The sequence below is a fragment of the Oncorhynchus nerka genome, linkage group LG18, assembly GCF_034236695.1.
Source record: "Oncorhynchus nerka isolate Pitt River linkage group LG18, Oner_Uvic_2.0, whole genome shotgun sequence".
In the NCBI taxonomy this organism is placed as follows: domain Eukaryota; kingdom Metazoa; phylum Chordata; class Actinopteri; order Salmoniformes; family Salmonidae; genus Oncorhynchus; species Oncorhynchus nerka.
Window position 1 is genome coordinate 22273259 of NC_088413.1, and position 72089 is coordinate 22345347.

At 42.5% G+C, this 72089-nt stretch overlaps 3 protein-coding genes and 1 pseudogene across 5 annotated transcripts in view; 1 reads left to right on the plus strand and 3 right to left on the minus strand.

Annotated features, from left to right (window-relative positions):
• The first annotated feature begins 10644 nt into the window (after positions 1-10644).
• LOC115122109 (ubiquitin carboxyl-terminal hydrolase 37-like) lies at positions 10645-15991 on the plus strand. 2 transcript variants are annotated; one of them, XM_065003752.1, is made up of 11 exons: positions 10645-10825; positions 11105-11236; positions 11827-11959; positions 12069-12205; positions 12363-12462; positions 12592-12671; positions 12866-13116; positions 13552-13633; positions 14470-14605; positions 14675-14865; positions 15236-15991. In XM_065003752.1, exons 1-9 carry the CDS (start codon positions 10656-10658, stop codon positions 14480-14482), a joined length of 1098 nt encoding a protein of 365 aa, XP_064859824.1. In that variant the 5' UTR covers positions 10645-10655; the 3' UTR covers positions 14483-14605; positions 14675-14865; positions 15236-15991. The 2 variants fall into 2 exon arrangements, with proteins under 2 accessions (XP_064859824.1, XP_064859823.1); XM_065003751.1 differs by having other exon boundaries at positions 14470-14865.
• A 12646-nt stretch (positions 15992-28637) lies between these two features.
• On the minus strand, positions 28638-31864 carry LOC135561826 (CD209 antigen-like protein E; annotated as a pseudogene).
• Positions 31865-54384: 22520 nt separating this feature from the next.
• LOC135561605 (C-type lectin domain family 4 member F-like) lies at positions 54385-56787 on the minus strand. Its single transcript, XM_065003316.1, has 7 exons — positions 56461-56787; positions 56301-56402; positions 56060-56196; positions 55550-55646; positions 55300-55442; positions 55056-55159; positions 54385-54734 (listed from the first exon to the last, which is right to left on the minus strand). The coding sequence occupies exons 1-7, from the start codon at positions 56600-56602 to the stop codon at positions 54578-54580; spliced, it is 882 nt and encodes a 293-aa protein (XP_064859388.1). The 5' UTR covers positions 56603-56787; the 3' UTR covers positions 54385-54577.
• A 7703-nt stretch (positions 56788-64490) lies between these two features.
• The window catches only part of LOC115122283 (asialoglycoprotein receptor 2-like), a 12323-nt gene continuing 4724 nt past the window's right edge, over positions 64491-72089 (minus strand). The window contains exons 2-6 of one of the 2 annotated variants that reach the window (XM_065003754.1): positions 67242-67355; positions 66922-67155; positions 66659-66801; positions 66448-66548; positions 64491-65802 (exon numbers count right to left, since the gene is read on the minus strand). In XM_065003754.1, the coding sequence (XP_064859826.1) occupies positions 65631-65802; positions 66448-66548; positions 66659-66801; positions 66922-67155; positions 67242-67355 (764 nt within the window). In that variant the 3' untranslated portion in view covers positions 64491-65630. The remainder of the gene's footprint in view (positions 65803-66447; positions 66549-66658; positions 66802-66921; positions 67156-67241; positions 67356-72089) is intronic. The other variant, XM_065003755.1, reaches the window with a different exon arrangement.

The window sequence follows — 72089 nt, forward strand, 5'->3', positions numbered from 1 at the left end:
TCTGGAAGAGTCTGGCTGACTGGCAGATCTGGAAGAGTCTGGCTGACTGGCGGATCGAGCTGCTCTGGCTGCTCCATGCAGACTGGCAGCTCTGGCTGCTCCATGCAGACTGGCAGCTCTGGCTGCTCCATGCAGACTGGCAGCTCTGGCTGCTCCATGCAGACTGACAGCTCTGGCTGCTCTATGCAGACTGACAGCTCTGGCTGCTCTATGCAGACTGGCAGCTGCATGCAGACTGGCAGCTCTGGCTGCTCTATGCAGACTGGCAGCTCTATGCAGACTGGCAGCTCTATGCAGACTGGCAGCTCTGGCTGCTCCATGCAACCTGGCAGCTCTGGCTGCTCCATGCAGACTGGCAGCTCTGGCTGCTCCATGCAGACTGGCAGCTCTGGCTGCTCCATGCAGGCTGGCAGCTTTGGCTGCTCCATGCAGGCTGGCAGCTCTGGCTGCGCTGAACAAGCAGGAGACTCCAGCAGCGCTATAGAGGAGGAAGGCTCCGACAGCGCTGAACAGGCGGGAGACTCCGGCAGCGCTGGAGAGGAGGAAGGCCCTGATAACGCTAGACAGGCGGGAGACTCCGACAGCGCTGTAGAGGCGAGGCGCACTGTAGGCCTGATGCGTGGTGCTGGCACTGGTGGAACTGGACCGAGAACACGCACAGGAAGCCTGGTGCGGGGAGCTGCCACCGGAGGACTGGTGTGTGGAGGTGGCTCTGGATAGACCGGACCGTGCAGGCGCACTGGAGCTCTTGAGCACCTAGCCTGCCCAACCTTATCTGGCTCGATGCCCAGTCTAGCCCGGCCAATACGAAGAGCTGGTATGAACCGCACCGGGCTATGCACCCGCACTGGAAACACTGTGCGCTCCATAGCATAACACGGTGCCTGCCCGGTCTCTCTAGCCCCCCGGTAAGCACAGGGAGTTTGCACAGGTCTCCTACCTGGCATAGCCATACTCCCTGTGAGCCCCCAACCAATACATTTTTGGGCTGACTCTCAGGCTTCCATCCGCGTCGCCGTGCTGCCTCCTCATACCAGCGCCTCTCCGCTTTCGCCGCCTCCAGTTCTTCCTTGGGGCGGCGATATTCTCCAGGCTGAGCCCAAGGTCCTTCACCATCCAGTTCGTCCTCCCATGTCCAGTCCTTCTCTCGCTGCACCTTGGTGCGGCTACACTCCCCTGGTTTAGCCCAGGGTCCTCTCCCGTCGAGGATTTCCTCCCATGTCCAAAAATTATTGTTGCCCTGCTCCTGCTGCTGCTGTTGCCTGTTACCACGTTGCTTGGTCCATGTGTGGTGGGTGATTCTGTAACGGCTCTCTTCTATCTCCTCCTCTGATGAAGAGGTAGAACAAGGATCGGACCAAAATGCAGCGTGATGATGATTCATGATATTTTAATGAAGGAAAACCTATACATACAGAAACTACAAAAATAACGAAATGAAATAACGAAAACCGAAGCAGCCCTATCTGGTGCAAACACAAAGACAGGAACAATCACCCCCGAAACACTCACAGAATATGGCTGCCTAAATATGGTTCCCAATCAAAGACAACGATAATCACCTGACTCTGATTGAGAACCGCCTCAGGCAGCCATAGACTACATAGACACCCCACAAAACCCCAAGACAAAAACACACCACAATAACCCATGTCACACCCTGGCCTGACCAAATAAATAAATAAAACACAAAATACTAAGACATGACAACAGCACAACGGGGAAGAATTTAATTGGCAGGGGGTTGCGCAAGACTGGTGTTTCAATCACCCAGGAGTGAACGCGCTTTTCACATCAGTTCAGATCAGAGCGGCTCGTGTGCACATTTGTTGATATTCTTTGCTAGTTTACGAGTTATTAGCCCAGTTATACCATAGTATAACTATAATAACAGTTATACATTAGTATGGGTATAGGAGCACAAAACGAGGACTTCAAGCTGTCTTTGAAAAGCCAGTCAGGTAAAAAGCTTATGTCTTAATTAAAGGGGCGATGTTGTATTTTGAGACAGGTTTGAATATGTAAATACATTTATAGGCAGAGGCGTAGCCTACATTGTCTAATTCTCTGTATGGTAATAACACATTTTATTTTGTAGAGTGGTGTCTGGCATAATACAATACAATACCATTTACAATCACCTATTTGGCCCATGATGTTACAGACCAAATAAAAAATTATGAATTCATGTCAATATCTTCATAATGTAAAACGTTTTAAAAGTCTCCTGCAATGTATGCCTGCATTGAGCACCACATATAGGCTACTGTAGGCTATATCATAGAAATCAAAAGCTATTTCCTGTCACGTCCTGATCTGTTTCACCTGTTCTCAGCTCCACTGGTGCTTGGTGTTGTCATTGGTAACCTACATGTTGTCCCTTGTACAGTGAAGGTTGTGAGTCATTCTCACCTTTCATTAGCATTGTTGTGTGTGTGTGTGTGTGTGTGTGTGTGTGTGTGTGTGTGTGTGTGTGTGTGCCATCTCAGCACTGTTCTGCCCTCTGTGTGTCGAGGTCACACTGTTTTAAGTATCCAATCACATTCAATCAGGAAGCTGGTCGACCTTGTTAAAGAACATTGTTCCTTTATTTATTGATCAGTGACTTTGTTATTCTTATTATTAAAGTGATGATCACAGGTTAATAATTGGACCCACTTTCTTTTTACTAAGCATAAGCCTACTGCAAATCACATGACATGTTTCTAATACAAATAAGGAAGAAGCATTTATAGAGTTCAGTATGTCTACATACTCTCCTCTTAATCTAAACACAACTATTATTTGTCTTCCTCATTCTCTTAATTGTCTTCTTCCTCCTCTGTCTCTATCTCCTCTCCTCCTTTCAACCCTATTAGAGGAGATGGTCCAAGGTCCCTCCCCTGGGATTGTATTATCCAATGTCTTGAGACAGAGACTGTACTACCACTATTTCACCTCTATGGTGAGTTCATCTCTCACTTTAACCACTAGGTGGAAGCATCACTAAACCCAGGACTGCCCAACCCTCTTCCAGGAGATCTACCATCATGTGGGTTTTCAGTCCAACCCTTATTTATCACACATGGTTCTACTAATTAGCTGCTCAACAAGACCTTAACTGGCTGAATCAGATATGCTAAATTAGGTTTGGACTGAAAACCTATAGAACAGTTATCAATCAACATTAACCATCAACATAATAATTATGAGAGAGAGAGAGTTTGTTACTGTGGGTTATTGTGCTTATATGTAACTTGACAACAAAGACTGACTGTCAAAGATTATTAGGTAACATCCTTTTATATCTCTTCTACACTCATTGATTGGTGATACAGTCACCTCCTATACAGTGTATGTAATGGTGGTTTGGTACTGTTGAGAATGTCATCACCAGGCCTATATTGGAGCATGTAAATATCTGATGAATATTTTTGAATTGGAAATGATGTGTATGCTCAATGTAAACTGTATTGACTTCATGTTGAACTACAAACACATACAACAATATGTGTATGCATGTGTGTATGTGCATTTGTGAGTGTGTGTGAGAGAAAGACAGAGAGAGAGAGAATGAAGGAGGAAGTTGTGTGCATTGAAGGCTGCTTTATGTGTTTGCCATCACCATTATCAGGCTGATGTGGAGACCAGTACCTACAGGATTAATAACAGTTAGATATCATGGTTAATACCAGTACCTACAGGGTTAAAGACAGTCAGATATCATGGTTTATACCAGTACCTACAGGGTTAACAACAGTCAGATATAATGGTTAACACCAGTACCTACAGGATTAAAAACAGTCAGATATCATGGTTAATACCAGTACCTACAGGATTAATAACAGTTAGATATCATGGTTAATACCAGTACCTACAGGGTTAAAGACAGTCAGATATCATGGTTAATACCAGTACCTACAGGATTAATAACAGTTAGATATCATGGTTAATACCAGTACCTACAGGGTTAAAGACAGTCAGATATCATGGTTAATACCAGTACCTACAGGATTAATAACAGTTAGATATCATGGTTAATACCAGTACCTACAGGGTTAAAGACAGTCAGATATCATGGTTAATACCAGTACCTACAGGGTTAAAACAGTCAGATATCATGGTTAATACCAGTACCTACAGGGTTAAAAACAGTCAGATATCATGGTTAATACCAGTACCTACAGGGTTAACAACAGTCAGATATCATGGTTAATACCAGTACCTACAGGGTTAAAACAGTCAGATATCATGGTTAATACCAGTACCTACAGGGTTAATAACAGTCAGATATCATGGTTAATACCAGTACCTACAGGGTTAAAACAGTCAGATATCATGGTTAATACCAGTACCTACAGGGTTAAAGACAGTCAGATATCATGGTTAATACCAGTACCTACAGGGTTAAAAACTATAAGACATCACAGTTAGAACATCACACTACTAAATAATATACAGACATGTTTCATATTACAGTTAACTTTGTTGATTGCTGCCATCAGTGACAATAACCTGTATAGAACATTTTTGAATGGAGCCTTATTGACAGATTAGTTATCATCTCTCACCTTGTGGTCAGTGGGGTGCCGTCCACCCATTTCCAGGTCCCCTCATTAACAGAGTCAGTCAGACCAATCCAGACTCTCTTCTTGAGGTTGAAGAGAAATGTCTGTCGTTGAGAAAGATAAATATATACAGTAAATATATTTATGTACAGTATATGCATGATCATATCTCTCTCTAACTAATCACCAGGTCTGCTCTCCTTCCAGGTTTTAGTCTCAGTAGACAGGAAGTACCAACTGGATTTTAACTTCTGCCAGCCTTCAGGACAGGTTTGTTCTTCAAGATGAAAACATGAATTTCCTTCAACTTATCACGCTGGATACTTTATAAAAATTCAGACACACGATAAAGTGTGTGGAATTTATGAAAATGTATGACTGTGAGTTTACTCACTGAGATTGGTAAGCCTCCCACTAAGAAAATCTCTCTGTCTGTAGCTGGTCTCTTTCTTTAGTCATGGTGTTGTAACTGGACTGTAGCAGGTCTCTCTCTCTTTAGTCAGAAGGCTGTTGCTGTCCTGTAGCTGGTCTATCTGTGTTGACTTGTGATGACCAATGTCTCCATCTGTAAAAGGGAAAAGTTCATCAAACATGTAACTAAAACACCATTAATGAGTAAGTATGATTAATTAGGCTACTTAAGTCTCAGTGACAACATACTAAACTTACAGTAGACAGACAGGCCTATGATCCCAGCCAGTAGAAGAACACACAGCAGCCCCAGACACACTGCAGCAACTCCAGAGGGTCTCTTCCACCACTGAACATGTACTGAATCACAAATGATTAAAGATCTTTGGTCATGTGTTTTACTGTATCATCCAGGATTGGGACAAATAAAGGTATGATACTACAGGTTACTCTCACCTATTTAATGTGTGTGTGCGTATGTGAGTGTGGTCAAATACAGTAACTTATTCTTCTAACCTCAACTCTAATATACATCTGTAGCTGTGTCTTCTCCAACCATGCAGACAACCATCCGTGGAGATCGGTGGACAAAGGGCTGGACAACGGGCCACACCCATAAAACACATGGTTCCCATGAAAGCGGTTGGTTTTGCTACATTCTTAAAACATGTTTCATTATGCAGAATTTGGGTGTTGGAGTCACTTTTAATTCTTAATTGATCTACCATTTCTATCACAGGACACCACAATCAATGGGGACGCAGAGCAGTACCATTCTGCTCATCTGATGAAGGTGCACATGAATCAGTATCACTCATTATTTGTAGAGACAGATACTTGTATTTTTTATTTAACTAGGCAAGTCATTTAAGAACAAATTCTTATTTACAATGATGTCCTATGAACAGTGGGTTAACTGCCTTGTTCAGGGGCAGAACAACAGATGTTTACCTTGTCAGCTCAGGGATTTGATTCAACAACCTTCCGGTTACTGGCCCAACGCTCTAACCACTAGACTACATGCCGCCCCAACTGGGATGGATCCCGAGGCAAATGTGGCTCACCAGTGAACCTCCAGGTGTTCATCATTAATACTGTGACCAAGACTGATGCAACCCGAAAAAACATTCAAGACAGAGTTAATGAGTACTTGAGGTCACTGAGAAAGTCTTGACATGGCCTGCTCTCCCTTATGTAAGGAATGAAGCATCTTTGCCATGTTTACTATGTACTGTGGGCTATGTTTACTATGTACTGTGGGCTATGTTTACTATGTACTGTGGGCTATGTTTACTATGTACTGTGGGCTATGTTTACTATGTACTGTGGGCTGTTTACTATGTACTGTGGGCTATGTTTACTATGTACTGTGGGCTATGTTTACTATGTACTGTGGGCTATGTTTACTATGTACTGTGGAATTTGTTTACTATGTACTGTGGGCTATGTTTACTATGTACTGTGGGCTATGTTTACTATGTACTGTGGGCTATGTTTACTATGTACTGTGGGCTATGTTTACTATGTACTGTGGGCTATGTTTACTATGTACTGTGGGCTATGTTTACTATGTACTGTGGGCTATGTTTACTATGTACTGTGGGCTATGTTTACTATGTACTGTGGGCTATGTTTACTATGTTTACTATGTACTGTGGGCTATGTTTACTATGTACTGTGGGCTATGTTTACTATGTACTGTGGGCTATGTTTACTATGTACTGTGGGCTATGTTTACTATGTACTGTGGGCTATGTTTACTATGTACTGTGGGCTATGTTTACTATGTACTGTGGGCTATGTTTACTATGTACTGTGGGCTATGTTTACTATGTACTGTGGGCTATGTTTACTATGTACTGTGGGCTATGTTTACTATGTACTGTGGGCTATGTTTACTATGTACTGTGGGCTATGTTTACTATGTACTGTGGGCTATGTTTACTATGTACTGTGGGCTATGTTTACTTGTCAGACTGCACAGTAGCTTATTAAACGTGTGCATTTTGAAATAGTAAAAATAAAATAATAATCAATAACATGTTTCTACCACGGTGTGTTTCTGGTTGATGGCCAATATTAAGTACAGTCAAATGCATTTGTGAATTAAATCACTTTATTGTTTAATTAATTAAGGCTCCTTTCTCTTTTATGTGCTGGAGTTATTTTAAGAATAAAGTAGGCTAATAAAGGCAACAAATTGCTGCTACTGGAACTCCCAATGTCATCCAATTGTTACAATAGGATTTGAAGCAAAAAGCCTACCTGCGTATGGTCAACTATTTCAGCACCGTTTTGTGCTGCTCTGAGAAAAGCAAGACAACTTAATAAACATATACATTTTTTTTAAGTAATTCAAAAATATATTTATATTGTACCACTGTAGATGTTGCAGGCAGTCAGAGATGAGTCCTATTGTAAAGTCTAGCCTAAAGGCCAAAATGGGCAAACTTCAATGTATTCAATGCTTAAGTACTCTAAAACCAGATTTGCCCAACACATATATGAATTTATTATTATCCCTGCATTATCATTGTATAAAAGCCCATTAGATGTTAATTTAGAATCCTCTAAATGTAATTAGATCTACTATTGTAATTTGTTGATCTGAATTGATCTGCAAGTACATTCATTTTGAGATTCCGGTAAACTCTTTGTTTCCTTTCATGTGTCCAACCAATTATTATTGGATTATTCACCATGGCAACCAGTGAAATGTATTTCTGAGTTAGGTTGGCTTGTTTTCAGAATTCACAACGAAATGCCTTCAGCTGTCCATCACCACTGTAAATATAAAGAGTGGTTATAGAGGGTGAGCGTGTATGTGTGTGTTTGTGCGAGAGAGAATCGAAACACACACAGTAACGTGTGTAAATGAGTTCCGAGAGCAGATCTGTTATCCAACGATTAGTTTCATATTAAAAACGGTCAAATGTTTCTCAAAGATGCTCTCTGGTGGTCAAACTAGCTCTAACGAGCGTTAATGGCAACAATGTCTGACACTTAAATAATAAATAATGTGCCATAGAATTCTGCGGCAGCCCGTAAATTGTGCTGCAGTATGATGCAACTTTTTAACGAAGAACCACTGGAGGAGTTGGCAAGACAGCGCTAAACAGACCTGGGACTGGGACTCTAGCTAGTAGGAGTTGGCAAGACAGCACTAAACAGACCTGGGACTCTAGCTAGTAGGAGTTGGCAAGACAGCACTAAACAGACCTGGGACTCTAGCTAGTAGGAGTTGGCAAGACAGCACTAAACAGACCTGGGACTCTAGCTAGTAGGAGTTGGCAAGACAGCACTAAACAGACCTGGGACTATAGCTAGTAGGAGTTGGCAAGACAACACTAAACAGAACTGGGACTCTAGCTAGTAGGAGTAGGCAAGACAGCACTAAACAGACCTGGGACTCTAGCTAGTAGGAGTTGGCAAGACAGCACTAAACAGACCTGGGACTCTAGCTAGTAGGAGTTGGCAAGACAGCACTAAACAGACCTGGGACTCTAGCTAGGGTTGGGTAAAGTTTAGGTAAGAAGAATTGTTTAGGGGTTAGAAAACAAAATTAATTCCAGCAACCTTGTGTTATGCCTTCCATTCAAGACCAATTTATCACCTAGCAAGTTTATTTAACACGCATTGGGCACTGTAAGCTCTGCCCACTGACCATTGAGCTTTAATTGAACCAATCACATTCATTATGTCCTTGAGACAGAGCTGCCCTCAGAGCAAGATTGAATACGGAAAACTGTCCCTAACCAATCTGGATTCTTGTTTGAGGTTTAGGCTAAATCTCTACCACCTGTTCACATTCTTTTAACCAACCCTTTGTCCATCTGCTGGTGAATAAGAGAAAAAGCATTTAGCATTTAAATAAACCGATGACCAAACCACAAACAACATGGAAGCTATCAAAAAACTATGCAGATGAAGATGAAGGCACTTAAAATGCCTTTATTGTGGTCTTACGTTTAATGAAACAACATTAAAAAATGAATGTAAAAAGAAACAAGAATACAATGGAGCATATTATCTACAATATTGTATGTATACTGCATAACTTTGCTCTTCAATAAAACATATTTGTTCATTGAACAATATATTTTAAAATGTTATAGATTGGGTTGCCAGATGGTGGTGTCATACATGACCGATGACATCACAATGGTCTTAAAGCCAATTTGAACAATGGGTTAATGAGGAAATGTATCAGTCTTCATTGGTTATCGACATGGCTTGTTTCTGCTGGTGCAAAAAGGTATGAAATCAGGTTATTTAATCAATTAACAACTACTATAATTCTGGAGTAGTATTTTTCTCTTAAACCTAGTGGGAAGAATAAAAGTAAAATTACAATCTGATTGACGAATACGTAAAAAGTGTACATGAAATGTACATGAAGTTCTGCTTTTGCAAATGTCACTCAATGTAACCTGTCTATACTGTGTTATTTGAGGTTTAGGATAGATACCTATGATTCTCCATTTAGGCCAACCTCTTCCTACTCTTATGACCCCCTCTTCCATTGGCTGGGGATCTGGGGGGAAAGTATTTAGCACTATCACATTTTCTTGTCAACAGAAAAAACGTCAGAAAGCAAATTCAGTTGATGTGGAGCAGAAGACAAGAAAGAAGAAGGAGAGGGGCACTTCATCCCCTCTCCAATTCCATCTGACCGTTCTGAACGGAATGGCTCCGCTACCTCTGACCCCTCACCCTCTGACCTACTCTCCTCCCTCCATCCACCTCCCTCTCCTGTTAAATGTTCATCTCAGCCTTGCTCTCCTGCTAAACAACCCTCTGTACCCCGGTCACCTGCCAAAAACCCCCCAGTGAAATCCTCTCCAGTGGTGTCCCACCCTAGTTCTCCCTCTCCTACCAACCCTCTGGACCGTCATGGAGACACCAGTCAGGAGGGCACAACAGTCAGGTAATCCAAACATAAAGTACAGTGCCATCCTAGAGTCTCTTTGGAGAGTTGGGTTTAGTCCTACCAGACCAGGGCCAGTGTTAATCAACAGTATGAGTGCTAATCTAGGATGAGGTCCTCTCTGTCCATAATAATCTGATTCATTGATCTATGATCTAAAATGCAAAACTGGTCCTAGATCAGACTCCTACTCTGAGACACTTGATAAACACAGTCCCAGAAAGTTATTTTCCTCAAACTGTAGTTTTAGCCTCTTCTGTCTACATCTAGTGGATAAAGAGAGTACTAACCTATTGGCCTGGTCTACTTGGTACACTGCAGTTATATGGACAGCAGTACATGCATAACTACTCAGCTGTGTTTATAGTACAGTACAGTATTTAATAGAGAGACTGTGTAGAGTGATAATATCTATGTGTTGGAGGCGTTAGACCTGTTTTTCTCCTTCCTCCAGACCTCTGTCTCTTCAGGAACACTCTGGTCCAATGCCCCAGAGACCAGTCTCAGCCACCAGAAACATGACTCTTCCCAGGACCAGCTCAGCCACCAGAAGCATGACTCTTCCCAGGACCAGCTCAGCCACCAGAAGCATGACTCTTCCCAGGGCCAGCTCAGCCACCAGAAACATGACTCTTCCCAGGACCAGCTCAGCCACCAGAAACATGACTCTTCCCAGGGCCAGCTCAGCCACCAGAAGCATGACTCTTCCCAGGGCCAGCTCAGCCACCAGAAGCATGACTCTTCCCAGGGCCAGCTCAGCCACCAGAAGCATGACTCTTCCCAGGACCAGCTCAGCCACCAGAAACATGACTCTTCCCAGGACCAGCTCAGCCACCAGAAGCATGACTCTTCCCAGGGCCAGCTCGGCCACCAGAGGGTCAGAAGAGACCCAGGGGGCCAGAGGAGAACGGGGGGAACTGGTCAACATGGAACGTCTTGGGTAAACCACAACACACTGCACATGCATTGAATATAAGTTATTTATTGTTTAGAGATCAGTGTCTGATATACTATGGGGATAAGGCTTACTATCAAGCATGTCCATTTTATTAGATATTTATAAACCCATGAATTATGTCAATCTTGGTCTAAAGGACATCCACTTCTTTGTGTTAAATATAATGTATCCCTTATCCCCTGCCATTATCATCACTTTATAGAGATGTGAAGGTTATGATTAATCTCTATGTGTGTACTGATGGCTGCTTCTTCTTCACAGGTTGCCTAACATTGGCAACACTTGCTTCCTTAACGCCACCCTGCAGTGCCTCCTGGTCCTGCCGTCCTTCTCAAAGGAAATCCTGCACCAGGAACAACTCTGGAGCTCCTCCGCCTTCTCCAACCTGCTCAGGTAAGGGAAGGCTCAAAAGCAGACACTCACCCCACACACCCATTAATTGTGGTCATAAATTAAAGAAGGGACACTCTTTTCACGCCACTTATACAGAAAGGGATTGTCGTAGCAGGTTAAGATAGCACTTTCACTAATCCTAACCCTTATCCTAACCTTAACCACTTCATATTTTGCTGTGTATTGTATTTTTGGTTTATTTTCCAGTTTATTTTGTTTTCGGAATCTTCATAACCAAGAGGAACAACAATGACACACTGTTTATCATGTAGGCATTTTGTAGGCCAATTTGGAAAGTGTAGAATGACTACATTACCCATTACCCATGACTGAACATTCCACATTACCTTAAAATACTGAGAGCAGTATCCAAACCAAATATCTTATGAGAATAAACAACACATTTTTGTTGTTTGGCTTCATTGTCCGTCCTCAAAGGTGAAATTGCATCGAATCGAATGAATAATTTCTAATGATGGGGTACCACTAGATAAAACATATTTGTATATACTCATCTGCCTCTTCAGGCGTAAGCCAGTAGGTTGACACCATCCAGTCAGCTGCTAGCTTACTCTCTGTCTCCCCTACAGGTGTCTGTCTGATGTGCACCGTTCGGGTTTACCTGACAGTGTGGCAAACCAGGCCTCAAAAGCAGACCTCATGTGGAAGGTCAAGTACTCCTTGTCAGGATACGATTTGAAGTATCTGGGGGACACGCAACAGGTAACTGAGGCACTACTCTCTTGTGTACGAGTGCTCTTCTTGCAAGGGTTCATTTTCTCTTCATCATTTGCTTTTATCTTGGTGTGTTTCTTTCTCTTCCTCATCATAGGATGCACACGAGTTACTTGTCAATATGCTGTGCCAGCTGAAGGAGGAGGGCATGATTCTGAAGACACTCGGGATGAACTATACCTGCCCTGTTTCCCAGCTGGAGTTCCAACTTGTGTCGGTGCGCACATGTACCAGGTAAGAGCTCCCATTGGTTGTAATGTATCTACTGAGAACATGATCTTTCTCTATATATATATATATTACAAAACACATGGCATAACAGAAACATTGTAGAGACCTGAAACAGAAACAGACTTCATGCATTTTTCTTCTCTTTGTCCTGCTTCTGAAGCTGTGGGCGCGAGTCGTCTACCAGAGAGGACTACAACCACCTCTCATTGGACTTCAGCCCTGAGCGCACCTTGCTGAACAGCCTAGCACTCACTTTCAAAGTCAGCACTTAGGGCTCAGCCCTGCATGTAGAGACTAACACCCAGGGCAAGCTGCCCACTGCCTCAGAATACGCTATCTTATTATTGTAGTGGTATCATTCATTATGTAATGCTTTTGTTTCTAACCAGAGTGAACAGGTTGAATTCACATGTGAGGGCTGTAAAGGCCTCCACGCCTCAAAGGTGGAGCAGTTCCACACACTGCCTCTGTGAGTTGTCCCTTTATAACCTCTCATAGTACTAGCAGTGTTTAATGTCCTGAGCCTTTAGGAGTAGTTACCTTCCTGAGCAGGTTGTAGGACTTAGAGGTGAGCACCACCAAACAAATTTCACTCATCTGTTATTTTGTTGACTGGTTTCATTGTCTGTCTGTTCATCTCTCTTCCTCTCTGTTTCTGGGCAGTGTGCTGGTTCTGCATCTGAAGAGGTTTGGAGGACCTGGGGGGTTGGAGAAGCTGGAGGCTCCTCTTTTGTTTCCTTCGGAGCTGAGGCTCTCCACCCTCTGTGGGGACATGGTGCCACACCTGCACAGTGCCAGCCCACAGGCCCTCACCAACCAGGCCCCCAGCATCCAGGGGTCCATCCCCCAGACCCTCGCCAGCCAAGTCTCCAGCCCACCTGGAGCGGCCAAAGACAGCGCCCTCTGCTGTTCAGGTAGGTCATGGCACCATAACACTATTCTTGCTCCAACACCACACAAACCACCTACTCCCAAAACGGTCCTGCTGACAGAGAAGCTGGAAGCTGCAATTTAAAATGTTTCTCAGATATCTTTAGTGATATATGGGAGCTGTTTTAGTCCAGAGCATTTCAGACAAGTGACCACGTTTTCACAGCTCTTGATATGTATATTTGACCCCTCAGATTCAAAGGAGCAGGAACTAGGGAAAGTGCTGCTGACAGCCTCAGTGGTGAGAAGAGAGAGAGAGAGAAACCAGTGAAAAATAAGTTATGACAGAACACTGAGATAGTTATGAGGAGTACATGATGTAGTAGACCTGTAGTAGACTAGTACTGTAGTAGACTGTAGACAGTGTGGTGGACTGTAGAGGAAATGAGAATCCTATGATCACATGTGTTTTCTTACAGAAGCAGAAGCCAGTACAGTCAGTGAATGGTTACTACCAGTTGACTGGCATAGTCTCTCATTTGGGAGGCTCCGCAAACTCCGGTAAGTAAATACCATCAAACACACACATGCAGATGCACAATACATATGACATCAGCTGAATTCCAAATCACTCCCTTCTCCTTGGATCTCAATTTGCATGTTCACGTGTGCCTCTGCCGTATACACAAGCATCCCAAAGCTGAGGGAGTAAAAATTATTGAGGGTGAAGGCCAGGGATCATCAACTAGATTCAGCCTCGGGTCCAGTTTTTTTCTTAGCCAGATGGGAAGGGGTGTGGAACAAAATTACAAATAATTTGTAGACTGCAAATATACCGTAGGAAGGACAAACAGATATAATATTTCACTAATTTCAAACCTTGCTTACATTTGTGTACAACGACATATATCTCTTTATTATGCGTGGGAACACTTTGAAACAGATTTCCAAAGTGAAAATCACTTGGAGCTGATTTGCTGGTGTTTTTACAGTCTTTTAACAATTCTGTTTTATTTGGTCAGAAAACATAGGGGGCCAAATAAAATCACCCTTGGGCCAAATTTGTCCCGCGGGCCGCCATTTGGGGATCCCTGGGGTAGGGGATAATTAGACCCTCCAACAGCCATGTCGGCCAAGCTAGCAAGGCTGCAAGCTTCAGAGAGAAGTGTCATCCCAACAAGCACTGCAATATGTTTAGAGTTTGCTCAATTTAATTGAAAAGAATGGAGAGGCATGTCTAATTTAATGCCATGTGTATTTGTTTATCTCTGATTTCAAAACTTGACACATGTAACAGATAAAATACCTCCCAAATGAACTGTTTAACTGTTACAAAACACTCTATTACCCACAATAGCCTGACCTTTGACCTCTAGTCTGTCTTCCTTGTTCCACAGGGCACTACATTAGTGACATATTGCATGCCAGTGGAAACTGGTTCTGCTGTAACGACAGCCAGGTGTCAATGTCCAATGAAGACACTGTGCTGAGGACCAGAGCCCGGAGTGCCTACATGCTCTTCTATATGTTCAGGTACTGCTTACTCTCGCCATCTATATTCTTGTGCTGCTATTTATGTGTACGGTTCCTTTCACCCTACAGGGCAATAGAGCGGGAGGCCCCAGCACACAGGACCTAACAGGGCCACCAGCATCAGCCCCAGCCTAAACAGGGGCAGCACCTGGACCAGCCTCCAAACACTCAGACCTGTCTCAACATGGGAAGAACCAGGCCCAGTCTCAACATGGGCAGAACAAGACCCAGCCCCAACACCCTCAGACCTGCCTCAACAGGTGCAGCATTCAGCCCAACTTCAATCATGCTGCTCTTCAACACTAGCATGAACATTCTTTCAGTAGCTTATGTCATAAATACCTGCCCTTGATTCGACTACTTCACCTAATGTATAAAGCGTATAAAGTATACACACTAAATGTAGTACACATGTAGATGTGGTGGATAGAGAGTGTGATTATTTAGAGGATATAACATCCCTTCTATTTGGTTTGGGTTGAAATCCTCCTGTTGTGAAATACACTGTGGTGTCTAACCTCTTATTCAGCATGGTCACACCGGAAGACCTGCAATATTAATAAAGACAAGCAAATGTAAGAAAATCCCATTTAAGATGATTCTGTTGACCGTTGTAACTCTTTAACTCAGGAAGATTTATCGTCTGGGATTCAGGCCGGTCCTAACAGGAAACGTGACAAAGGGAAGCAGCTGTAATGGAGCCTTCTAACACCCAATCAGGTCTGGAGGAGGAATGTCACATAAAGATTCAGAGATGCTATGAGTATCTTTTGAAGTTACTCTCCAGTTGTATTCCATTTGAATAAATACAGACATGAAAATGCTGGGCTATGGATGTGACCTTGGTTCTGTGAGTAGAGTAACGGGTCACCAAACGACCTATGGGAACTCCTTCCCTTTATCGTGATGTGATTGAGATGCTTAATATCAACGATGTTTACAATGACGCCACACCCTTACTGTACCATTGTGACCTGTCACTATTAAAGGCGGTGTGACGTGACATACTGTCTTTTCTTATCTCACGTACACTCCCTTACGTATTTATTTGGACAGTGAAGCTACAACTTTTCATTTGGCTCTATACAGCAGCGTTTTGGATTGGAGATCAAATGTTTCATATGGGGTGACTGTACAGAATGTCACCTTTCATTTAATGAATGGTAAATAATGTTGAGTGAGAAAGTTACAGAGGATCATACCCCCAAGACATGCTAACCTCTCACCATTACCAATAATAGTGGAGGTTAGCATTTTATATCATACCCCCAAGACATGCTAACCTCTCACCATTACCAATAATGGGGGAGGTTAGCATTTTATATCATACCCCCAAGACATGCTAACCTCTCACCATTACCAATAATAGGGGAGGTTAGCATTTTATATCATACCCCCAAGACATGCTAACCTCTCACCATTACCAATAATAGGGGAGGTTAGCATTTTATATCATACCCCCAAGACATGCTAACCTCTCACCATTACCAATAATAGGGGGGTTAGCATTTTTGGGGGGGTATGATATTTATACCTCTGTAACTCCCTCACTCATTTATTCACAATTCATTCATGATTGTCTTTAATCATGGTATTATATTCTTATTTACAATAAAAATGACTCCAATGTTACACAATACATTATTTACCATTAATTACTATTACATTTCCATTTTAGTAATTTAGCAGACTTACAATTAGAGCATTCATCTTAACATACAGTGACTTAACACACACCCCTAGACTTCTTACACATGTTGTTGTGTTACAGACTAAATTTAAAATGCAGTAAATGTATTTTTTATCTCACTCAACTACGCAAAATACCCCATAACGACAAAGTTAAAACATATTTTTAGAAATGTTTGCAAATCTATTGAAAATTAAATATAATATAGAATTTACATAAGTATTCACATCCTAAGTCAATACTTTGTAAAAGTCTTTAATACTCTATATATTGATGGACCCTGGTCAAAAGTAGTGCACTATATAGGGAATATGGTGCTATTTGAGATGTACCCTAAATGTCATTATTCACATTCTATGTAGGTCTTATGTACTGCATCTGTCCTGAAAACACAAGCCACTTTTCATCCATGGATATAAAGTCACTACAAATACAACAGGACATCTATACAGAAAAAGGCTTCATTTTAATCTTCAAGAACATCATTTTATTTAATCATATTCATCATCTGTTCAGATTCTGAATTAGTTCAAATTAGGTGAAGGTTAGGGTTAAGGTAAGGGTCAGTTGGAGGTTTTGTCTATAATCTGTTGGTCAATGCAATACAGGTCAGAAAAGTCCCTCTTGTTGGGTATAATACATACTTTTAAAAGTGTTTGTCTCCCACTACTGGCTGTTTTCTACTAGCTCTGTTTCTTCCTTCTATTACTGTGACCTTGACCCTTGGTCTGGTTCTTTAGTCAGGGTGTTGTAACTGGTCTCTCTCTGTAGTCAGGGTGTTGTAACTGGTCTGTCTCTTTAGTCAGGGTGTTGTAACTGGTCTCTCTCTTTAGTCAGGGTGTTGTAACTGGTCTGTCTCTTTAGTCAGGGTGTTGTAACTGGTCTGTCTCTTTAGTCAGGTTGTTGTAACTGATCTGTCTCTTTAGTCAGGTTGTTGTAACTGGTCTGTCTCTTTAGTCAGGGTGTTGTAACTGGTCTGTCTCTTTAGTCAGGGTGTTGTAACTGGTCTGTCTCTTTAGTCAGGTTGTTGTAACTGATCTGTCTCTTTAGTCAGGTTGTTGTAACTGGTCTGTCTCTTTAGTCAGGGTGTTGTAACTGATCTGTCTCTTTAGTCAGGTTGTTGTAACTGGTCTGTCTCTTTAGTCAGGGTGTTGTAACTGGTCTCTCTCTTTAGTCAGGTTGTTGTAACTGGTCTCTCTCTGTAGTCAGGTTGTTGTAACTGGTCTGTCTCTTTAGTCAGGGTGTTGTAACTGGTCTCTCTCTTTAGTCAGGTTGTTGTAACTGGTCTGTCTCTTTAGTCAGGGTGTTGTAACTGGTCTCTCTCTGTAGTCATACTGGTTATATAAGAGAAACATCCTTCTCCGGAGTCCTTGATGCATCAGCTACTGGTTAAAACTCAGTTTCTTATTGCTACTGTAAGTGAGAGGCCTTTAAAAACAGACTGAGCACTAGACAGCAATGTTCCCTCTAAACTGCACACGTGAGTGGCCACTCACTTCCTCCAGGACTGCTGCACAGAAGAAACGCCATGCTACACAGAGGTGGAAGAGATTGAACTTCACCGAGTTCAACCCCATTAGTTTGCACTATAAAGATCAATGTTTTTTTCTGTGATCGAATCTATATCCTATCAGCCCCTTTTCAATGCAACAAACCAAAACAAATATAACTTTGCAAGATTGAGTCTGTGATTTTGTTTAAGGCAGACCCAGAGCACAACGGAGTAGATTTTTATTGGAAGGGGTTGCCCACCAGTGGTCGTTCAATCACACCAGAGTGAATGCGCATTTCACATCAGTTCAGATCAGAGCGCAGAATCGCTCAAGTGCACATTTCTTGATATTCTTTGCTAGTTGATGAGTTATTAGCCTGCTTCCAACTCACACCCTCAAACACATAGATCCCCTGAATGCAACTCACTTTCCAGCCCACTTTCCAGCTCACACTCTCAAACACTTACATCCCCTGAATGCAACTCACTCTCCAGATCCCAATCACCTAAATTCTAATCACCTGTTCACTCACCTGTATGTCATTATCACACACTATTCAGTTCAGTTCTTTGCACCCCATCACTGTGAGGTCTTGTTTGTTTTGTGACACTTCTTTTGGAGCGCTGGGTTGCCTGTGATTTACTCCTCCTGTGTATGATAGTTTTTGCCTGCCTCACTAACACGCCCTTTTCCTATTCCCTGCCTTTACTTTGGCCTATTGGATTTCCTGTTACCTACCTATTGCCTGATCTCCCGGACTACGTTAGTAGTCTTTTCCCTGCCTGTACTGTTACACTTTTGGACCCCCTGTGTATGACCTTCTGCCTGCCCCTGGACCCAGCTACCTGCCTCCTCCTGTGTATGACCTTCTGCCTGCCCCTGGACCCAGCTACCTGCCTCCTCCTGTGTATGACCTTCTGCCTGCCCCTGGACCCAGCTACCTGCCTCCTCCTGTGGTCCTTTGCAATAAACACCTGCTGCACCCTGCGCTTGAAACCAGCTCTCTGTCTCCCCTCTTGTTCATTACATGTATACTTCGGGAGTTATTGCTTCCTACAAGAGCACACAAAGTGTAGGCTACATTTCAAACTGTCAGGTAAAAAGCTTATGTCTTAATGAAAGGGACGATGGTGAATTTTAAGACAGGTTTGAATATGTAAATAAGCCAATAGGCAGAGGGGTAGCCCAACAACCTGCCCGCTTGACCCTATCCCCTCCTCTCTTCTCCAGACCATTTCCGGAGACCTTCTCCCTTACCTCACCTCGCTCATCAACTCATCCCTGACCGCTGGCTACGTCCCTTCCGTCTTCAAGAGAGCGAGAGTTGCACCCCTTCTGAAAAAACCTACACTCGATCCCTCCGATGTCAACAACTACAGACCAGTATCCCTTCTTTCTTTTCTCTCCAAAACTCTGGAACGTGCCGTCCTCGGCCAGCTCCCCGCTTTCTCTCTCAGAATGACCTTCTTGATCCAAATCAGTCAGGTTTCAAGACTAGTCATTCAACTGAGACTGCTCTTCTCTGTATCACGGAGGCGCTCCGCACTGCTAAAGCTAACTCTCTCTCCTCTGCTCTCATCCTTCTAGACCTATCGGCTGCCTTCGATACTGTGAACCATCAGATCCTCCTCTCCACCCTCTCCGAGTTGGGCATCTCCGGCGCGGCCCACGCTTTGATTGCGTCCTACCTGACAGGTCGCTCCTACCAGGTGGCGTGGCGAGAATCTGTCTCCTCACCACGCGCTCTCACCACTGGCGTCCCCAGGGCTCTGTTCTAGGCCCTCTCCTATTCTCGCTATACACCAAGTCACTTGGCTCTGTCATAACCTCACATGGTCTCTCCTATCATTGCTATGCAGACGACACACAACTAATCTTCTCCTTTCCCCCTTCTGATGACCAGGTGGCGAATCGCATCTCTGCATGTCTGGCAGACATATCAGTGTGGATGACGGATCACCACCTCAAGCTGAACCTCGGCAAGACGGAGCTGCTCTTCCTCCCGGGGAAGGACTGCCCGTTCCATGATCTCGCCATCACGGTTGACAACTCCATTGTGTCCTCCTCCCAGAGCGCTAAGAACCTTGGCGTGATCCTGGACAACACCCTGTCGTTCTCAACTAACATCAAGGCGGTGGCCCGTTCCTGTAGGTTCATGCTCTACAACATCCGCAGAGTATGACCCTGCCTCACACAGGAAGCGGCGCAGGTCCTAATCCAGGCACTTGTCATCTCCCGTCTGGATTACTGCAACTCGCTGTTGGCTGGGCTCCCTGCCTGTGCCATTAAACCCCTACAACTCATCCAGAACGCCGCAGCCCGTCTGGTGTTCAACCTTCCCAAGTTCTCTCACGTCACCCCGCTCCTCCGCTCTCTCCACTGGCTTCCAGTTGAAGCTCGCATCCGCTACAAGACCATGGTGCTTGCCTACGGAGCTGTGAGGGGAACGGCACCTCAGTACCTCCAGGCTCTGATCAGGCCCTACACCCAAACAAGGGCACTGCGTTCATCCACCTCTGGCCTGCTCGCCTCCCTACCACTGAGGAAGTACAGTTCCCGCGCAGCCCAGTCAAAACTGTTTGCTGCTCTGGCCCCCCAATGGTGGAACAAACTCCCTCACGACGCCAGGACAGCGGAGTCAATCACCACCTTCCGGAGACACCTGAAACCCCACCTCTTTCAGGAATACCTAGGATAGGATAAAGTAATCCTTCTCACCCCCCTTAAAAGATTTAGATGCACTATTGTAAAGTGGCTGTTCCACTGGATGTCTTAAGGTGAACGCACCAATTTGTAAGTCGCTCTGGATAAGAGCGTCTGCTAAATGACTTAAATGTAAAATGTAAATGTAGCCTACATTGTCTGATTCACTGTAAGGTTAAAATAATTAATTTTATGTTGTGGAGTGGAGTGGTGTCTTGCATAATACAACACAATGCCATTTACAGTCACCTATTTGGCCCATGGTGTTACAGACCAAATAAAACAAAGGTAGTATGATTAGAACACAGTAGTTTTAGTAAGTAGTAGCAAGACAAATGTCAGACACGAACTATGTGGTTTGTCTTTGAGGCATGTTGACAAACATAAAATAGTGCAATAATTTTAGGATATATTTTAGCCATTGACCTTTTTTAAATTGATCTGATCAAGAGACAAAGTGGAGGAAAACTGTACTTACATAAAAACAATTGCAGATCAAACAATAGCATAGTATTCTTTCACTATAATTGCTACTGTAAATTGGACAGTGCAGTTAGATTAACACGAATTGAAGCTTTCTGCCAATATCAGATATGTCCATGTCCTGGGAAATGATCTTGTTTCTTACAACCTCATGCTAATCGCATTAGCCTACATTAGCTCAAACATCCTGTGGAAGTGACACCGATCCCGAGGAAGATAACTTTGTATCTGGCTCGTTCGTTCATCTCAAGTTGTCACGTTCGCTGTCTTCAAACTCCCTATCATAAATGAGCCAAGGCTCAGCGTGCATGTAATTCCTTTAATCGAAGTGAAACCTTCACAAATCAAAACAGGTCAACTGAATCCAAACGTGCCGCAACCATCGCGCACACAAACACTCACAGAAAATAAATGATTACCCACAAACACAGGGGGGAAAAAGGCTGCCTAAGTATGATTCCCAATCAGAGACAACGATAGACAGCTGCCTCTGATTGGGAATCATACCTGGCCAACAAAGAAATAGAAAACTGGAATGCCCACCCACATCACACCCTGACCTAACCAAAGAGAGAAATAAAAAGGGTCTCTAAGGTCAGGGCGTGACACAAGTGGCTTGCAGTTCAGGAAGACCTGTATCCACAGCAGCAGCCCAGGGAACTACAGAGACTTAATGTAAGGTCAAATTCAAAACAACAGAAATCCCATAATTAAAATTCCTCAAACATATAATTATTTTACACCATTTTGAAGATAAACTTGTTGTAAATCCAGCCACAGTGTCCGATTTTTAAAAGGCTTTACGTTGAAAGCACACCAAACAAGTATGTTAGGTCAGTATCTAGTCACAGAAAAACACAGCCATTTTTCCAGCCAAAGAGGGGAGTCACAAAAAGCTGAAAAATAGATTAAATGAATCACTAACCTTTGATGATCTTCATCAGATGACACTCATAGGACTTCATGTTACACAATACATGTATGTTTTGTTCGATAAAGTTCATTTTTATATCCAAAAATCTCAGTTTACATTGGCGCGTTACGTTCAGTAATGTTTTGCTTCCAAAACATCTGGTGATTTTGCAGAGAGCCACATCAATTTACAGAAATATTCATCATAAATGTTAATGAAAATACAAGTGTTATGCATGGAACTTTAGATAAACTTCTCCTTAATGCAACCGCTGTGTCAGACTTCAAAAAAGCTTTACCGAAAAAGCACACCATGCCATAATCTGAGTACAGCGCTCAGACAACAAAACAAGCCATACAGATATCTGCCATGTTGTGGAGTCAACAGAAGTCAGAAATGGCATTATAAATATTCACTTACCTTTGATGATCTTCATAAGAATGCACTCCAATGAATCCCAGTTCCACAATAAATGTTTGATTTGTTCGAAGTCCATTTATGTCCAAATACTTCCTTTTTGTTTGTGTGTTTAGTACACAATCCAAACTCACGAGGCGCGGGCAAGTCCAGGCGAAAGTTCAGATGAAAAGTCATATTACAGTTCGTAGAAACATGTCAAACGATGTATAGAATCAATCTTTAGGATGTTTTTAACATAAATCGTCAATAATGTTCCAACCGGAGAATTGCTTTGTCTGTAGAAATCCGATGTAAAAGCAGGTCGCTTTCACGTGAGCGCACTTGATCGGTGTGTGTGATCAGCTCATGGCACTCTCGCAGAGCCCTCTATCCAAATCTACTAATAATGTGCATATATTAGGAACTGGGCCTGAGTAGCAGGTAGTTTTCTCTGGGCACCTTATTCATCCAAGCTAATCAATACTGCCCCCCAGTCCCAAAGAAGTTAATATTTCACTACTCATTGATGATGAGCCCTCGAGGACAGAAAAATTGCGACCAAGGTGATGGTGAGATATATTGTTTCGAAAGAGATATATTTTATCAGGTGCTTGACAGTCTCACAGCTAAGCTGCAGAGGTGTTTTTCAAAGAAGAATTGCGAGATCATGCAAGGGGTCCTGTTTGCCTTTGACCTTTGAGTCAGAGTTAGAGGACATCAATCATGAGTTTCATCAAACCAAGCGGCTTCTTGATAGGAGAGAGAAAAGTGGAAGGGACAGACCGTATACTCTCTTTGACTTTGTTGTGTTTCTAGAACCTTCTAAAGATGTCTTCCATGAGCTATTTCGATGCTGTAAGATTTCTGTTGTTACACCAGTCAGCAGTGCTTGTTTAGAGAGAAGCTTCTCAGCTTTACTGATTAAAACCCACCTCAGGACAACAATGGTTGAGGTTAAGTCACCTCTGAATTCTCCTCTGTGTTGAGTCAAGGAGGGCAGGCTACCCCAACACGGATGAGTTTGGGAACCATTTTGCCAGTTCTCATCAGAAAAAAATCTGTGTCGTTGTTATTCTTATTATTAAAGTGATAAACAGGTTAATAATTGGACTCACTTGTTTTTTATTAATAAGCATAAGCCTACTGCAAATCACATGACATGTTTCTAATAATAAATAATAATAATAATAATAATGAAGAATCATTTTACAGAGTTCAGTATGTCTACATTCTCTCCTCTTAATCTAAACACAACAATTATTTGTCTTATTTTTTCTCTCTAGTCTCATTCTCTTAATTTTCTTCTTCCTCCTCTGTCTCTCTTTGACACTAAGGCTCTCTGACACTCAATTCGTCTTTCCTAGATTCCTCTCCTCCTTTCTCTTCTCCTCCTTCTCAACCCTATTAGAGGAGAAGGTCCAAGGTCCCTCCCCTAGGATTCTATTGTCCAATGTGTTTTGAGACAGAGGGGAGGAGAGAAGATGTGAGGAGGAATCAAGTAAGGGTGCATTAAAAAAGAGCCCGTAGGCAAGTCTGTAATACAACTATTTAATCTCTTTGGTCTGTTCATCTCTCACTTTAACCAATAGGTGGAATCATCACTTAACCATTCAGCACTGTATCCAACCAACATAATAATCATAATCAACATAATCAACATAATAACTGAGAGAGAGAGAGAGAGAGAGGTTATTGTTACACCTCTTTCTCACAGATCCAGTTATGATTTGTGCCACAATTGTCATCATTCCATGTCTGTACAGGATCAGCTTGTCTATAGTATATCTCAACACAGTCCTCCTGCCCCAGGAACAGACCACCATTATTAGGCTGTCCTTTCCCCCAGTACCTGAACAACACAGAGAACCAGACAGTCAGACACTGTGGTACAAACATCCTCCTCAATTATAGACACAGTCCTATGTTTTTACAGTTTTAAAGAAACACTCTGTAAGATGTCATCAAGAATGGACCATTAACAATGACATTCATTTTTTATATAATGACATTTTAATCTAAAAATATGACTTGATTTCTAAGATACATCTCTAGTTCTCATTGAATGACATTCATAAGTAGAAACATACATTTTGATGAACATGATTGGAAGCAATATATCATTGTGGTTTTGTATCTCCATATCACAAGGTAAAATGGTCAAATCTCTCACCCTGTGGTCAGTGTTGTGCCATCCACCCACTTCCAGGTCTCCTCAGTAACAGAGTCAGACTCGTCCAGGCTCTCAGGTGGAGGTTGAAGAGAAATGTCTATTGTTGAGAAAGAGAAAGATAATGTCACCCTTAATATATTTATAAAATACTGCAAACATATTAGTGTACTGATGAAAAGTATACCTAGTCCGCCTCTCTCTCTCTCTCTCTCTCTCTCTCTCTCTCCTGTTCCTCTCTACTGTTTATGATCACGAGGTCTGCTCCTCTCCCCTTACAGTCCTGTCTGTTCTCTCTCTCACCTGTTCCTCTCTACTGTTTATGATCACTCCCCTTAGGTCTGCTCCTCTCCCCTCTACTGTTTATGATCAGTCCTGTTCCTCTCTACTGTTTATGATCACGAGGTGTCCTGTCTCTCTCTCACCTGTTCCTCTCTACTGTTTATGATCACGAGGTCTGCTCCTCTCCCCTTACAGTCCTGTCTGTTCTCTCTCTCACCTGTTCCTCTCTACTGTTTATGATGATCTGTTCCTCTCTCTCTCACCTGTTTCTCTACTGTTTATGATCACGAGGTCTGCTCCTCTCCCCTTACAGTCCTGTCTGTTCTCTCACCTGTTCCTCTCTACTGTTTATGATCACCTGTTCCCCCTCAGTCTGTCTGTTTATGATCACGAGGTCTGCTCCTCTCCCCTTACAGTCCTGTCTGTTCTCTCTCTCACCTGTTCCTCTCTACTGTTTATGATCACGAGGTCTGCTCCTCTCCCCTTACAGTCCTGTCTGCTCTCTTCCCAGGTTTTCTTCTCAGTAGAGAGGAAGTACAAACTGGAGTCAAAGTATCTCCATCCCTCCTGACAATGCTGCTCTGTTGAAGAGCAAAGGTGAACACATTGAGAAACTTAGTCTGTATCTCTATACTCAAAAACCCATTGGTATATAATTATTATAATTTATCACAGTTTATATCTCACCTATCACAAAAAGTGTTGCCTGAATATATTTATCTTTAGTCAGGTTGTTGTATCTGGTCTGTAGCTGGTCTCTCTCTTTAGTCAGGTTGTTGTATCTGGTCTGTAACTGGTCTCTCTCTTCAGCCAGGTTGTTGTAACTGGTCTGTAACTGGTCTCTCTCTTCAGCCAGGTTGTTGTATCTGGTCTGTAGCTGGTCTCTCTCTTCAGTCAGGTTGTTGTAACTGGTCTGTAACTGGTCTCTCTCTTCAGCCAGGTTGTTGTATCTGGTCTGTAGCTGGTCTCTCTCTTCAGTTGCGTTGATTTTAAAAAGGGAGAAACTCTGGAACAAGTTTTATCCTCAGAATCTTTGATGACTCTGTTATATACAAAGTATAAACACATAGTTACTAAGTAAAACACTAGGTAAATTGGCTTAGTAACCAGCACTTCTTACAACTAGGTGATAAGCAATGAACTTGGAGACAAACTCACAGTAGACAGACAGGCCTATGATCCCAGCCAGTAGAACACACAGCAGCCCCAGAAACACTGCAGCAACTAGGAAGGGTCTCTTCACTGAGCTATCAGGCTCTGTGGACACATACAAGAGACTTTAATGTTTTGTGTGTGTGTGTGTGTGTGTGTGTGTGTGTGTGTGTGTGTGTGTGTGTGTGTGTGTGTGTGTGTGTGTGTGTGTGTGTGTGTGTGTGTGTGTGTGTGTGTGTGTGTGTGTGTGTGTGTGTGTGTGTGTGTGTGTGTGTGTGTGTGTGTGTGTGTGTGTGTGTGTGTGTGTGTGTGTGTGTGTGTGTTACCTGATTGCTGGTCTCCTGGTCCATTATTAGGAGCAGTGTCTGCTGTCTCTTCTCTCTTAGTGCTGGTCTCACCGTCTCTCATGGTGTCTGCACTGATGTAGATATCTACAATCCTCTCCTCCATCTCACCTCTGTCAAATTTGACCTTCTTGTTCATATCTGGCTCAGCATTGATGACCTGTGACATCTTTAACAATACCTAAGTCTTTCTCTCTATGTAGGTTTACTATACGTTAAGTCTCTGCTTCTAGAATTAATGTGGTGGTCTTCCAACATGGCCACCAGGAGGCGTCGTACGTCAACTGCAAGCCCTCTATACGTTAATTCTCTGCTTCTAGTGATATCTGTCTCTGAATCCTCTATGTGTCTGTCTGTGTGACAGCTGTAGGTGTTAACTCTAGGGAATTATCCACAAAATGACACCGGTAGTTGTGGCTATGCTAATGCAAAAATAGAACAAGTTTGCACACTGTGTTTGTGCTTGTGAGAGATTGTTCCAATGGTTATTGTTAAACCATTTTCTGCAGAACAATATAAATCATTCCATGTCTCTACATGGTCATCTTGTCCAGAGTATATCTCAACACATTCCTCCTGCCCAGGGAATAGGACTTTCTATTTGTGATGATGGACAGGACACTATCATACCAGGAAGATATAGATCATAGAGGGGAAGTGGAGAACAAAGGCAATCTGTTAACATATATTAAATATCATATGTAACAGCCCCAAGATAATTCAGGGAGTTTCCAGAACTCCTCCTTCCTTTCACCTTTCTGCTGATTTGGACCCTCTGTTTACTCCCAAATATACATCAACATGTTCAGTAGGTCCAGAACTACAAACATGTGTCATTATAATGTTCAGACAATAGATTTGATACTACAAACTGCTCCTAGTGGATATTGAGGGTGGGTAGTTTTAGCCAGTGAGGATGAGATGATAACAGTAACCCCCAGGGCTCTCCTCTACATTTACAGTTTAGCCATTTAGAAGACGCTCTTATCCAGAGCGACTTACAGGAGCAATTAGGGTTAAGTGCCTTGCTCAAGGGCACATCAACAGATTTTTCAAATAGTCGTCTCAGGAATTCGAACCAACAACCTTTCGGTTCTTGGCCCAATGATCTTAACCGCTAGGCTACCTGCCGCCCTCTCTCTTAATGAACCTGATTGGTTGAGGAGTTTTTGAGTGACAGCTGGTTGAACCACTGAAAATATCCACTACACTTCACTCTTTTGGGACCCATATAGGAGAACAGTCAAATATGAGCATTTGATATTGTGCTTATATGTAAATTGACAACAAAGACTGACTGTCAAATATTATTTAAGTAACATTCTTTGATATCTCTATTACACTCATTGATTGGTGATACAGTCAACTCCTAAACTGTCACGTTCTGAACTTTATTTCTGTAACGGTTCTCTTGTGGTGAAGGAGAGTCGGATTAAAATGCAGCGTGTAGATAGCGATCCATGTTTAATAAACAAACGTAAAACACGAATCAATTATAAACACTACAAAACAAAGAACGTAATGAAAACCGAAACAGCCTATACTTGTGTAAACTAACACAGAGACAGGAACAAGGACACTAAGGACAATCACCCACAAAACACTCAAAGAATATGGCTGCCTAAATATGGTTCCCAATCAGAGACAACGATACACACCTGCCTCTGATTGAGAACCACTCCAGACAGCCATAGACTTTGCTAGATAACCCCACTAAGCCACACACCCAACACCCCACAAAACCCCAAGACAAAACACACCACAATAAACCCATGACACACCCTGGCCTGACCAAATAAATGAAGAAACACAAAATACTTCCACCTGGGTGTGACAATTTCTGTTGTTTTTGCCATTATTTTGTATGGTCAGGGCGTGAGTTGGGGTGGGCAGTCTACGTTTGTTTTTCTATGATTTTGGGATTTCTATGTTTCGGCCTAGTATGGTTCTCAAAATGGTTCTCAATCAGAGGCAGGTGTCATTAGTTGTCTCTGATTGAGAATCATACTTAGGTAGCCTGGGTTGCACTGCTTGTTTGTGGGTGATTGTCTATGTTGATTGCTTGTGTCAGCACGGTTCTCATTAGCGTCACGGTTGTTATTTCGTTTATTGTTTTTGTATAGTGTTTCAATGTTCAGTGTTTTCTTTATTAAAATTCATGATGAAAACGTACCACGCCGCATTTTGGTCCTCTGATCCTTCTCGCCTCTCCTCTTCAGGTGAAGAGGAGGACGACCGTGACATATACAGTGTATGTAATGGTGTTGAGAATGTCATCACCAGGCCTAAATTGGAGCATGTAAATATATGCAGAATATATTTGAATTGGAAGTTATCTGAATGCACAAAGTCAAATGTACTGAATTCATGTTGAACCTGATGAGGTATAAAACACAGGAAGTTACAAACAGGAAATAAGTAGGCCTTTTATTAATATAATACTACAAATAAACACAACAATAGATGCGTTTGCATGCATGTGTGCACGCAGTGTATGTGTGTGTGAGGTTGTGTGTGTGGGTTTGAGACAGAGAGAGAATGTCTGTGAGAGAGACAGAGAGAGCTACAGAGAGAGAGACAAACAGAGACAGCGAGAGAATGAAGGAGGAAGTTTCGTGCACTGTGTGCTGCTGTATGTGTTACAGTATGTTGTCATAGTGATGTTAAACAGCTTTCTCACAAACCCAGTAGATTTTCCTGTCACATGACAAGTCATTCCATGCCTCCAGAGGACGCTGATCTTTACGTATCTCAACACAGTCCTCCTCACCATAGTCTAGTCTGCCAGCACCATTATCAGGCTGTGGTTTATGCCAGTACCTACAGGGTTAACAGTCATATATCATGGTTAATACCAGTACCTACAGGGTTAACAACAGTCAGATAGTATGGTTAATACCAGTACCTACAGGGTTAACAGTCATATATCATGGTTAATACCAGTACCTACAGGGTTAACAGTCATATATCATGGTTAATACCAGTACCTACAGGGTTAACAACAGTCAGATAGTATGGTTAATTCCAGTACCTACAGGGTTAACAACAGTCAGATATCATGGTTAATACCAGTACCTACAGGGTTAACAACAGTCAGATATCATGGTTAATACCAGTACCTACAGGGTTAACAACAGTCAGATATCATGGTTAATACCAGTACCTACAGGGTTAACAACAGTCAGATATCATGGTTAATACCAGTACCTACAGGGTTAATAACAGTCAGATATCATGGTTAATACCAGTACCTACAGGGTTAACAACAGTCAGATATCATGGTTAATACCAGTACCTACAGGGTTAATAACAGTCAGATATCATGGTTAATACCAGTACCTACAGGGTTAACAACAGTCAGATATCATGGTTAATACCAGTACCTACAGGGTTAAAAACAGTCAGATATCATGGTTAATACCAGTACCTACAGGGTTAAAAACAGTCAGATATCATGGTTAATACCAGTACCTACAGGGTTAAAAACAGTCAGATATCATGGTTAATACCAGTACCTACAGGGTTAAACACAGTCAGACATCACAGTTAGAACATCACAATCCTAAATAATATAAATTCAGCTTTGTTGACTGCTTCCATCAATGACAATAACCTGTATATATAAAGGTTGAATAAACTGAAAATTGGACCCTTATTGTCAGAGTAGTTATTATCTCTTAGTCTGCAGTCAGTGTTGGTCCACCAGTTGAGTATGAACAACACAGAGAATCAGTCCTACTCCTTACACTGTGGTCAGTGTTATTAGAGCAGTAGTGTATTACCTTGGGTTGGTCAGTGTTATTAGAGCAGTAATATATTACCTTGGGGTGGTCAGTGTTATTATAACAGTAGTGTATTACCTTGGGTTGGTCAGTGTTATTAGAGCAGTAATATATTACCTTGGGGTGGTCAGTGTTATTATAACAGTAGTGTATTACCTTGGGTTGGTCAGTGTTATTAGAACAGTAGTGTATTACCTTGGGGTGGTCAGTGTTATTAGAGCAGTAGTGTATTACCTTGGGTTGGTCAGTGTTATTAGAGCAGTAGTATATTACCTTGGGGTGGTCAGTGTTATTAGAGCAGTAGTATATTACCTTGGGGTGGTCAGTGTTATTATAGCAGTAGTATATTACCTTGGGGTTGTCAGTGTTATTAGAGCAGTAGTATATTACCTTGGGTTGGTCAGTGTTATTAGAGCAGTAGTATATTACCTTGGGGTGGTCAGTGTTATTAGAGCAGTAGTATATTACCTTGGGGTGGTCAGTGTTATTATAACAGTAGTGTATTACCTTGGGGTGGTCAGTGTTATTATAACAGTAGTATATTACCTTGGGTTGGTCAGTGTTATTATAACAGTAGTATATTACCTTGGGGTGGTCAGTGGGGTACCGTCCACCCATATCAAGTTCCCCTCAGTAACAGAGTCAGTCAGACCAATCCAGACTCCCTTGTTGAGGTTGAAGAGAAACTCCTGTGTTTGAAAAAGATAAATAAATACACGTATACCCCTAGCACACCCATATCCTCTCTCTCTCTCTCTCTCTCTCTCTCTCTCACCTGTTCCTTATCACTGTTTATGATCACCAGGTCTGCTCCTCTCTCCAGACAGTCCTCTCTGCTCTCCTTCCAGGTTTTAGTATCATCAGACAGGAAGTACCAACTGGATTCAAAATTCTGCCAGCCTTTGGGACATGTTTGTTCTACAAGATGAAAACATGAATTTCTTTCAATTAACCACACAGGATACTTAAGTAAAAAAATTCAGCACACGATAAAGTGTGTGGGATTAATGAAAATGTACTATTGTATGTTTACTCACTGAGATGGGTAAGCCTCCCACTAAGAAAATCTCTCTCAGTCTGTAGCTGGTCTCTCTCTCTAATCAGAAGGCTGGTCTGGTCTCTCTTCAGTCTAGACAGACAGGCCTATGTCAGATTGCTGTAACTGGCCAGCAGCTGGTTTCTCTCTGTTGAGTTGTGATGATCAATTTCTCCATCTGTAAAAGGGTAAAGTTAATGAAACATGTAACTAAAACACCATTGATGATTAAGTATGGTTATGTAGGCTCCTTAATTCTCAGTGACAACATGCTAAACTTACAGTAGACAGACAGGCCTATGATCCCAGCCAGTAGGAGAACACACAGCAGCCCTAGACACACTGCAGCAACTCCAGAGGGTCTCTTCCACCACTGAACATGTACTGAATCACAAATGATTAAAGATCTTTGGTCATGTTTCATCCAGGATTGAGACAAATAAAGCTAGAGTTCTACAGGGTAATCTTACCTGTATTTTTTTGTGTGCTTGTGTGTGTGCTTGTGTGTGTGTGTGTGTGTGTGTGTGTGTGTGTGCGTGTGCGTGCGTGCGTGCGTGCGTGCGTGCGTGCGTGCGTGCGCGCGCGCGTGCAATCTTACCTGAAGCAACAACTCCATCTCTTGGACTGGACATGAAGGCTCTTACGTTGCCATATAATTGGTCATCAATGTCTGTGTTCTTCATTGCATCAGGCTCATCGTCTTCAAATCCATCTGAGATTTCATAGACTCCCTCTGACATCTTAACACACTGGTGGTGAAATACAGTAACTTCTACTTATCTAATATACGTCTGTATCTATGTGTTCTCTCTGGACTGTCCTGCATCTGTGTGACTTATTATAGTGATACATGTTTTAAACAGTTAACCACAGTGAAGAGGAAACTGTCAAATCAACACCACACTGGTCATCACGTGACTTGCACCAGCCAATCTAAACATGTATGTTTCCCACAGTGCTCATCAGTATTAAACATGTGTTTCAACTGAAGTGATAATATAATACATGATGTGACTCCCACCAGTCTTAGTGTGATAATATACTACATGATATGACTCCCACCAGTCTTAGTGTGATAATATAATACATGATGTATGACTCCAGTCTTACCAGTCTGTAGTGTGATAATATAATACAGTGTGATAATATACTACATGATATGACTCCCACCAGCCTTAGTATGATAATATAATACATGATGTGACTCCCACCAGTCTTAGTGTGATAATATAATACATGATATGACTCCCACCAGTCTTAGTGTGATAATATAATACATGATATGACTCCCACCAGACTTAGTGTGATAATATACTACATGATATGACTCCCACCAGCCTTAGTGTGATAATATAATACATGATATGACTCCTTCCAGTCTTAGTTTGATAATATAATACATGATATGACTCCCACCATCCTTAGTGTGATAATATAATACATGATATGACTCCTTCCAGTCTTAGTTTGATAATATAATTCATGATATGACTCCCACCAGTCTTAGTGTGATAATATAATACATGATATGACTCCCACCAGTCTTAGTGTGATAATATAATACATGATATGACTCCTTCCAGTCTTAGTTTGATAATATAATACATGATATGACTCCTTCCAGTCTTAGTTTGATAATATAATACATGATATGACTCCTTCCAGTCTTAGTTTGATAATATAATACATGATATGACTCCTTCCAGTCTTAGTTTGATAATATAATACATGATATGATAGTCAGTTTGATAATATAATACATGATATGACTCCTTCCAGTCTTAGTTTGATAATATAATCTGATATGACTCCTTCCAGTCTTAGTTTGATAATATAATACATGATATGACTCCTTCCAGTCTAAGTTTGATAATATAATACATGATATGACTCCCACCAGTCTTAGTGTGATAATATAATACATGATATGACTCCCACCAGTCTTAGTGTGATAATATAATACATGATATGACTCCCACCAGTCTTAGTGTGATAATATAATACCTGATATGACTCTAACCAGTCTTAGTGTGATAATATAATACATAGACCTATGTAGTACATGATATGACTCCCAGAGTCTTAGTGTGATAATATAATACATGATATGACTCCTACCAGTCTTAGTGTGATAATATAATACATGATATGACTCTGGGTGTCTTAGTGTGATAATATACTACATGATATGACTCCCACCAGTCTTAGTGTGATAATATAATGGGTGGATGATATGACTCCCACCAGTCTTAGTTTGATAATATATATAGTGTTGGTGACAGATACATTATATGACTCTATATCATGCTATATGATGTATGTATGAATTCATGTAGGGTCACCATTTTGGATGTGCTAAAATAAATGGGGATCCTGTTAATGTAAACTAACTACAGGTATCCTGACTGAGTTTGACAGACCTGGCCTGGAATGGAGACCTACACTATGGATCTCACTCTGTGACTGGTGGTGTGGGTGACAGAGACCTGGCTGATCTTAGGTCGGTTTTGCATTTCTACAGAGACCTGATGGTTAAGGTTAGGATTAGGGTGGATGAGAAACCTGATCCTAGATCTGATCAAAGTTGGTGACAGAGACCTTCCGTGGATGTGACCAGCAACTATTGGCCATTTACAGTAGGGGTCTGGTTTTATCATACTGACTGTGAAGAGTTTCTCAGAATGAAAAACAGCAGTGACAGTTCTGACAGAGACCTCCATTGTTCCAGTTTGGCAGATTTAATAGAACAGAAAGAGGAATAAAACCCTTCACATGTATTATGATAAAACATTCATGGCTGGATGTATCTCCACAGCTGTCTTTCAGTGACAAGACCTGGGTGGATGTAATGACTACTAACTGATTCCACTGGTACATGAGTACTAACTACAGGTACCTGTTGGTGACAGAGACCTGATGTACTAACTACAGGTACAGCTGTAGTGTTGGTGACAGAGACCTGGGTGGATGTAGTACTAACTACAGGTACATCTGTACAGAGACCTGGGTGGATGTAGTACTAACTACAGGTACAGCTGTACAGAGAGGGTGGATGAGTACTAACTACAGGTACAGCTGTAGTGTTGGTGACACCTGGGTGGATGTAGTACTAACTACAGGTACATCTGTAGTGTTGGTGACAGAGACCTGGTGGACAACTACAGGTACAGCTGTAGTGTTGGTGACAGAGACCTGGGTGGATGTAGTACTAACTACAGGTACAGCTGTAGTGTTGGTGACAGAGACCTGGGTGGATGTAGTACTAACTACAGGTACAGCTGTAGTGTTGGTGACAGAGACCTGGGTGGATGTAGTACTAACTACAGGTACAGCTGTAGTGTTGGTGACAGAGACCTGGGTGGATGTAGTACTAACTACAGGTACAGCTGTAGTGTTGGTGACAGAGACCTGGGTGGATGTAGTACTAACTACAGGTACAGCTGTAGTGTTGGTGACAGAGACCTACAGGTACAGCTGTAGTGTTGGTGACAGAGACCTGGGTGGATGTAGTACTAACTACAGGTACAGCTGTAGTGTTGGTGACAGAGACCTGGGTGGATGTTGGTGAGTGGGTGGATGTAGTACTAACTACAGGTACAGCTGTAGTGTTGGTGACAGAGACCTGGGTGGATGTAGTACTAACTACAGGTACAGCTGTAGTGTTGGTGACAGAGACCTGGGTGGATGTAGTACTAACTACAGGTACAGCTGTAGTGTTGGTGACAGAGACCTGGGTGGATGTAGTACTAACTACAGGTACAGCTGTAGTGTTGGTGACAGAGACCTGGGTGTGATGTGGATGTACTAACTACAGGTACAGCTGTAGTGTTGGTGACAGAGACCTGGGTGGATGTAGTACTAACTGTACAGGTACAGTACTGTAGTGTTGGTGACAGAGACCTGGGTGGATGTAGTACAGAGACCTAACTACAGGTACAGCTGTAGTGTTGGTGACAGAGACCTGGGTGGATGTAGTACTAACTACAGGTACAGCTGTAGTGTTGGTGACAGAGACCTGGGTGGATGTAGTACTAACTACAGGTGACAGAGACTGTAGTGTTGGTGACAGAGACCTGGGTGGATGTAGTACTAACTACAGGTACAGCTGTAGTGTTGGTGACAGAGACCTGGGTGGATGTAGTACTAACTACAGGTACAGCTGTAGTGTTGGTGACAGAGACCTGGGTGGATGTAGTACTAACTACAGGTACAGCTGTAGTGTTGGTGACAGAGACCTGGGTGGATGTAGTACTAACTACAGGTACAGCTGTAGTGTTGGTGACAGAGACCTGGGTGGATGTAGTACTAACTACAGGTACAGCTGTATGTGTTGGTGACAGAGACCTGGGTGGATGTAGTACTAACTACAGGTACAGCTGTAGTGTTGGTGACAGAGACCTGGGTGGATGTGGATGTACTAACTACAGGTACAGCTGTAGTGTTGGTGACAGAGACCTGGGTGAATGTAGTACTAACTACAGGTACAGCTGTAGTGTTGGTGACAGAGACCTGGGTGGATGTAGAACTAACTACAGGTACAGCTGTAGTGTTGGTGACAGAGACCTGGGTGGATGTAGTACTAACTACAGGTACAGCTGTAGTGTTGGTGACAGAGACCTGGGTGGATGTGTAACTACAGGTACAGCTGTAGTGTTGGTGACAGAGACCTGGGTGGATGGATGGTAGTAGTGTTGGTGACAGAGACCTGGGTGGATGTAGTACTAACTAGGTACAGCTGTAGTGTTGGTGACAGAGACCTGGGTGGACCTGGGTGGATGTAGTACTAACTACAGGTACAGCTGTAGTGTTGGTGACAGAGACCTGGGTGGATGTAGTACTAACTACAGGTACAGCTGTAGTGTTGGTGACAGAGACCTGGGTGGATGTAGTACTAACTACAGGTACAGCTGTAGTGTTGGTGACAGAGACCTGGGTGGATGTAGTACTAACTACAGGTACAGCTGTAGTGTTGGTGACAGAGACCTGGGTGGATGTAGTACTAACTACAGGTACAGCTGTAGTGTTGGTGACAGAGACCTGGGTGGATGTAGTACTAACTAACAGCTGTAGTGTTGGTGACAAGACCTCTAACTACAGGTACAGCTGTAGTGTTGGTGACAGAGACCTGGGTGGAAGGTGGGTTGGTGGGACGGGGGGATGTAGTACTAACTACGCTGATCCCTCTGCTTCTTCCTCTACTATATGATGATTACCTTTCTAACTGTCTCCTAATGGTAATATCTAACTGACTCCTAATGGTATGATTACCTTTCTAACTGACTAATATCTAATGGTAATATCTACTGTATGATTACCTTTCTAACTGTCTCCTAATGGTACTACTGTATGATTACCTTTCTAACTGACTCCTAATGGTAATATCTGACTCCTAATGGTAATATCTACTGTATGATTAATGTATCTACTGTTCTAACTGACTCCTAATGGTAATATGATTACTACTGACTCCTAATGGTAATATCTACTGTATGATTACTTTCTACTGACTCCTAATGGTAATATCTACTTATGATTACCTTTCTAACTTCTCAGAATGGTAATATCTACACCTTTCTGACTCTAATGGTAATATCTCCTGATTACCTTTCTAACTGTCTCTAATGGTAATATCTACTTTGCAGAAGGTCCCCTGGTCTACCTCCCTTTCTCCTGACCCTATTAACCACTAAGGTTACCTCCTAACTGACTTTATCACCACTACCTGGAACCATTCAGGACCTACAGAGAGAGACAGACAGACAGAGACAGACAGACAGACAGAGACAGAAGGTCAGACAGACAGGACACAGAGAGACAGACAGACTGGACAGACAGACAGACAGACAGACAGACAGACAGACAGACAGACAGACAGACAGAGACAGACAGACAGACAGACAGACGGACAGACGGACGGACAGACAGACAGACAGACAGACAGACAGACAGACAGACAGACAGACAGACAGACAGACAGACAGACAGACAGACAGACAGACAGACAGACAGACAGACAGACAGACAGACAGACAGACAGACAGACAGACAGACAGACAGACAGACAGAGAAAGACAGAGGGAGAGTCCAAGGTGAGACCAAGGTGCAGCGTGGTGAGCGTACACATTACTTTATTTATATGACGCCGACAAAAACAATAAACAATCGTGAAGCTAAAGGGCTATGTGCCACAACCAACGTTAACCTCCCACAAAGACAGGAAAAAGACAAGAAAAAGGGCTACCTAAGTATGGTTCTCAATCAGAGACAATGATAGACAGTCCCTGATTGAGAACCCTACCCGGCCAAAACATAGAAATACAAATAATAGAACTAAAGAACATAGAATATCCACCCTAAATCACACCCTGACCAAACCAAATAGAGACATAAAAAGGAACTCTAAGGTCAGGGCGTGACAGAGAGAGAGAGAGAGAAGTCCAACACTATTTAACGTCTACATTAATGTATTGGTAAACATTTTTGAAGAATCGGCAGCACCTGGTATTACCCTGCACGACACTGAAATCAAGTGTCTGCTGTACGCAGATGACCTGGTGCTGCTGTCTCCCACTAAAGAGGGGTTACAGCAGCACTTAGATCGTCTTCACAGGTTCTGTCAGACCTGGGCTCTGACCGTTAACCTAAAAAAAAGAAATATAATGATATTCCAAAAAAGGTCCGGAAAAAAGGATGACAAATCTAAATTCTATTTGGACACAGTTCTATTAGAACACACCAAAAACTACACATATCTGGACTAAATATCTGGACTAAAAATATATCACCTATTGGAAAGACACCACAAAAAATCTAAGTAAACTTCAATGCTATTTGGCTCTAAACAGACAGTACATGGTGGCAGACTATCTGACCACTGTGACTGATAGAAAACTGAGGAAAACATTGACTAGATACAGACTCAGTGAGCACAGTCTGGCTATAGAGACCGGTCGTCACAGACAAACCTGGCTGCCCAAAGAGGACAGGCTGTGCTCACTCTGCTCCAGGGGAGAGGTAGAGACAGAGCTGCATTTCCTATTACACTGTGACAAATACTCAGACCTAAGAGAATATTTCCTTCCCAAAATTATAATTCAATACAAAGAATTTGAAACTATAAAAGATGAAGAAAAAAACCTAATATTTATTGGGTGAAAAGCCAAAATGTGCAGTTTTGGCAGCCATATATGTGTCCTCCTGCCACAACCTGAGGGACAGCCAGTGAAAAGTGCAAAGTAATGTCGATAATATTTCCCATCTTGTTTTGTTTTGTCTTTCATACCAGGTCATGTGTCTTCTCAGTCATGTTGACACTGGTCTACTACCATTGCTTTAATGTATTGTTGTTCTCATTAATATTGTTGTTGTAGTTGTTGGTAATGGTAATCCCATGTCCACAACTACTATTATTATTGCTGCTGGTCCCACCACTTATTTATATATATATATTTTTTTATATATAAATATATATTTTTCTTTTTCTATATGTATACTTTGACAATGTAAGTAATAATGAACTTGCCATGTCAATTGAATTGAAATTGAATTGAGAGAGAGAGAGAGAGAGAGAGATTATTGTTAAATCGCTTTCTCACAGATCCAGTTATGATATTTGGTACAATTGTCATCATTCCATGTCTGTACAGGGTCATCTTGTCTGTATTATATCTCAACACAGTCCTCCTGCCCATAGAACAGATCACCATAATCAGCCTGTCCTGTCTCCCAGTACCTAAACAACACAGAGAACCAGACAGTCAGAAAATGTGGTAAAAACATCCTCCTCAATTATATACAGTCCTATGTTTTCTCAGTTTTAAAGACACACTCTGTAAGATGATCATACCATTATCAAGACCATCAATACATTTTATATTTTACTCTTTCAATTACATTTTCATTTGTAAATATTACCTGGTTTCTATAATACATCTATAGTTCTCATTGAATGACATTCATGTTTATATATTTATATTCATGCAATATATCATTGTTGTTTTGTATCTCCATATCACAAGGTATATCACATATCTCCCCTCTCTCTCTATTCTCTCTCACATCTCCCCTCTCTCTCTATTCTCTCTCACATGTCCCCTCTCTATCTATTCTCTCTCACCTCTCCCCTCTCTCTATTCTCTCTCACCTCTCCCCTCTCTCTATTCTCTCTCACCTCTCCCCTCTCTCTATTCTCTCTCACCTCTCCCCTCTCTCTATTCTCTCACACCTCTCCCCTCTCTCTCTCTATTCTCTCTCTCGCTCTCTCTCTCTATTATCTCTCACCTCTCCCCCTCTCTCTCTCTCTCTCTATTCTCTCTCCCTCTCTCTCTCTATTCTCTCTCCCTCGCTCTCTCTCTCTATTCTCTCTCTCTCTCTCTATTCTCTCTCACCTCTCTATTCTCCCTCTCTCTCTTTCTCATGTGTTCCTCTATGCTGTTTATGATCACCAGGTCTGCTCCTCTCTCCCCCCTCTCTCTCGCTCTCTCTCACTCTTATTTCTCACCTCCCTCCCTCTCTCTCTCTCCTCTCTGACCTCTCCCCTCCCTCCCTCTCGCTTCTCTCTCAGCTCTCTCCCTCTTTCTCGCTTCTCTCTCACCTCTCCCCTCGCTCCCTGTATCTTCTCTCTGCTCCCTCCCTCTCTCCTCTCCCCTCCCTCCCTCTCTCCCCTCAATTCAATTCAATTCAAGGGGCTTTATTGGCATGGTAAACATGTGTTAACATTGCCAAAGCAAGTGAGTTAGATAATATACAAAAGTGAAATAAACAATACCAATTAACAGTAAACATTACACATACAGAAGTTTCAAAACAATAAAGACATTACAAATGTCATATTATGTATATATACAGTGTTGTAACAATGTACAAATAGTTAAAGTACACATGGGAAAATAAATAAGAATTAAATATGGGTTCTATTTACAATGGTGTTTGTTCTTCACTGGTTGCCATTTTCTTGTGGCAACAGGTCACACATCTTGCTAATGTGGTGGCACACTGTGGAATTTCCCCAGTAGATATGGGAAGGATTTTTTTGAAATCAACAAAGCATGAGGAGACTTTGCCTTTGTTTTGGTTTGTTTGGTTGTCAATTACGGTGTGCAGGATGAATACATTGTCTGTTGTACGGTAATTTGGTAAAAGCCAATTTGACATTTGCTCAGTACATTGTTTTCAGTGAGGAAATGTACGAGTCTGCTGTTAATGATAATGCAGAGGATTTTCCCAAGGTTGCTGTTGACGCATATCCCACGGTAGTTATTGGGGTCAAATTTGTCTCCACTTTTGTGGATTGGGGTGATCAGTCCTTGGTTCCAAATATTGGGGAAGATGCCAGATCTTAGAATGATGGTAAAGAGTTTTAGTATAGCCAATTGGAATTTGTTGTCTGTATATTTGATCATTTCATTGAGGATACCATCAACACCACAGGCCTTTTTGGGTTGGAGGGTCTTTATTTTGTCCTTTAACTCATTCAAGGTATTGGAGAATCCAGTGTGTTCTGGTAGTCTTTAATAGTTGATTCTAAGATTTGTATTTGATCCTGTACATATTTTTGCTCTTTATTCTATTTTATAGAGCCAAAAAGATTGGAGAAGTGGTTTACCCATACATCTCCATTTTGGATAGATAATTCTTTGTGTTGTTGTTTGTTTAGTGTTTTCCAATTTTCCCAGAAGTGGTTAGAGTGTCACGTTCTTTCAAAATCGAACCCAGAAGCAGACCAGGACAAGGAGAGTAGGAAGAAGGTGAGTATTTATTTACAAGTGAATGTGAATGGGTAGATATATCCAGGTGGCGTAGCGGGCAGCGGTGGTGAGTTGATGGGAGTAAATAGGTGGATCCAATGGGGTAGCGGAATCCGACGACGACCAGGCGGGAATGGGGTAAATGATCAGGGTGAGGAACTGAAGACAGAACAAACGGAGGTAAGTTTAAGGCACGCAATACGTAAAAAAACAACAAAACAAATTGTATCCAACTTGAGGCTGATACTATGGCACAACATACTGTTCATGGCTAACGATCCGGCAGGGAATGGATGTCAGGTCAGAGCTTTTGAAGGGGAGAGGTGATGATCAGGACAGGTGTGCAGATTACTGATAGGATACAGGTGCGGGTGAACATCGATCTCCCAACAAGCTAATTCGCCCGGCAACCAGACAGGGTGCGTTCCAGGACACCGGAAACACACTCCAGGACAGAAACACAGGCAAACACAGACTCAGGAAGTGGGATTCGTGACATAGAGTCTATGGATTCTTCAATTACAGTGAGCTGCTTTCTGACATGCTGTTCCTTCTTTTTCCGTGGTGTATTTCTGTATTGTTTTAGTGATTCACCAGAGTGAAGGCGTAGACTCAGGTTTTCCGGGTCTCTATGTTTTTGGTTGGACAGATTTCTCAATTTCTTTCTTAGATTTTTGCATTCTTCATCAAACCATTTGTCATTGTTGTTCATTTTATTCGGTTTTCTATTTGAGATTTTTAGATTTGATAGGTAAGCTGAGAGGTCAAATATACTGTTAAGATTTTCTACTGCCAAGTTTACACCTTCACTATTACAGTGGAACGTTTTACCCAGGAAATTGTCTAGAAGGGATTGAATTTGTTGTTGCCTAATTGTTTTTGGTAGGTTTCTCTTCCTCCCAATGTGTGGGTGTATGTCTTATCTGTGTGTCCTCGGCAGTTAGTGTGTAATGTGTGTGTGCTGTGTGTGTGGGTGTGGGAGCTATCCTGTATGGGACCTAACATGTTTTACTGTGAAAATACGTTGTCTCAGTTATAGCAATGTAATAGCAGTAGGCTGGTCACCTGCATAAGAAATAGCACTTCCTTACAAATCCTCTCTTCACATCTCCCCAGAGACGTGACACAACCTAACTAGATCCAGACACAAAAGAAAACTTTTCCCAGAAGGAAAAGTTTTGTGATTCCTCTCTTCACATCTCCTAAGAGATGTGACATAAACTAGGCAAGTCAGGCGGAATGGTCCACATGCCCCCTCTTCCCAATTCAGAAGAGGCACGACATAGAATGGAGAAGCTCAAAAGCCGCACAACACTAAAATGGCTGCAAAAACTGAAAGATGGGTCTCATGCTCCATACCGTTATCTCGCACCTGGCTCCTGTTATCTAACAAAAGACCGCTTGTTCTCGCAACACCACGCTCTGAATGTGCCCTCCCTTCTGTATTTTTCCAGCATGAGAAAGTGCCCTGGCCCTGATACTTTTAACAATGTTTCAAATCAGCTAGGTTGCATAACACATACATACATCCACACAAGGCAACAGCAGATAATATTCAATCGTATATATGGTAATGGCTATAATGTAAAATAACCCCAAGGGTGTGAACAAAAATTCAGCAATGAATCATATAACAGTTACAAAGTTTAAAATACCTTCATGTCCTCCATTCGATCCCACTATGTACTAGATTGGCTACCAGCCACCTAGGAACTTACAACCCTCATGTCAAAAGAGAACAACAGCTCATTCAAAAACAGATCAAAAGAAAATGGTCTGCAATTTAAGTCCCCACTTATCAAAAACAGGATAAAACTTTATTGTTTATTGACATGTAAGATATAGGATACAACTTTGGTCATGGAAAACAGAGTAAAGCAGAGCAAAGCATTATTATAAACCATCTGGTCCTCTCAGCTACTCCTATTTTTTATTTATTTTTTTTATTTCACCTTTATTTAACCAGGTAAGCAAGTTGAGAACAAGTTCTCATTTACAATTGCGACCTGGCCAAGATAAAGCAAAGCAGTTCGACACATACAACGACACAGAGTTACACATGGAGTAAAACAAACATACAGTCAATAATACAGTAAAAAAAAAAAAAAAAAAAAAAAACAAGTCTATATACAATGTGAGCAAATTAGGTGAGAAGGGAGGTAAAGGCAAAAAAGGCCATGGTGGCAAAGTAAATACAATATAGCAAGTAAAACACTGGAATGGTAGTTTTGCAATGGAAGAATGTGCAAAGTAGAAATAAAAATAATGGGGTGGAAAGGAGCAAAATAAATAAATAAATTAAATACAGTTGGGAAAGAGGTAGTTGTTTGGGCTAAATTATAGGTGGGCTATGTACAGGTGCAGTAATCTGTAAGATGCTCTGACAGTTGGTGCTTAAAGCTAGTGAGGGAGATAAGTGTTTCCAATTTAAGAGATTTGGAAGGAGAGGCGGCCAAAGAAAGAATTGGTTTTGGGGGTGACTAGAGAGATATACCTGCTGGAGCGTGTGCTACAGGTGGGAGATGCTATGGTGACCAGCGAGCTGAGATAAGGGGGACTTTACCTAGCAGGGTCTTGTAGATGACATGGAGCCAGTGGGTTTGGCGACGAGTATGAAGCGAGGGCCAGCCAACGAGAGCGTACAGGTCGCAATGGTGGGTAGTATATGGGGCTTTGGTGACAAAACGGATAGCACTGTGATAGACTGCATCCAATTTGTTGAGTAGGGTATTGGAGGCTATTTTGTAAATGACATCGCCAAAGTCGAGGATTGGTAGGATGGTCAATTTTACAAGGGTATGTTTGGCAGCATGAGTGAAGGATGCTTTGTTGCGAAATAGGAAGCCAATTCTAGATTTAACTTTGGATTGGAGATGTTTGATATGGGTCTGGAAGGAGAGTTTACAGTCTAACCAGACACCTAAGTATTTGTAGTACGTGTAGTCCACGTATTCTAAGTCAGAGCCGTCCAGAGTAGTGATGTTGGACAGGCGGGTAGGTGCAGGTAGCGATCGGTTGAAGAGCATGCATTTAGTTTTACTTGTATTTAAGAGCAATTGGAGGCCACGGAAGGAGAGTTGTATGGCATTGAAGCTTGCCTGGAGGGTTGTTAACACAGTGTCCAAAGAAGGGCCGGAAGTATACAGAATGGTGTCGTCTGCGTAGAGGTGGATCAGAGACTCACCAGCAGCAAGAGCGACCTCATTGATGTATACAGAGAAGAGAGTCGGTCCAAGAATTGAACCCTGTGGCACCCCCATAGAGACTGCCAGAGGTCCGGACAGCAGACCCTCCGATTTGACACACTGAACTCTATCAGAGAAGTAGTTGGTGAACCAGGCGAGGCAATCATTTGAGAAACCAAGGCTGTCGAGTCTGCCGATGAGGATGTGGTGGTTGACAGAGTCGAAAGCCTTGGCCAGATCAATGAATACGGCTGCACAGTAATGTTTCTTATCGATGGCGGTTAAGATATCGTTTAGGACCTTGAGCGTGGCTGAGGTGCACCCATGACCAGCTCTGAAACCAGATTGCATAGCAGAGAAGGTATGGTGAGATTCGAAATGGTCGGTAATCTGTTTGTTGACTTGGCTTTCGAAGACCTTAGAAAGGCATGGTAGGATAGATATAGGTCTGTAGCAGTTTGGGTCAAGAGTGTCCCCCCCTTTGAAGAGGGGGATGACCGCAGCTGCTTTCCAATCTTTGGGAATCTCAGATGACACGAAAGAGAGGTTGAACAGGCTAGTAATAGGGGTGGCAACAATTTCGGCAGATAATTTTAGAAAGAAAGGGTCCAGATTGTCTAGCCCGGCTGATTTGTAGGGGTCCAGATTTTTCAGCTCTTTCAGAACTTCAGCTGAATGGATTTGGGAGAAGGAGAAATGGGGAAGGCTTGGGCGAGTTGCTGTTGGGGGTGCAGTGCTGTTGACCGGGGTAGGAGTATCCTGTACCAGGTGGGCTCCTTGCCACCCAGGGACTCTAAACCTTCACAACAGGGAGAACAAACATACTGGAAAGAAAACCTATCATAAAAATGTATAACAAGGAACTGTGGTGGTGTAAAATGTATTCTACTACCTCACCCACAGCATACCATGTGTCATCCTCAGTCAGTCCCATCCTCCCCTGAAAGCATGCTTCAGTATCAGCATCTCCAACTGGAGCATCAAGCAACGGCATCATGCCTGAAGCCTTCATCACATCTGTAACAGACTTCTTAAAACACGGTATGATGCAAGCAGCACATCACATCAATAACAAATAATACAAGAATTAGGGTCAGAAATCCAGTAACCACCATACCAGTGTACTTACCTAACCAGGCTCCCTACTCATTTGAACAGTCAGACTCCTCCACCCCCGCCATGGACCTCATCTTAGCAGATAGTGCATCAAGCCCGCCTTAGATATACTACCATCTGGACTGGTATTATTAGGAATATACGTGCAACATTGTTTACCGAACATCTTGCAGACGTCCCCCTGACTGGCAAGAAGCATATCCAAGGCAAGTCTATTCTGTCTGGAAACCCCAGATGTGGCCTCAAGCTGTTCAGACATACCAGTGAGTGCATCACGGGAGTAATTCACAAAACGCTGTTGATTATAGTAGATATAATTAATCCATGCAGTCTGTCTAGCATCCACTATGGCTGGACCCATAATAGGTAGTAAGTGCCAGAGTCCATCATTCCTACCCAAGGCCTGAAACTCATGAGGAACCCCCACTGGCACTCCCAACAGGTTAGTGTGTATGTCAACTACATCCTCTGTCCATGGAGCACTACGTCTATGTCTCCCATGGGATGGAATGTTTTCAGGTCCCCTGGATACAGAACCCAACAGCTGTTCAGCAGTAACATCAACAATGGTCAGTGGAATTATCAAACTGGTCAGACCACACGTACCTTGCCATTCTCCTCTAAGAATGGGTCTCAGCACTCTTTTGGCTCCACACATCCACCACACATCAGCCAGACCACTAGTTTGGTTTAGGCCTGTAACTGGCCAAGTGGAATTAATGGTTATGTTACTACTGCAATCAGCTTCAGGCAATCTCCCATAATCAATGCCATTACCTGTACCCGTGATGCAACTGTAATTGCCCCCATATGCCTCAACACCCCAAGAGGCCCGATGAGGAGGTACTGCAGGAAACACAAGGCTCAAAGAGGAACAGAGGGTTGAATTGGGCTGAACCTGGTAAAAACCTCTCAGAATACACAACCACCCCTCTCCTTCTCCTACAGCAAATGGGTGTGTAGCCAGAACAGGTCTAGCATGACTACAAATAATGCAGTCCTTTCTTCTCAGGGTTTTAGCTGTGTACCTCATATAAGACAGCCACAAATTGTCCCTACCATCAAAACCAGTCTCAGTGCCTAATTGATCAATAGCCAAATAGTCTCTAACATTAATTACCTGAATGGTATTTTTAACACAGTGGTGGTAGAGGAGTGTGTCCGGTTCGTCTGAGACCTCTGGTTTTGGCAGTACCTTAATAGAAAACACACCCATCATGTCTGTCCTCGTCCTTTGTAGTCCGAGGGTGTAAGTGCCTGCATCAGAGAGCTTAATAGTTTTGATGGTTAGTAGGATTTCATCACCTTTACAAAGTTCAACAGTGCTCCCAGGTTTCCCCATATCATGGAAAACCTATCCACCTTTAATGGGATCCCCATGCTATAAGGATACCCTCTTCTCCAATCCTAGAACTGTCCAAGTCGGTTATCATGTAATCTCTACTCTAACTTCCTGTCTACCCAGATCTAGGGATCTCTTATGCTTATTTTGGAACAAAATACACATCACTTAGCCAGAGCCAGACACATCTTCACTTCTATGAACAAAAACAGGGGTGACAGGACAGGGAGGGTTACTTCATTCGAGAGATGGCCCCCGGAATTCTGTTAATTCCAGTTCTCCTCCCGAACACTGTTTATTGTCCGACAGTGAAATGTGTCTTACCCTCCCGCCGTGCGATATGAATCTGGGTAGCTCTTTCAGCTAGCTGTCACCATGGTCCCCAAGCCTCTGGGTGTCACCATGGTCCCCAAGCCTCTGGGACTGGATTGAGTGACTTCACCTGTAGTTCACCTGTAATGCATAAAATCCTGGACATACAGGCTTGGTTAACAAACAATTTCTCATATGTTTTATCTGATTATATCTTTAACTTCTATGCCCATTTGTTAGCTACATTTTTTTTTTTATTATTAGTTTCTTATCCAATAGGCCCCATCCTATCCTAGACCACAATTTACCCATCCCCCTTTTGATACCTGGCTCTGCCCAGGTAACAACCTTACCTACAAAACCTCTCCTCTCTTCTCTCCAACCTTCAAGGTCTCTGCAGTGCGGGGGAGGGCCCCTCCGTCTGCCTTTTCCCCTATCTGTAAAATACCATGTCTCTGGGAATGTGGAAATCCCCTTAACCCAAACGTTTACTACAAAAACAAAACCTAATAATTATGATAATCCCCTCAAACTCAAATAATTTGTCTCGATGTTTCATGTTTTATTCGTGTTTCTCCAAATTGTCTCCCCAAAAATACTTCTTAAATCCCCAGCCATTAGACACACACACAACTGTGATAAACGTGCACTGTCCCTTTAACATAAAAACCTCAGCCTGCAATCCCCTCTGCGGGCCTTTCATTGTTCCCCATAATGAAGACAGATTCTAATGTTAGTATACCTTAACCTCCTGTTTAATTTCAGTGGTGTTATCTGAACAATCAAACCAAAATCAATAACCGGGAAGTACCTGTGTAAATTAATTAAAAGAACAAAATAAATCTACCTTATTTCTCAGCACTTGGTTAGAACACCACTCCCGTCTTACATCGACCACACCCGTCGCCCCGTACCTAGTGTATATCTTATCTATTACTCAGTGGCTCAATTAATGTTTAACGTAAGTATGTTCAGATGTTGATTATGTAATTCTACAATATTAGTATAGTTCAAACCTCATAATATAAATCTACACACAGAATTTTACGTCAATAGAGTTTAACACCTTTTCCAACAGTCATGCACACCCCCTCAATATTCTATGATATAACGACGCCAGGACAGCGGAGTCAATCACCACCTTCCGGAGACACCTGAAACCCCACCTCTTTAAGGAATACCTAGGATAGGATAAAGTAATCCCTCTCACCCCCCCTCCCCCTGAAAAGATTTAGATGCACTACTGTTCCACTGGAGGTCATAAGGTGAATGCACCAATTTGTAAGTTGCTCTGGATAAGAGCGTCTGCTAAATGACTTAAATGTAATGTAATGTAATATAACTCTCATCAGCAAGCCTGCGACTTTTTCAACATTCTCACCGGTAATAGCTCCAACTGAAATACCTAATGTACCACACTCGCTTGGTCCCCGACCTCATTCATACCGATATTAGTCCCCGACTGAATACCAAGCGTATTTCATGCACACGATTTGAGTCTCACAAATCTTCATTTACGCCAGTAAACTTCAATTTACACCATACACACACAAATCTTCATTCTCCCCAGCAAGCAGACCAGTAGGAGATGCAATGGCCGCTACCGGTTTTAATGGATAGATTTACACAATAGAAATACAAACTAAATCTATCCCCTACTGTACACAGACAGACCGGCCGCTACCGGTTTTAATGGATAGATTTACACAATAGAAATACAAACTAAATCTATCCCCTACTGTACACAGACAGACCGGCCGCTACCGGTTTTAATGGATAGATTTACACAATAGAAATACAAACTAAATCTATCCCCTACTGTACACAGACAGACCGGCCGCTACCGGTTTTAATGGATAGATTTACACAATAGAAATACAAATTAAATCTATCCCCTACTGTTTTCAGACAGGCCATCGGGCAGATTTACACAATAGAAATACAAATTAAATCTATCCCCTACTGTTCTCAGACAGGCCATCGGGCAGATTTACACAATAGAAATACAAATTAAATCTATCCCCTACTGTTCTCAGACAGGCCATCGGGCAGATTTACACAATAGAAATACAAATTAAATCTATCCCCTACTGTTCTCAGACAGGCCATCGGGCAGATTTACACAATAGAAATACAAATTAAATCTATCCCCTACTGTTCTCAGACAGGCCATCGGGCAGATTTACACAATAGAAATACAAATTAAATCTATCCCTACTGTTCTCAGACAGGCCATCGGGCAGATTTACACAATAGAAATACAAATTAAATCTATCCCCTACTGTTCTCAGACAGGCCATCGGGCAGATTTACACAATAGAAATACAAATTAAATCTATCCCCTACTGTTCTCAGACAGGCCATCGGGCAGATTTACACAATAGAAATACAAATTAAATCTATCCCCTACTGTTCTCAGACAGGCCATCGGGCAGATTTACACAATAGAAATACAAATTAAATCTATCCCCTACTGTTCTCAGACAGGCCATCGGGCAGATTTACACAATAGAAATACAAATTAAATCTATCCCCTACTGTTCTCAGACAGGCCATCGGGCAGATTTACACAAATAGAAATACAAATTAAATCTATCCCCTACTGTTCTCAGACAGGCCATCGGGCAGATTTAATACCACATATTTTTACTTCACTATCGTTAACTTGTCATTCGTATATATAAATTTAGTCAAGAATTCATACTCACTCGGTCATACTGATCAAAATTTGGATAGACTATACGACAATATGCAAAGTTTGATTTAACAGGTTTTGCTTACCTTGTTTAAGGTCGACCCTTGTGATCAGTTTCCCGAGTTGAGCAGAATTGTTGTCCTCCCCCGAATGTCTTCACCTGTCCTCCGCGAACCGTCCTTTCACCAATTCGCCCCCTCACACCCACTGGACTGGGTCGTTAGTTAACCATCCTCTTGCTACCATTTTGTTGATAGTGGGATATGTAGATAGGGCGAGTCGGTCAAGGATCGATTCGGACAAGGTGGTCAATTGTATGACAAGCGACAGTTTATTCAGAGTAAAGATATCTGGTACAACGTATACGGGCCCATTCATTCGGCCCAAAAGGAACCATCAGAAAGAGCCCCGATAACCGATTGTAAGCATGTTAAGTACAGTACAAAAAGTGGGTTGAGTCTGAAAGTCTCTGGCTTTTGATTGGCCACAGTTGAGGTGTTGTCTTCTTGGATTGGTCCTGTTGAGCCGTCCGTCGTTCCTCCGGGTCTCGTCCTCAGTCACACAATGTTCGGCTAGAAAGGAGATTAGGTGTGTGCGCTGTCCTCAGTCACACAATGTTCGGCTAGAAAGGAGATTAGGTGTGTGCGCTGGTTCCTGTAAGTCAAGGCTGTCTCTTCCTCCCAATGTGTGGGTGTATGTCTTATCTGTGTGTCCTCGGCAGTTAGTGTGTGTAATGTGTGTGTGCTGTGTGTGGGGGTGTGGGAGCTATCCTGTATGGGACCTAACATGTTTTACTGTGAAAATACGTTGTCTCAGTTATAGCAATGTAATAGCAGTAGGCTGGTCACCTGCATAAGAAATAGCACTTCCTTACAGTTTCCAAACTGCATTCCTGCCATCTATAGCATTTCTTAATGTTACTCAGTTCATTTGGCTTTGATGCCTCATGATTGAGTATTGCTCAGTTCAAGTAGACTGTGATTTTGCTGTGGTCTGATAGGGGTGTCAGTTGGCTGACTGTGAACGCTCTGAGAGACTCACTGACCTCAATGCTGGGTTGAGGTCAGTGATAAAGTAGTCTACAGTAGTACTGCCAAGAGATGAGCTATAGGTGTACCTACCATAGGAGTCCCCTCGAAGCCTACCATTGACTATGTACATACCCAGCGTGCGAAAGAGCTGCGTTGTGACTTGTTTTTGTTGGTTATGTTGCCTCTCTCTCTCTTTCTCACCTGTTCCTCTCTGCTGTTTATGATCACCAGGACTGCTCCTCTCTCCTCCCAGGTTTTCTTCTTAGTAGAGAGGAAGTACAACTGTAGTCAAAGTTTCTCCATCCCTTTTGAAAATGAAGCTCTGTTGAAGAGCAAAGGTGAACACATTGAGAAACATAGCCAGTATCTTCATACTCATAAACCCACTGATATATAATTACTGTTGATTTTACTTTATAATTTTTCAGAGTTTATATCTCACCTATCACAAAAAGCTTTGCCTGAAGATAGCCTCTCTCTTTAGTCAGGTTGTTGTATCTGGTCTGGAGCTGGTCTCTCTCTTTAGTCAGGTTGTTGTATCTGGTCTGTAACTGGTCTCTCTCTCTAGTCAGGTTGTTGTATCTGGTCTGTAGCTGGTCTCTATCTTTAGTCAGGTTGTTGTATCTGGTCTGTAACTGGTCTCTCTCTTTAGCCAGGTTGTTGTATCTGGTCAGTAACTGGTCTCTCTCTTTAGTCAGGTTGTTGTATCTGGTCTGTAGCTGGTCTCTCTCTTTAGTCAGGTTGTTGTATCTGGTCTCTCTCTTTAGTCAGGTTGTTGTATCTGGTCAGTAACTGGTCTCTCTCTTTAGCCAGGTTGTTGTATCTGGTCAGTAACTGGTCTCTCTCTTTAGTCAGGTTGTTGTATCTGGTCTGTAGCTGGTCTCTCTCTTTAGTCAGGATGTTGTATATGGTCTGTAGCTGATCTCTCTTTAGTCAGGTTGTTGTATCTGGTCTGGAGCTGGTCTCTCTCTTTAGTCAGGTTGTTGTATCTGGTCTGTAACTGGTCTCTCTCTAGTCAGGTTGTTGTATCTGGTCTGTAGCTGGTCTCTCTCTTTAGTCAGGATGTTGTATCTGGTCTGTAGCTGATCTCTTTAGTCAGGTTGTTGTATCTGGTCTGGGCTGGTCTCTCTTTTAGTCAGGTTGTTGTATCTGGTCTGTAACTGGTCTCTCTCTCTAGTCAGGTTGTTGTATCTGGTCTGTATCTGGTCTTTCTCTTTAGTCAGGATGTTGTATCTGGTCTGTAGCTGATCTCTCTTTAGTCAGGTTGTTGTATCTGGTCTGGAGCTGGTCTCTCTCTTTAGTCAGGATGTTGTATCTGGTCTGTAGCTGATCTCTCTTTAGTCAGGTTGTTGTATCTGGTCTGGAGCTGGTCTCTCTCATTAGTCAGGTGGTTGTATCTGGTCTGTAACTGGTCTCTCTCTCTAGTCAGGTTGTTGTATCTGGTCTGTAGCTGGTCTCTCTCTTTAGTCAGGTTGTTGTATCTGGTATGTAACTGGTCTCTCTCTTTAGCCAGGTTGTTGTATCTGGTCAGTAACTGGTCTCTCTCTTTAGTCAGGTTGTTGTATCTGGTCTGTAGCTGGTCTCTCTCTTTAGTCAGGTTGTTGTATCTGGTCTCTCTCTTTAGTCAGGTTGTTGTATCTGGTCTGTAACTGGTCTCTCTCTTTAGTCAGGTTGTTGTGTCTGGTCTGTATCTGGTCTCTCTCTTTAGTCAGGATGTTGTATATGGTCTTTAACTGGTCTCTCTCCTTAGTCAGGTTGTTGTATCTGGTCTGTAGCTGATCTCTCTTTAGTCAGGTTGTTGTATCTGGTCTGTAGCTGGTCACTCTCTACAGTCAGGTTGTTGTATCTGGTCTTTAGCTGGTCTCTCTCTTTAGTCAGGTTGTTGTATCTGGTCTGTAGCTGGTCACTCTCTACAGTCAGGTTGTTGTATATGGTCTGTAACTGGTCTCTCTCTTCAGTCAGGTTGTTGTATCTGGTCTGTAACTGGTCTCTCTCTTTAGTCAGGTTGTTGTATCTGGTCTGTAGCTGGTCTCTCTCTGCAGTTGTGTTGATTTTATAAAGGGACAAACTCTGGAACAAGTTGTTCCTTTTATCATCAGAATCTTTGACTCTGTTATCTACAAAGTATAAACACATAGTTACTAGGTAAAACACCTGGTAAATAGGCCTAATAACCAGCACGTCTTACAACTAGGTGATAATCAATGAACTTGGACCTAAACTCACAGTAGACAGACAGGCCTATGATCCCAGCCAGTAGAACACACAGCAGCCCCAGAAACACTGCAGCAACTAGGAAGGGTCTCTTGCCTGATCTATCAGGCTCTGTGGAAACAAATAAGATACTTTTACGTTGTTATATATTGTGTGTGTGTGTGTGTGTGTGTGTGTGTGTGTGTGTGTGTGTGTGTGTGTGTGTGTGTGTGTGTGTGTGTGTGTGTTTGTTACTTGAGTGATGGTCGCCTGGTCCATTATTAGGAGCAGAGTCTGCTGTCTCTTCTCTCTTGGTGCTGGTCTCACCGTCTCTCAGGGTATCTGCACTGACATAGATATCCACAATCCTCTCCTCCATCTCACCTCTGTCAAACTTGACCTTCTTGTTCATATATGGTTCAGCATAAATTACCTTTTACATCTTTAACAATGCCTGGGTCTTTCTTTCTATGTTGGTCTACTATACATTAAGTCTCTGCTTCTAGAATTTATGTGGTGGTCTTCCAACATGGCCACCAGGAGGCGTCGTACATCAACTGCAAGTCCACAAAACGTTAAGTCTCTGCTTCTAGTGATATCTCTGTCTCTGAGTCATCTGTGTGTCTCTGTCTGTGTGACTGCTGTAGGTGTTAACTCTAGGGAAGTTTCAACAAAATGGCACGGTTAGTTGTGGCTATGCTAATACAAAAATATAACAAGTTGGCATACTGTGTCTGTGCTTGTGAGAGATTGTTCCAGTGGTTATTGTTGAACCATTTTCTGCAGCACAATATAAATCATTCCATGTCTCTACATGGTCATCTTGTCCAGAGTATATCTCAACACAGTCCTCCTGTCCAGGGAACCTGACTTTCTATTTGTGATGATGGACAGGACACTATCATACCAGGAAGATATAGATCATAGAGGGGAAGTGGAGAACAAAGACTAGCTGTTAACATATTTTAAATATCATATGTAACAGCCTCAAGATAATTCAGGGAGTTTCCAGAACTCCTCCTTCCTTTCATCTTTCTGCTGATTTGGACCCTCTGTTTTCTCCCAAATATACATCAACATGTTCAGTAGGTCCAGGACTACAAACATGGGTCATTATAATGTCCAGACAATAGATTTTACAAACTGCACCAGAGATGAGATCATAACAGTAACCCCCACCTCCTCTACATTTACAGTTTAGCCATGTAGAAGACGGCTTTATCCAGAGGGCAGGGGGTTAAGTGCTTAAGGGCACAGTTTTTCAAATAGTCATCTCAGGATCAACCTGGTTCCTGGCCCAATGATGGGCTACCTGAATGTGACAGCTGGTTGAACCACTGAAAATATCCACTACACTTCACTCTTTTGGGACCCATATGGGGGAACAACAGTCAAATATGAGCATTTGATATTGTGCTTATATGTAAATTGACAACAAAGACTGACTGTCAAATATTATTAAGTAACATCCTTTGATATCTCTACTACACTCATTGATTGGTGATACAGTCACCTCCTATACAGTGTATGTAATGGTGGTTTGGTACTGTTGAGAATGTCATCACCAGGCCTAAATTGGAGCATGTAAATATCTGTAGAATATTTTTGAATTGGAAGTTATGTGAATGGAAAAGTCAAATGTACTGACTTCAAGTTGAACCTGATGATGTGTGAAACATAACTACTGGTACACAGGAAGTTACAAACAGGAAATAAGTAGGACTTTTATTAATATGATACTTCAAACAAATACAACAATAGGTGTGTGTGTTTGTGTACATGCATGCAAGTGTTTGTGCGTGTGTGTGAAGGAGGGTGTGTGCGTGAGAGAGAGAGCGAGAGAATGAAGGAGGAAGTTGTGTGCGCTGTAGGCTACTGTATGTGTTACAGAATGTTGTCATGGTGATGTTAAAGCACTTTCTCACAAACCCAGTTGAGTTTGCTGTCACATGACAAGTCATTCCATGATGTTCGAGGACTCTGTTCTTCATGTATCTGAACACAGTCCTCCTCACCATATTCTGGTTTGCCACCACCATTATCAGGCTGATTTGGAGACCAGTACCTACATGGTTAACAACAGTCAGATATCATGGTTAATACCAGTACCTACAGGGTTAAAAACAGTCAGATATCATGGTTTATACCGGTACCTACAGGGTTAAAACAGTCAGATATCATGGTTAATACCAGTACCTACAGGGTTAACAACAGTCAGATATCATGGTTAATTCCAGTACCTACAGGGTTAAAAACAGTCAGATACCATGGTTAATACCAGTACCTACAGGGTTAACAACAGTCAGATATCACTGTGGTCAGTGTTATTAGAGCAGTAGTATATTACCTTGGGGTGGTCAGTGTTATTAGAGCAGTAGTATATTACCTTCGGGTGGTCAGTGGGGTTCTGTCCACCCATCTCCAGGTCCCCTCAGTAACAGAGTCAGTCAGACCAATCCAGACTCCCTTGTTGATGTTGAAGAGAAACTCCTGTTGTTGAGAAAGATAAATATTTATGCGTATATGTTTGATCATATTTACCGCCTGCACATCCATATCCTCTCTCTCTCTCTCTCTCTCTCTCTCTCTCTCTCTCTCTCTCTCTCTCTCTCTCTCTCTCTCTCTCTCACCTGTTCCTTATCACTGTTTATGATCACCAGGTCTGCTCCTCTCTCCAGACAGTACTTTCTGCTCTCCTTCCAGGTTTTAGTCTCAGTAGACAGGAAGTACCAACTGGATTCAACCTTCTGCCAGCGTTCAGGACAGGTTTGTTCTACAAGATGAAAACATGAATTTCCTTCAACTTATCACGATGTATACTTAATGAAAAAATACAGACACACGATAATAATAATAATTTATTACTGTAGGTTTACTCACTGAGATTGGAAAGCCTCCCGCTAAGAAAAACTCTGTCAGAATGTAGCTGGTCCCTCTCTTTAGTCAGGGTGTTGTAACTGGTCTGTAGCTGGTCTCTCTTTTAGTCAGGGTGTTGTAACTGGTCTGAAGCTGGTCCTCTCTTTAGTCAGGGTGTTGTAACTGGTCTGTAGCTGGTCTCTCTCTTTAGTCAGGTGTTGTAACTGGTCTGAAGCTGGTCTCTTTAGTCTCTTTAGTCAGGGTGTTGTAACTGGTCTGAAGCTGGTCTCTCTCTTTTAGTCAGGGTGTTGTAACTAGTCTGAAGCTGGTCTCTCTCTTTAGTCAGGGTGTTGTAACTGGTCTGAAGCTGGTCTCTCTCTTTACTCAGGGTGTTGTAACTGGTCTGAAGCTGGTCTCTCTTTAGTCAGGGTGTTGTAACTGGTCTGAAGCTGGTCTCTCTCTTTAATCAGAGTGTTGTAACTGGTCTGAAGCTGTTCTCTCTCTTTAGTCAGGTTCTCTCTCTTTAGTGTTGTAACTGCTCTGTAGCTGGTCTCTCTCTTTAGTCAGGGTGTTGTAACTGGTCTGTAGCTGGCCTCTCTCTTTAGTCAGGTTGTTGTAACTGGTCTGTAGCTGGTATATCTGTGTTGAGTTGTGATTATCAATGACTCTATCTGTAAAAGGGAAAAGTTCATCAAACTTGTAACTAAAACACCATTAATGAGTAAGTATAATTAAGTAGGCTACTTAAGTCTCAGTGACAACATACTAAACTTACAGTAGACAGACAGGACTATGATCCCAGCCAGTAGGAGAACACACAGCAGCCCCAGACACACTGCAGCAACTCCAGAGGGTCTCTTCCACCACTGAACATGTGCTGAATCACAAATTATTAAAGTAAGTGTGTGCATGTGCGTGTGCGTATGGAATCTTACCTGAAGCAACAACTCCATGTCTTGGACTGGGCTTGAAGGCTCTTACGTTGGCATATAATTTTCCATCAATGTCTGTGTTCTTCATTGCATCAGGCTCGTCTTCTTCAAATCCATCTGGGATTTCATAGACTCCCTCTGACATAATTAAACACTTGTGGTGAAATACAGTAACTTATACTTCTAACCTCAACTCTGTGTCTTGTCCCTGCACTGTCCTACGTCTGTGTAACTAATGGTAGTGTCACTATTTTTTAAACTGTCAACCACAGTGAAGGGGAAACTGTCAAATCCACACAACATTGGCCACCATGTGACTTGTTCCAGCTTTAGTTTCTAATCAGTGAAAAACAAACATTATGTATGTGTGAATTGACAGGGACCCAATTTTGTATCTGCTAAAATAAATGGGGATCCTGTTAATTGACATATAAACTACAAATATCCTGACTGAGTTTACAGCACCCCCAGCCTTCAAATGGAGAACACATTATGGATCTCACTCTGTGTACTGTGGTGTAGGGAGAAGTTGTCCCTAGACACTGATCTTAGGTCCGTTTTGCATTTCCACAACAAATGGTTAAGGTTAGGTTTGGAGGAAGGAAAGCTGATCCTAGATCTGTGTGATCCTGATCCTAGATCTGCCAAGGAGTGTGAATAGCAACAATGATCATATCAGGGTCTTTGTCCTATCTATGCTGACTGTGAACATTTCATCAGAATGAAAAATAGAAGTTCTGACAATATCTCCATAGATTCAGTTTGACAGATTTAATAGAATAGAAAGAAGAATGAAAACACTTCACATGTTTTATGACAAGAAGTTCATATCTCCACCCTTTCTTTCAGTACAACATCACATTACATTACCAGTTACATCTAATGACACAACTCTCTCTGCACTGATTCCACTGTTCCACATGACATCTACCTACATGAACTATTATACAACTCTACAGCTCTACTCTATTCCACAGGAGGAGAGAAAGCATCACACAGATCCTTAGATAGAGACATAGTCAAAGGTGGCCCTCTGGTGGATGTAGTACTAACTACAGGTATAACTGTAGTGTTGGTGACAGAGACCTGGGAGGATGTAGAACTAACTACAGGTACAGCTGTAGTGTTGGTGACAGAGACCTGGGTGGAGCTGTAGTGTTGGTGACAGAGACCTGGGTGGATGATGTAGTACTAACTACAGGTACAGCTGTAGTGTTGGTGACAGAGACCTGGGAGGATGTAGTACTAACTACAGGTACAGATGTAGTGCTGGTGACAGAGACCTGTGTGGATGTAGTACTAACTACAGGTACAGCTGTAGTGTTGGTGACAGAGACCTGGGTGGATGTAGTACTAACTACAGGTACAGCTGTAGTGTTGGTGACAGAGACCTGGGTGGATGTAGTACTAACTACAGGTACAGCTGTAGTGTTGGTGACAGAGACCTGGGTGGATGTAGTACTAACTACAGGTGCATCTGTAGTGTTGGTGACAGAGACCTGGGTGGATGTAGTACTAACTACAGGTACAGCTGTAGTGTTGGTGACAGAGACCTGGGGGATGTAGTACTAACTACAGGTACAGATGTAGTGTTGGTGACAGAGACCTGGCTGGATGTAGTACTAACTACAGGTACAGCTGTAGAGTTGGTGACAGAGACCTGGTGGATGTAGTACTAACTACAGATACAGCTGTAGTGTTGGTGACAGAGACCTGGGTGGATGTAGTACTAACTACAGGTACAGATGTAGTGCTGGTGACAGAGACCTGGGTGGATGTAGTACTAACTACAGGTACAGCTGTAGTGTTGGTGACAGAGACCTGGGTGGATGTAGTACTAACTACAGGTACAGATGTAGTGCTGGTGACAGAGACCTGGGTGGATGTAGTACTAACTACAGGTACAGCTGTAGTGCTGGTGACAGAGACTTGGGTGGATGTAGTACTAACTACAGGTACAGCTGTAGTGCTGGTGACAGAGACTTGGGTGGATGTAGTACTAACTACAGGTACAGCTGTAGTGTTGGTGACAGAGACCTGGGAGGATGTAGTACTAACTACAGATACAGCTGTAGTGTTGGTGACAGAGACCTGGGTGGATGTAGTACTAACTACAGGTACAGCTGTAGTGTTGGTGACAGAGACCTGGTAGGATGTAGTACTAACTACAGATACAGCTGTAGTGTTGGTGACAGAGACCTGGGTGGATGTAGTACTAACTACAGGTACAGCCACAATGCGGAACATATCCCAATCCACGTGATTGAAGCAGTCTTGAAGCGTGGAATAATTAACTAGGAAATAGGGGCTCCAAGGAAAGTATTCACATTACAAAGTTATAATTTCCCAAAATAACCTTTCAGATATTTTCATATCTGATCAATAGTATTCTGATTAATTATTTATTTATTTTACCTCACGTTAGTCTCATTCCAAACGTCGTAAATTGTTGGTTATCTGCACGAATCCAGTCTTCACTATGAGTCATCCATATATCAATTGTCTTAAATCATTTATTTATTACTAACTAAGTAATTCACTGAAATGCATTAACAAACAGTAAATATGGTTACATGAAATGATAGAATGTTCCCTAGTGGGCTGAACTGGCATGGCAGCTTGTTAGACAAGGGAGCAGAGTTAATTATAACAATTAAAATGCTAATCCCTTACATATGAACGCTCACTCATTCGGGAACAATTGCAATCAATATATATATTTACACTCAGTGTGTCGTCTTGATCGCTGGTGAAAAGTCTTTCTTTTGTAGAATTCTCCGTCTCTCCATCTCTCTCTCTGTCTTGGTTAGAGGATAGTTCAAAGTGACATTCGTAAGGATGGATGTTTCGGCGGTTGTCGTTCTTCGTTCACTGATGCCAATTCCTAGCTGCAGACTAGTAATTAGTATCAAAGACTTGTTCTCATTCTGTCAGTATCGATAGTCTAAGAGTTTAACCACGTGGTATGGTTAAAAAGATTCAGCAATGGTCTACACCTTTAGCCCTCTCGTAATTGAGGTAAGCTTGGTCTACAACCTTAGTCCTCCCCTAATGGAGAAAAACATGGTCTGCTGATAATTTCTCAAAGTTGGGTTTTATTCAGAATGGCAGAAGAGGGCTGTCCCAGGATGTCTGACCCTAACTGGGCTCAGGGGCGGTCCTCTGATTTAGTTCAAATCAAAAGGGAATTGTATTTTTCTTCATTAAACAGTCCACAATCATATTACACCATTATACAAACAGTATCTTCCTCACTCATTCATCTTATACAACAATTAGATGTAAACCTCATATCTGAGGCTATTATATAAACAGCATTATGGTAATGTGGCCACACCGTTTCTCATGAGCTTCCCAAAATGTGACAAACGCACCAGTTCGCTGGACCGATCTTTTACACTTTCTCTGGAACATGAAATGTGTTCGTACCTCAAGTTCTGTGAGGTGGAAGGATTTCCTTTCCTCTGTCCTCTGCTGTGTATCCATGAGGCAGGGTCTTCCTTCTGGTTGTAGAAGCAGAGAGCGGGGGATGGTGCTCGCTGTACTCAAAGAGGGCAACGTCATGACAACACTTTGAGAAACTTAGTAACAAAGCTTTGCCTGAAGATGGCCTCTCCTCAGTCGGTCAGGGTTGTTGTAACTGGTCTATAACAGAGGAGGAACATCGCTGCTGTACACAGATAACATCTGAATTTAGACCTTGTTGTGAAAGTCTGATATAGTGAAGCCCTGATCTGTTTCACCTGTCCTTGTGATTGTCTCCACCCCCTCCAGGTGTCGCTTATTTTCCCCAGTGTATTTATCCCTGTGTTTCCTGTCTCTCTGTGCCAGTTGGTCTTGTCTGTTTCAAGTCCACCAGCATGTTTTCCTGTGCTCCTGTTTTTGATATTCACTCTTTTGCTAGTCCTCCTGTTAGTTTTGACCCTTGCCTGTTTTCTGGACTCTGTACTCGCCTGCCTGACCAGCCTGCCTGCCCTGAGCTCGAGCCTGCCTGCCACTTTGTACCTCTTGGACTCTGATCTGGTTTTGATATTTTGACTGTCCATGAATATTCTCTTGCCTACCCCTTTTGGAACTAATAAATATCAAACACTCAAACCATCTGCCTCCTGTGTCTGCATGTGGGTCTGGCCCTGAGCCCTTATAGATATAGTGTAATGATTAGATAGCAATACACTCACAGACTAGTGGCTTTCATGGCTTTCATTAGCATAGTTTGTTTTGTGTGTGTGTGTGTGTGTGTGTGTGTGTGTCCTCTCAGTACTGTTCTGACCTCTGTGTGTCGAGGTCACACTGTTTTAAGTATCCAATCACATTCAATCAGGAAGCTGGTAGACCTTGTTAAAGAACATTGTTCTTAATTTATTAATCTGTAACTTTGTTATTCTTATTACCTCATAGTCCGCCACATCCCGCATGCGGTATCGTTACTACAGCCTCAAGCTCATTACATAACGCAACGTTAGCGATTTCTAAAAATCGCAAATGAATGAAAGCTTATCCTTTTCTTAACAATCCTGTCGTCTCAGATTTTCGAAATATGCTTTAGAACCAGAGAAAATCAATAATTTGTGTAAGAGTGGTGATAGTTAGCTTAGCATTTAGCGTTAGCATTTAGCACGCAACATATTCACAAAAACCAGCAAAGGAATCAAATAAAATAATTTACCTTTGAAGAACTTCAGATGTTTCAATGAGGAGACTCTCAGTTACATAGCAGATGTCCAGTTTTTCCTGAAAGATTCTTGTGTAGGACACATCGTTCCGTTTTGTTACTATGCATTTGGCTACCGAAACTAACCGAAAATTCAGTCACCTACACGTCAAACTTTTTTCCGAATTAACTCCATAATATCGACTGAAACATGGAAAACGTTGTTTGAATCATCCTCAAGGTGTTTTGTCATATATCTCTTTATTGAAATGCCGTTCCTGGAAGCCTGCATTCTTCTCTGATTTGGATGGAAAAATACTGGTAGCTGACTTTTGCGCACCAATTTCCACGCAGACACCGTGCGGGACACTTGGCAATTGTAGTCTCTTATGGTCAATCTTCCAATGATATGCCTACAAATACGTCACAATGCTGCAGACACCTTGGGGAAACGATAGAAAGTGTCCGTTCATTCCTGTCGCATTCACAGCCATATAAGGCGATCATGGAAAACGTAGCTTCAGAAATCCTGTTCATTTCCTGGTCGCTCAAACATCTTGGTTTTGCCTGAAGCTTTTGTTATAAGGCACTCACAGTGAAAATCTTTGCAGTTCTGGAAACGTCAGAGTGTCTTCTTTCCAAAACTATCAATTCCAAGCATAGTCGAGCATCTTTTCGTGACAAAATATTGCGCTTAAAACGGGCACGTCTTTTTATCCAAAAATGAAATAATGCCCCTAGAGGACTAACAGGTTAAAGTGATAAACACAGGTTAATAATTTGTCCCACCTTTTTTTTTACTAAGCATAAGCCTACTGCAAATCACATGACATGTTTCTAACAAAAGGAATGAAGAAGCATTTTACAGAGTACAGTATGTCTACATACACTCAGCCAAACAGATTCATCTCCTCATTTCAACCCTACTACAGGAGAAGGTCCAAGGTCACTCCCCTAGGATTGTATTCTCCAACAGTAGGTTATTGTTACATCACTTTCTCACAGATCCAGTTGAATGTCTTTACTTGGTCATCTTGTCCATAGTAAATCTCAACACAGTCCTCCTGCCCATAGAACAGAGCACCATTATCAGTCTGTCCTGTCCCCCAGTACCTAAACAACACAGAGAACCAGACAGTCGGAAACTGTGGTACAAACATCCCCCTCAATTATACACATAGTCCAATGTGTTCTCAGTTTTAAAGACACACTCTGTAAGATGATTATACCATTATCAAGAGTGGACCACCAGTATCCCTTCTTTCTTTTCTCTCCAAAACTCTTGAACGTGCCGTCCTTGGCCAGCTCTCCCGCTATCTCTCTCAGAATGACCTTCTTGATCCAAATCAGTCAGGTTTCAAGACTAGTCATTCAACTGAGACTGCTCTTCTCTGTATCACGGAGGCGCTCCGCACTGCTAAAGCTAACTCTCTCTCCTCTGCTCTCATCCTTCTAGACCTATCGGCTGCCTTTGATACTGCCCGCAAGAAGGTTTTTACCATCAGATCCTCCTCTCCACCCTCCCGCAGATTGGGCATCTCATTTCCCACAATGCAAAGGTGACGCTTTGCAGTAGGCTGCTTCCTACCTGACAGCAGTCGCTCCAGTACTTTCAGATGGCAAAAACGTGGCGAGAATCTGTCTCCTCTGGAAACCTGCTTCTGTGTGAGAAAGTCTCACCACTGGCGTCAAAACAGAGTGAACATTAAACCCAGGGTCTCTGTTTTATTTTTGTATTTCAATCCAAAATTTTAAAGTTTTCAGTGACGGCCCTCTCCTTGCCGATTCTCGCTATACACCAAGTCACTTGGCTCTGTCATAACAATTAGGTTCATGAGACTGGAGCTCAAAAATTTCAATGAACATTCGAACAGGTGGTCTCTCCTATCATTGGTCGCTATGCAGACGACAGAGCCAAAGGTTTGAATCACAAAGGCATTTCACGGGCTTGAAACCTCAGCATGGTGATTTCCTATCATCTTCTCCTTTCCCCTTCTGATGACCAGGTGGCGAATCGCATCTCTGCATGTCTGGCAGACATATCAGTGTGGATGACGGATCACCACCTCAAGCTGAACCTCGGCAAGACGGAGCTGCTCTTCCTCCCGGGAAGGACTGCCCGTTCCATGATCTCGCCATCACGGTTGACAACTCCATTGTGTCCTCCTCCCAGAGCGCTAAGAACCTGGCGTGATCCTGGACAACACCCTGTCGTTCTCAACTAACATCAGGCGGTGGCCCGTTCCTGTAGGTTCATGCTCTACAACATCCGCAGAGTACGACCCTGCCTCACACAGGAAGCGGCGCAGGTCCTAATCCAGGCACTTGTCATCTCCCGTCTGGATTACTGCAACTCGCTGTTGGCTGGGCTCCCTGCCTGTGCCATTAAACCCCTACAACTCATCCAGAACGCCGCAGCCCGTCTGGTGTTCAACCTTCCCAAGTTCTCTGCAGACGTCACCCCTGCTCCTCCGCTCTCTCCACTGGCTTCCAGTTGAAGCTCGCATCCAAGACGGACTACAAGACCATGGTGCTTGCCTCCACGGAGCTGCGATGGGGAACGGCACCTCAGTACCTCCAGGCTCTGATCAGGCCCTACACCCAAACAAGGGCACTGCGTTCATCCACCTCTGGCCTGCTCGCCTCCCTACCACTGAGGAAGTACAGTTCCCGCGCAGCCCAGTCAAAACTGTTCGCTGCTCTGGCCCCCAATGGTGGAACAAACTCCCTCACGACGCCAGGACAGCGGAGTCAATCACCACCTTCCGGAGACACCTGAAACCCCACCTCTTTCAGGAATACCTAGGATAGGATAAAGTAATCCTTCTCACCCCCCTTAAAAGATTTAGATGCACTATTGTAAAGTGGCTGTTCCACTGGATGTCTTAAGGTGAACGCACCAATTTGTAAGTCGCTCTGGATAAGAGCGTCTGCTAAATGACTTAAATGTAAATGTAATGTCAGAGTCGTGTGTATAGGTAGCAGGGAAGTCAGGCGCTGGAGAATCAAACTCAGTGTAATGGAGTTATTTAATAACAATGAACGAAACATCCTCCAAACACTAAATGTAACAAATAACAACAATGGGTACGAGGACCTGTCGCACACCAATACAAATAATATATACAACACTGACATACAAACCATCTCTGACAAAGACATGAGGGGAAACAGAGGGTTAAATACACAACAGGTAATGAATGGGACTGAAACCAGGTGTGTAGGAAGACAAGACAAAACCAATGGAAAATGAAAAATGGATCAATGATGGCTAGAAGACCGGTGACGTCGACCGCCGAGCACCGCCCGAACAAGGAGAGGCAACGACTTCGGCAGAAGTCGTGACAGTTAACATAAACTCAGCAAAAAAAGAAACATCTTCTCACTGTCAACTGTGTTTATTTTCAGCAATCTTAACATGTGTAAATATTTGTATGAACATAACAGGCCTACAAGCCCTCAGTCCAGTCTCTCTCAGCCTATTGCGGACAGTCTGAGCACTGATGGAGGGATTGTGAGTTCCTGGTGTAACTCGGGCAGTTGTTGTTGCCATCCTTTACCTGTCACGCAGGTGTGATTTTCGGATGTACCGATCCTGTGCAGGTGTTGTTACACGTGGTCTGCCACTGTGAGGACGATCAGCTGTCCTGTCTCCCTGTAGCGCTATCTTAGGCGTCTCACAGTATGGATATTGCAATTTACTGTCCTGGTCACATCTGCAGTCCTCATGCCTCCTTGCAGCATGCCTGAGGCACGTTCACACAGATGAGCGGGGACCCTGGGCATCTTTGTTTACCCCCAAATATACATCAACATGTTCAGTAGGTCCAGGACTATAATAACGAGTCATTAGAATGTCCAGACAATATATTCAACACTACAAACTGCTCCAAGTGGATATTGAGGGTGGGTAGTCTTAACCAGTGAGGATGAGGTGACAACATAAACCACCAGGGCTCTCCTCTCTCGTTATGAACCTAATTGGTTGAGGCGTTTTGAGTGACAGCTGGTTGAACCACTGAAAATATCAACTTCACTTCCCTCTTTTGGGACCCATATATGGGAACAACAGTCAAATATGAGCATTTGATATTTAACTTGACAACAAAGACTGACTGTCAAAGATGATTCATTTACATCGTTTGATACCCTTTGATATCTCTACTACACTCATTGGTTGGTGATACAGTCACCTCCTATACAGTGTATTTAATGGTGGTTTGGTACTGTTGAGAATGTCATCACCAGGCCTAAATTGGAGATTGTAAATATCTGTAGCAAGTAAGAAGAATGTATTTAATTGGAATTGACCAAATGCACCGCATACAGTGTGAACAAAGTCAAGTGTACTAAATTCATGTTGACTCTGGTAAACAGGAAGCTACAATGTCAGGAAATAAGCATGTAATTTATTAATATACTAATACAAACAAATACAACATTTGTGTGCATGGGTTTGAGATAGAGAGAGACACAGAGAGAGAGCGAGAGAGAGATACACTGGAGTCTACAGTATGTGTTACAGCATGTTGTTATGGTGATGTAAAAACTCTTTCTCACAAACCCAGTTGATTATGCTGTCACATGACAAATCATTCCATGCCTTCAGAGGACTCTGATCTTTGGCTATCTCAGCACAGTCCTCGTCCCCATTAGGACCTGCATTATCAGGCTGTTTGGCATACCAGTACCTTCAGGGTTAAAAACAGTCAGATATCATGGTTAATACCAGTACCTACAGGGTTAACAACAGTCAGATATCATGGTTAATACCAGTACCTACAGGGTTAAAAACAGTCAGATATCATGGTTAATACCAGGACCTACAGGGTTAACAACAGTCAGATATCGTGGTTAATACCAGTACCTACAGGGTTAAAAACAGTCATATATCATGGTTAATACCAGTACCTACAGGGTTAAAAACAGTCAGATATCATTGTTAATACCAGGACCTACAGGGTTAAAAACAGTCAGATATCATGGTTAATACCAGGACCTACAGGGTTAACAACAGTCAGATATCATGGTTAATACCAGTACCTACAGGGTTAAAAACAGTCAGATATCATGGTTAATACCAGTACCTACAGGGTTAATAACAGTCATATATCGTGGTTAATACCAGTACCTACAGGGTTAACAACAGTCAGATATCATGGTTAATATCAGTACCTACAGGGTTAATACCAGTTAGACGTCACAGTTAGAACATCACAATCGGAAATATTATGTGTACATTTTTCATAGTTAATTGTGTTGACTGGTATCATCAATGACCTGTATTGAAAACAGTTTAATGGAGCCTTATTGACAGATTAGTTAACATCTCTCACCCTGTGGTCAGTGGGGTGCCATCCACCCATTTCCAGGTCCCCTCATTAACAGAATCGGTCAGACCAATCCAGACTCTCCTCTTGAGGTCGAAGATAAATTTCTGTTGTTGAAAAATATATATAATTATATGGTTTATCTTTTACCCCCTGCACAACATTATATTTTCGCTCTCGCCCTCGCTCTCTCTCTCTCTCTCGCTCTCTCTCTCACCTGTTCCTTATCACTGTTTATGATCACCAGGTCTGCTCCTCTCTCCAGACAATCCTCTCTGCTCTTCTTCCAGGTTTTAGTCTCAGTAGACAGGAAGTACCAGCTGGATTCAAACTTCTGCCAGCCAGCAGAACAGGTTTGTTCTACAAGATGATTGACATGAATTTTCTTCAACTTATCACAATGTACACTTAATATAAGAATACAGACTCATGATCATGTTTGTGGGATTAATTATAATTTATTACTGTAGGTTTACTCACTGCAATTGGTAAGCCACCCCCTAAGAAAATCTCTCTCAGTCTGTAGCTGTTCTATCTGTTTAGCCAGGTTGTTGTAACTGGTCTGTAGCTGGTCTCTCTCAGTAGTCAGGTTGTTGTAGCTGGTCTGTAGCTGGCCTCTCTCAGTAGTCAAGTTGTTGTAGCTGGTCTGTAGCTGGTCTCTCTCTGCAGATGAGTTGGTTTTATAGGCTAAGAAACTCTTATAAACCCAATAATCTGTTACAACAACAACAAAGTTTATAATTAAGAGAGATAGTCACAGAACTGCTGGTGAATTGTAGGAATTATAACTTCAGACTTACAGTAGACAGACAGGCCTATGATCCCAGCAAGTAGAACACACAGCAGCCCCAGACACACTGCAGCAACTCTGGAGGATCTCTTCCCTGAGTTATCAGGCTCTGTGGACACAGGTACTGTACATAGCGTCATCAATGAGACACAATCGAACATGAACCATCTGGTGCAGGGCTCATCTGGTAGATTCCAAGGTTTTGTCTTGAGCGAATGATCAGGGGCAGGAACATAATTTGCAAATTGACTACAAAAGCCCAAATAAATATAAAATGTGACTAAAACGTAATAATTTCAAACCTTTCTTACGTTAGTGTGTCTCTCTATTATACTTGGGAACAGATTCCCAAAATTAAAATCAATAGGAGCTGATTTCCTCGGTATTTGCTAGCATGCCATTCACCTCCAGTCATTGCAAAACTACCGCTAACTTCCTTCATACGGGATACAGTCATAAAAATGTCATCTACAAGCTCGTCTGTCTCTGGGGAAGTAGATAAAGGGCCAAAATCCTGAAGTATCACTTCAGTTTTATTTTGTCTCCAAATTGACATCATTGAAGGACAATGTCTAAATTTGACTTAAGTGGAAGATAGGATTCGCCCCATATGATCCCAAAGTATGAAGCATCTCTATTGTTTGGTCGGTAGGGATGTCCTTGTCTCATTACGCACCAGCAACTCCTGTGGCGGGCCAGGTGCGCAGTGTTGCCAGGTGCACAGTGTTTCCTCCAAAATATTGGTGCGGCTGGCTTCCGGGTTGGATGCGCGCTGTGTTAAGAGGCAGTGCGGCTAGGTTGGGTTGTGTATCGGAGGACGCATGACTTTCAACCTTCGTCTATACCGAAGCCTGTACGGGAGTTGTAGCGATGAGACAAGATAGTAGCTACTACAACAATTGGACACCACGAAATTGGGGAGAAAAAATAAATAAAATAAATAATAATAATAATAAAAAAATATCCGAAATTCTGAACATCCCACGGAGCACCATTACATCCATTATTTAAAAAATTAAAGAATATGGCACCACAACAAACCTGCCAAGAGAGGGCCACCCACCAAAACTCATGGACCAGGCAAGGACGGAATTAATCAAAGAGGCAACAAAGAGACCAAAGATAACCCTGAAGGAGCCGCAAAGCTCCACAGTGGAGAATTTTGTATCCATCCATAGGACCACTAGAAGCCGTACACTCCACAGAGCTGGGCTTTATGGAAGAGTGGCCAGAAAAAAATGCTTAAAGAAAAAAAGAAACAAACACGTTTGGTGTTCGCCAAAGGTATGTGGGAGACTCCCCAAACATATGGAGAAGATACTCTGGTCAGATGAGACAAAAATTGAGCTTTTTGGCCATCAAGGAAAACGCTATGTCTGGCACAATCCCAACACCTCTCATCACCCCGAGAAGCATAGTGGTGGCAGCATCATGTTGTGGGGATGTTTTTCTTTGGCAGGGACTGGGAAACTTGTCAGAATTGAATGAATTATGGATGGTGCTAAATGCAGGGAAATTCATGAGGGAAACCTGTTTCAGTCTTCCAGAGATTTGAGACTGGGACAGAGGTTCACCTTCCAGCAGGACATTGACCCTAAGCATACTGCTAAAGCAACAGTCGAGTGGTTTAAGTGGAAATGTTTAACTGTCTTGGAATGGCCTAGTCAAAGCCCAGACCTCAATCCAATTGAGAATCTGTGGTATGACTTAAAGATTGCTGTACACCAGGGGAATCCATCCAACTTGAAGGAGCTGGAGCAGTTTTGCCTTGAAGAATGGGCCAAAATCCCAGTGGCTAGATATGCCAAGCTTATAGAGACATACCCCAAGACACTTGCAGCTGTAATTGCTGCAAAAGGTGGCTCTACAAAGTATTGACTTTGGGGGGTGAATAGTTATGCATGCTCAAGTTTTCTGTTTGTTGTCTTATTTCTTGTTTGTTTTACAATAAAAAAATATTTTGCATCTTCAAAATGGTAGGCATGTTGTGTAAATCAAATGATACAACCCCCCAAAAAATCTATTTTAATTTCAGGTTGTAAGGCAATAAAAATAGCTAAAATACCAAGGGGGGTGAAAACGTTTGCAAGCCACTGTACATGCAGGTAGGACATATAGCCAAACCTATTGTTGACTTTCAAATGAATCATTAGACAGAATTTTACAGAGAAGTAACACTTACTCATGGATTTGAAAAACACTTGAGCTTAAAGAGTTACAAGTAGGCTGGCTAACCAGAGAGAGAAGAGGAAACTGTGGCTGTCAGAGTGAGATCGGAGGGAGGGAAGGAGAGCAGTAGCAGTGTTAGTAGCTTCCTGTATCTGTGAGGTCAGAACTCAATCTATCAACCACAATGAGGAACGAGCTGTCTTGTTCCAGGCCAACTATATTGCAGTTGAGTTGCACGCGTCAACAAATAAGGTTACTGTACAACATGATGTGATCATCTGATGTGTTAAACACCAATCCAGGCATTGTGAGATCTGGCAGGCGACTTCAATGTAATCAAACTGGAATGTGTCCAATGTCATGAGTGGGGTTGAAGGAGAGAGAGGGCGGGACTTGGTAATGAAGGAAGCTTTCAGCAGCCATCATGTCAACTAGCAGAGACAACAGAGGTCATAGGGTGGCAATGAACTGTCAAAAAAACTACTGTCTATCCACAGGTTAACTGTCATAACATCTACTGTCTATCCACAGGTTAACTGTCATATCATCTACTGTCTATCCACAGGTTAACTGTCATAACATCTACTGTCTATCCACAGGTTAACTGTCATAACATCTACTGTCTATCCTCAGGTTAACTGTCATAACATCTACTGTCCATCCACAGGTTAACTGTCAAAACATCTACTGTCTATCCACAGGTTAACTGTCATAACATCTACTGTCCATCCACAGGTTAACTGTCATAACATCTACTGTCTATCCACAGGTTAACTGTCAAAACATCTACTGTCTATCCACAGGTTAACTGTCAAAACATCTACTGTCTATCCTCAGGTTAACTGTCATAACATCTACTGTCCATCCACAGGTTAACTGTCATATCATCTACTGTCTATCCACAGGCTTACTCTTATAGTATCTACTGTCTATACCCTAGGTTGCTTTGACACTACTATAAAACAAAATATATTTAATAGATGCAAATGATAATTAATACCTTATACAGTAATGATGACACCTGCATAGTTACATCTGGGAAACTGAATTATACGTATCTTTGTCAGGTTGTTTGTGTTGGTTGAGGTTTACGCTAAACTCAGCCTGATGATGACTGTGTCACACCTTCAAATCAAAATCCAATCAAATGTATTTGTCAAATACACATGGTTAGCAGATGTTAATGCGAGTGTAGCGAAATGCTTGTGCTTCTAGTTCCGACCATGCAATAATATCTAACAAGTAATATAACCTAACAATTTCACAACAACTACCATATAAACACAAGTGTAAAGCAATGAATACGAATATGTACATAAACATTTATAAAAACACACATTACATCAAGTTGGCAAGATGCAGTAGATGGTATAGAGTACAGCATATACATCTGAGATGATTAATGTAGGGTATGAAAACATTATATAAGGTAGCATTGTTTAAAGTGGCTAGTGATACATTCAAGAGGGACTCAAACATTAGTGTGGGGAAAATACCAGAAAATTATTCAGATTTTATAGTTCATTCTATAGAAATTATGATGCATGAATCTGCCACAACCTTTTTTATAAAACCCGTTACTGAGAAATGTCTGGAACTCATCCAGTGACATCATTACCAGTCACACAATCTGAGAGACTGTGACCATGACAACTGACCACAAGGTCCTGAATTTGAGAGAGGACCACTCCCACTGCTGTGAGTGATGCGTCACAGGTGACCAGAGTTGGGCTGGTGAGGTTAAAGTGGGTGTCAGGCCAAGTACACCTCCTTCTTCAACAGCTGATGCAGAGGGAAGTGATGGCTGAATACTGGGGCAGAAAGAGCATGTTGTAACCCACCATTCCCAGAAATGAGGCAGGATGCGAAGCAGATGTCGGTTCTGGGACAAGATGGATGACTTCCATGACTGGAATGACAGGAGTCATCGTAGGGTCCAGGAGGGGCTTATGTGTGAACGCTGTCATGGCAAATACGCCGTTGAAGAGGGTGGGCCACTGCTCTTGCAACGTGGAGGTGACGTGCAGGATTGTTGAGCCAATGTTGTCCAACAGAGAGAACCCCAGGCTGGTGAACATGTATAGACCTAAGATATTAGTGCCCTGCCGTGTGATGTGGAAAGGGATCTGAGTGAGGAGGTTCTTTCAATTAACTGGTCCCTGATCATTTAATCTCTAAAATAACCACACTGACATGACTGCTAGTCCTTTATGATCACTGACGCACTGTTTCACTGACTCACCCACTCTCTGTGACGTACTGTGTCACTGACTCACCCACTCTCTGTGACGTACTGTGTCACTGACTCACCCACTCTCTGTGACTCACCCACTCTCTGTACCATTTGTCACTCTCTGACGTACTGTTTCACTGACTCACCCACTCTTGTCACTGACTCACCCACTCTCTGTGACGTACTATTTCACTGACTCACCCACTCTCTGTGACGTACTGTGTCACTGACTCACCCACTCTCTGTGACGTACCTTTCACTGACTCACCCACTCTCTGTGACGTACTGTGTCACTGACTCACCCACTCGCTGTGCACGCTGCCAAAACTGTATCCTCTTCAGAAGCCCACTCTGTTTCTTCGCGAAATGTCCATGCAAAAGTTTAAAAGGTGTATCATAAACTCAGCAAAAAAAGAAATGTCCTCTCACTGTCAACTGCTTTTATTTTCAGCAAAC

What these genes read in the sequence shown, in the direction of transcription:
- LOC115122109 (XM_065003751.1), top strand. Translation starts at nt 10,656, where the DNA reads ATGACTCTTCCCAGGACCAGCTCAGCCACCAGAAACATGACTCTTCCC. An exon ending in TCGGTGCGCACATGTACCAG is followed by an intron (nt 12,206 to 12,362) that starts GTAAGAGCTCCC and finishes CTGCTTCTGAAG; the next exon opens with CTGTGGGCGCGAGTCGTCTA. An exon ending in CAGCGCCCTCTGCTGTTCAG is followed by an intron (nt 13,117 to 13,551) that starts GTAGGTCATGGC and finishes GTTTTCTTACAG; the next exon opens with AAGCAGAAGCCAGTACAGTC.
- LOC135561605 (XM_065003316.1), bottom strand. Translation starts at nt 56,602, where the DNA reads ATGTCAGAGGGAGTCTATGAAATCCCAGATGGATTTGAAGAAGACGAG. An exon ending in CGGGAGGCTTTCCAATCTCA is followed by an intron (nt 55,443 to 55,549) that starts GTGAGTAAACCT and finishes TTCATCTTGTAG; the next exon opens with AACAAACCTGTCCTGAACGC. An exon ending in TAAACAGTGATAAGGAACAG is followed by an intron (nt 55,160 to 55,299) that starts GTGAGAGAGAGA and finishes TCTCAACAACAG; the next exon opens with GAGTTTCTCTTCAACATCAA.